Raw genomic sequence first — 71926 nt, forward strand, 5'->3', positions numbered from 1 at the left:
TCCCGTGTAACACACTCCCAGCTCTCTGATATCCCTGTAACACACTCCCAGCTCTCTGTTATCCCGTGTAACACACTCCCAACTCTCTTAGACGTGATGAACCTGTGGAATTCTCTGCCACAGAGGGCGGTAGAGGCCAGTTCATTAAATATATTCAAGAAAGAGTTGGATATATTTCTTGAGGCTAAAGGGATCAAGAGATATGGGGAGAAGGCAGGGACAGGGTACTTAATTTGGATGATCAGCCATGATCTCATTGAATGGCGGAGCAGGCTCGAGGGGCCGAATGGCCTACTCCTGCTCCTATCTTCTATGTTTCTGTGTTTCTATCCCTGTAACACACTCCCAGCTCTCTGATATCCCGTGTAACACACTCCCAGCTCTCTGATATCCCGTGTAACACACTCCCAGCTCTCTGATATCCCATGTAACACACTCCCAGCTCTCTGATATCCCATGTAACACATTCCCAGCTCTCTGATATCCCATGTAACACACTCCCAGCTTTCTGATATCACTGTAACACACTCCCAGCTCTCTGATATCCCGTGTAACACACTCCCAGCTCTCTGATATCCCTGCAACACACTCCCAGCTCTCTGATATCCCATGTAACACACTCCCAGCTCTCTGATATCCCGTGTAACACACTCCCAGCTCTCTGATATCCTGTGTAACACACTCCCAGCTCTCTGATATCCCGTGTAACACACTCCCAGCTCTCTGATATCCCTGTAACACACTCCCAGCTCTCTGATATCCCTGTAACACACTCCCAGCTCTCTGATATCCCATGTAACACACTCCCAGCTCTCTGATATCGCGTGTAACACACTCCCAGCTCTCTGATATCCTGTGTAACACAGTCCCAGCTCTCTGATATCCCTGTAACACACTCCCAGCTCTGTGTGATCCCATGTAACACACTCCCAGCTCTCTGATATCCCATGTAACACACTCCCAGCTCTCTGATATCCTGTGTAACACACTCCCAGCTCTCTGATATCCTGTGTAACACACTCCCAGCTCTCTGATATCCCTGTAACACACTCCCAGCTCTCTGATATCCCGTGTAACACCATCCCAGCTCTCTGATATCCCTGTAACACACTCCCAGCTCTCTGATATCCCGTGTAACACACTCCCAGCTCTCTGATATCCCTGTAACACACTCCCAGCTCTCTGATATCCCTGTAACACACTCCCAGCTCTCTGATATCCCGTGTAACACACTCCCAGCTCTCTGGTATCCCGTGTAACACACTCCCAGCTCTCTGATATCCCGTGTAACACACTCCCAGCTCTCTGATATCCCGCGTAACACACTCCCAGCTCTCTGCTATCCCGTGTAACACACTCCCAGCTCTCTGATATCCCGTGTAACACACTCCCAGCTCTCTGATATCCCTGTAACACACTCCCAGCTCTCTGATATCCCATGTAACACACTCCCAGCTCTCTGATATCCTGTGTAACACACTCCCAGCTCTCTGATATCCCGTGTAACACACTCCCAGCTCTCTGATATCCCTGTAACACACTCCCAGCTCTCTGATATCCTGTGTAACACACTCCCAGCTCTCTGATATCCCGTGTAACACACTCCCAGCTCTCTGATATCCCGTGTAACACACTCCCAGCTCTTTGATATCCCTGTAACACACTCCCAGCTCTCTGATATCCCATGTAACACACTCCCAGCTCTCTGATATCCCGTGTAACACACTCCCAGCTCTCTGATATCCTGTGTAACACACTCCCAGCTCTCTGATATCCCGCGTAACACACTCCCAGCTCTCTGCTATCCCGTGTAACACACTCCCAGCTCTCTGATATCCCGTGTAACACACTCCCAGCTCTCTGATATCCCTGTAACACACTCCCAGCTCTCTGATATCCCATGTAACACACTCCCAGCTCTCTGATATCCTGTGTAACACACTCCCAGCTCTCTGATATCCCTGTAACACACTCCCAGCTCTCTGATATCCCGTGTAACACACTCCCAGCTCTCTGATATCCCGTGTAACACACTCCCAGCTCTCTGTTATCCCGTGTAACACACTCCCAGCTCTCTGTTATCCCGTGTAACACACTCCCAGCTCTCTGATATCCCGTGTAACACACTCCCAGCTCTCTGATATCCTGTGTAACACACTTCCAGCTCTCTGATATCCCTGTAACACACTCCCAGCTCTCTGATATCCTGTGTAACACACTCCCAGCTCTCTGCTATCCCGTGTAACACACTCGCAGCTCTCTGATATCCTGTGTAACACACTTCCAGCTCTCTGATATCCCTGTAACACACTCCCAGCTCTCTGATATCCTGTGTAACACACTCCCAGCTCTCTGCTATCCCGTGTAACACACTCCCAGCTCTCTGATATCCCTGTAACACACTCCCAGCTCTCTGATATCCCTGTAACCCACTCCCAGCTCTCTGATATCCCGTGTAACACACTCCCAGCTCTCTGATATCCCGTGTAACACACTCCCAGCTCTCTGATATCCCGTGTAACACACTCCCAGCTCTCTGATATCCCGTGTAACACACTCCCAGCTCTCTGATATCCCTGTAACACACTCCCAGCTCTCTGATATCCCTGTAACACACTCCCAGCTCTCTGATATCCCTGTAACACACTCCCAGCTCTCTGATATCCCGTGTAACACACTCCCAGCTCTCTGATATCCTGTGTAACACACTCCCAGCTCTCTGATATCCCTGTAACACACTCCCAGCTCTCTGATATCCCTGTAACACACTCCCAGCTCTCTGATATCCCTGTAACACACTCCCAGCTCTCTGATATCCCGTGTAACACACTCCCAGCTCTCTGATATCCTGTGTAACACACTCCCAGCTCTCTGATATCCCATGTAACACACTTTGTGGAGTTGCTAATTTATCACTAGGTTGGTTGTTCCCCAGTAACAGTGCAGTGTAATAGAAATCTGCAGCTAGTCTGTGCCTTATCTAATTTTGCCTGAACAGACTGCCTTTTGCTTTAGAGCAGCGAGATGATTTGTGGAGTTAGTTTCCTCTGTCAGCAAAGCTGGGAGTGTCCTGTCCAGTCACCCGTCCTCCATCTGCTGACAACCAACAGTTTTTCCAACTTTCGTCATGAGTTCATCATTCCAGAACCATCCAGATTACCGGTCTATTCAGTACCATAAGTATATAAATGGGTCTGGTCGCTGGGATCGACACTCCTGCAGCATTGTGTGGAGACGAGATCACAAATACTCGGCAGTATGGATCTTGCCATTCAGTACCCCTGGTTCAGACGTTCTCTGGGATCTTTCTATCCAAGCCGCCTCTTTGATCAGTTTTTTGGAGAAGGTCTTTTTGACTATGACCTCTTTCCTTTCTTCTCTTCCACCATCAGCCCCTACTACAGGCAGTCAGTATTCCGGAACTTCCTGGACTCAGGCATCTCTGAGGTAAACATCTCGCTTTGTGACTAACAAGATTATTAATCACATTAATGATAAGACTAATTACAGTAATAATGAGTGACGTTGTTTGTAAATGATCTGTGTGTAATTCATTTCAGATACATTGTTAAACGATTCTATTCTAGTAACATATTCAGGTTAAAATTTACACTGAATTAAGCAATAACTAGTCCTAGTGACCCGTTACCGAAAGCAATTCATAATTAGCTTGAGTTAGAAGATTTTCATTATTGCTCTTGTTACCAGCCTTTGTACAAGACCGGGCAAGGCGAGGACAGGGCTAGGACGGGCAGGGCTTGGGCGGGCAGGGCGGGACATGCTGAAGGTGGGCAGGACGGGGCAGGGCTTGGGCGGGCAGGGTGGGACATGCTGAAGATGGGCAGGGTGGGGTGGGCAGGGCGGGGCATGCTGAAGGCGGGCAGGGCGGGGCATGCTGAAGGCGGGCAGGGCGGGGCATGCTGAAGGTGGGCAGGACGGGGCAGGGCTTGGGCGGGCAGGGTGGGACATGCTGAAGATGGGCGGGGCGGGCAGGGCGGGGCATGCTGTAGGCGGGCAGGGTGGGGCATGCTGAAGGCGGGCAGGGCGGGGTGGGCAGGGCGGGGCATGCTGAAGGCGGGCAGGGTGGGGCATGCTGAAGATGGGCAGGGCGGGGTGGGCAGGGCGGGGCATGCTGAAGGCGGGCAGGGCGGGGCATGCTGAAGGTGGGCAGGACGGGGCAGGGCTTGGGCTGGCAGGGTGGGACATGCTGAAGATGGGCGGGGCGGGCAGGGCGGGGCATGCTGTAGGCGGGCAGGGCGGGGCATGCTGAAGATGGGCAGGGCGGGGTGGGCAGGGCGGGGCATGCTGAAGGCGGGCAGGGCAGGGCATGCTGAAGGCGGGCAGGGCGGGGCATGCTGAAGGCAGGCAGGACGGGGCATGCTGAATGCGGGCAGGGCGGGGCATGCTGAAGGTGGGCAGGACGGGGCAGGGCTTGGGCGGGCAGTGCTTGGGCGCGCAGTGTGGGCAGGCTAGGGCGGGCAGGGTGGGGAAGCCAGGCTGAGGGTGGGCAGGGTGAGCGAGGGCGAGGAGGGAGGGTGAGCGAGGGCGAGGAGGGAGGGTGAGCGAGGGCGAGGAGGGAGGGTGAGCGAGGGCGAGGAGGGAGGGTGAGCGAGGGCGAGGAGGGAGGGTGAGCGAGGGCGAGGAGGGAGGGTGAGCGAGGGCGAGGAGGGAGGGTGAGCGGGGGCGAGGAGGGAGGGTGAGCGGGGGCGAGGAGGGAGGGTGAGCGAGGGCGAGGAGGGAGGGTGAGCGAGGGCGAGGAGGGAGGGTGAGCGAGGGCGAGGAGGGAGGGTGAGCGAGGGCGAGGAGGGAGGGTGAGCGGGGGCGAGGAGGGAGGGTGAGCGAGGGCGAGGAGGGAGGGTGAGCGAGGGCGAGGAGGGAGGGTGAGCGAGGGCGAGGAGGGAGGGTGAGCGAGGGCGAGGAGGGAGGGTGAGCGAGGGCGAGGAGGTAGGGTGAGCGAGGGCGAGGAGGGAGGGTGAGCGGGGGCGAGACGGGTGGGCGAGGGGATGCGAGGAGGGGCAGGGCCAGGAGGGCGAGGAGGGGCAGGGCGAGGGTGGGCAGAGCTGTGTGAGGGCGAGGAGAGCGGAGTAGTGCGATAGCAAAATACTGCAGATGTTGGAAATCCGAAATAACAACAGAAAATGCTGGAAAAACTCAGCAGGTCAGGCAACATCCGTGGAGAGAAATTAGAGTTGACGTTTCGGGTCGAACCCTTCTTCAAAACTGGAAAGAAAAGAAAATGGATCAAAGGCAGGGCTGCGATCGGACAAAAGAGGTAAAAGAAACAAAAGAAGTAAAAGAGACAATAAAAGGTATTCGAAGCTAGACGAGATGGTAATAGGCTGAGATTAGGTGTAAAGTGTACTGGCAGGGCAAGAGACAGCTGCTAGGTGTGAGAGAGAAACAAAAGGAAAGTGGGGGGGGGGGAAAGGTTGTGGAAAAATTACAAGAATAAATGTAATAGGGGCCGAGGTTATGATCTGAAATTGTTGAACTCGATATTGAGTCCGGAAGGCTGCAGAGTGCCTAATCGGAAGATGAGGTGCTGTTCCTCGAGTTTACGTTGAGCTTCCGTGGAACAATATAAAAGGCCAAGGACGGTGAGGCCCAAGTGGGAATGGAGCGGTGAATTAAAATGACAGGCGACCGGAAGCTCGGGGTCACCCTTACGGACTGAACGGAGGTGTTCCGCAAAGTGGTCACCCAATCTGCGTTTGGTCTCCCCAATGTAGAGGAGACCGCATCGTGAGCAGCGAATACAGTATACTAGATTGCAAGAAGTACAAGTAAATCGCTGTTTCACCTGGAAGGGGTGTTTGGGGCCCTGGACAGTGGGAAGGGGGGAGGTATACGGGCAGGTGTTACATCTCCTCCGCTTGCACGGGAAGGTGCCAGGCGAAGGGGAAGGGCTGTTAAGGGTGATAGAGGAGTGGACTAGGGTGTCTTGGAGGGAGCGGTCCCTACGGAATGCTGAAAGGGGAGGGGAGAGGAAGATACGTTTGGTGGTGGGATCACTTTGGAGGTAGCGGAAATGGCGGAGGATGATCCGTTGAATGTGGAGGCTGGTGGGGTGAAAGGTGAGGACAAGGGGAACCCTATCGTGGTTCCGGGAGGGAGGGACAGGGGTGAGGGCAGAAGTGCGGGAGATAGAACTGACACGGTCGAGGGCGGTGTCAACCACGGTAGAGGGGAATCCTCGGTTGCGGAAAAAGGAAGACATGTCTGAAGCACTGGTGTGGAAGGTGGCATCGTCGGAGCAGATACGGCGGAGGCGGAGAAACTGGGAGAATGGAATAGAGTCCTTACAGGAAGCGGGGTGGGAGGAAGTGTAGTCCAGGTAGCTGTGGGAGTCAGTGGGCTTATAGTGAATGTTTGTCAATAACCTATCCCCAGAGATGGAGACGGAGAAGTCGAGGAAGGGAAGGGAGGAGTCAGAGATGGACCATGTGAAGGTGAAGGAAGGGTGGAAATTGGAGGCAAAGTGAATGAAATTGTCAAGTTCGGGGCGAGAGCAGGAAACGACACCGATACAGTCATCAATGTATCGGAAAAAGAGGTGAGGGAGGGGACCCGAGTAGGACTGGAACAAAGATTGTTCCACATAGCCCACGAAAAGGCAGGCATAGCTAGGACCCATGCGGGTACCCATGGCAACACCTTTGATTTGGAGGAAATGAGTGGAGTTAAAGGAGAAGTTGTTCAATGTGAGAACAAGTTCACCCAGGCGGAGGAGGTTGGTGGTGGATAGGGACTGGTCGGGCCTCTGTTCAAGGAAGAAGCGGAGCGCCCTCAGGCCATCCGGGTGGGGGATGGCGGTGTAGAGGGATTGTACGTCCATGGTGAAAAGGAAGCGGTTGGGGCCAGGAAACTGGAAACTGTTAAAGTGGCGGAGGGCGTCCGAAGAGTCACGGATGTAGGTGGGAAGAGACTGGACAAGGGGAGAAAAGATAGAGTCAAGATAGGAAGAGATAAGTTCGGTGGGGCAAGAACAGGCTGAAACGATGGGTCTACCAGGGCAGTCCTGTTTGTGGATCTTGGGAAGGAGGTAGAAGCGGGCTGTGCGGGGTTGAGGTTGGTGGCAGCAGGGGGAAGATCTCCAGAGGAGATGAGGTCAGTGACAGTCTTGGAAACGGTTGTTTGATGCTCGGTAGTGGGGTCATGGTCCAGGTGGAGGTAGGAGGAGGTGTCAGAGAGTTGGCATTCAGCTTCCGCTAGGTAGAGGTCAGTACGCCAAACAACAACGGCACCACCCTTGTCAGCGGGTTTAATGACAATGTCGGGGTTGGATCTGAGAGAATGGAGTGCTGCAAGTTCAGAGGGAGGTAGGTTGGAGTGAGTGAGGGGAGCAGAGAAATGGAGACGGCCGATGTCACGGCGGCAGTTAGCGATGAAAAGATCTAGAGAGGGTAAGAGGCCAGGGGGAGGGGTCCAGGTAGAACGGGAATTCTGCAAGTGGGAGAAAGGGTCAGTTGTGCGGGGGGAAGACTCCTGGCCAGTGAAGTGGGCACGGAGACGAAGGCGGCGGAAAAAGAGCTCAGCATCGTGCCGAGCTCGAAATTCATTGAGGTGGGGGCGTAAGGGGATGAAGCTCAGGCCTTTGCTGAGGACTGATCATTCGGGGTCAGAGAGTGGAAGGTCAGAGGGGATAGTGAAAACGCGGCAGGGGGTGAGATTGGGAGAAGGGGGGTCAGAGGAAAGTGAAGGGGAAGAAGGTTCCGGAGGGGCGTTGGTGTCCAAGAGTTGATGAAGCTTGCGATCCTTGACATCAGAAAGGAAGGGAAAAAGTTTTTTGTTGAAGCGTCGGATGAGTCGAAGGACGAAATGGAACTGTGGACCCGGACAGCTTTGAGATAGAGTGCGCCAGTGTTGCGGAGTAGTGCATGGGTGGGGCAGGATTTAAAGGATTGAGCTTCAATGGTGCCCAAAGTATGCGATACAGCTGCAGAGAGCGAGGGACCCAGCTCACGTGTAATGTGCATTTTTAGTCAGCCAGCACGAGAGAATTCCCCACGTCAGTCCACAGCGACAAGTAAAGTGAGATTTGGAGTAAGAGTACGATTGGGGAAGGTTCCAGAGTATTCGGTGAGTGTCTGCGGTCTCCCCGACTTCCACTAATCTCGTTTATGGTAATTTGCTCCTTGCATGTTTTCCACATTGCAGCTGGGCAGAGAATTTTAATGTACTTCTCTCTGCTCCCTGAGTGCTGGCCAGTCAAATTTCACCGTATGGCCTCCTTTCCCAGTCTCGCCCAATGTCTCGAGCTCCCTCCAAATTCTCTTGCTCTCCTCAACCTACCTTGTGCCACAGTTGCATTTTAGTCTCAGCTATTTTCAGGTAGAATCATTGGGTCGTAGAATTTTACAGCACAGAGGGAGGTCATTCAGCCCGTCGTGTCTGTACAGGCTCTCTGAAACTGCACTCCGCTCAGCCTCAATCACCTGCCATTTGTCCACAGCGTTTTAAAATGACCTCACCCATTGAAACTCCTTCCACAGATCATGTTTAATCCATCCAAATTGGAGAATTGAATTTACCTGTTTAATCTCCCAGACCTTGAATGTAATCATGTAAAATAAGAAACTATTCCTAAATACGCACTCCATACATTGTCCATGTTGACTGATTGTTTTCCTTGGCCTGTGATTTCCAAGATCATAACAACATATATCACAGAGTGTTCTGTCCCAGGGCAGCTACAGCACGGGTTAGATACAGAGTAAAGCTCCCTCTACACTGTCCCATCAAACACTCCCAGGGCAGGTACAGCACGGGTTAGATACAGAGTAAAGCTCCCTCTACACTGTCCCATCAAACACTCCCGGGGCAGGAACAGCACGGGTTAGATACAGAGTAAAGCTCCCTCTACACTGTCCCATCAAACACTCCCAGGGCAGGTACAGCACAGGTTAGATACAGAGTAAAGCTCCCTCTACACTGTCCCATCAAACACTCCCAGGGCAGGTACAGCACGGGTTAGATATAACAGCAACAACAACTTGTATTTATATTTCATTCTCCCAGTTTCTCCGTCTCCGCCGCGTCTGTTCTGACGATGCCACCTTCCATATCAGTGCTTCCGACATGTCTTCCTTTTTCCTCAACCGAGGATTCCCCTCTACTGTGGTTGACACGGCCCTTGACCGTGTCCATTCTATTTCCCACACTTCTGCTCTCACCCCTTCCCCTCCCTCCCAGAACCATGATAGGGTTCCCCTTGTCCTCACCTTTCACCCCACCAGCCTCCACATTCAACGGATCATCCTCCGCCATTTCCGCCACCTCCAACGTGATCCCACCACCAAACACATCTTCCCCTCACCTCCCCTTTCAGCATTCCGAAGGGACCGCTCCCTCCGCGACACCCTGGTCCACTCCTCAATCACCCCCAACAGCCCTTCTCCTTCGCCTTGCCACCTTCCCATGCAAGCACAGGAGATGCAACACCTGCCCTTTTACCTCCTCCCTTCCCACTGTCCAGGGCCCCAAACACCCCTTCCAGGTGAAACAGCGATTTACTTGTACTTCTTGCAATTTAATATACTGTATTCGCTGCTCATGATGCGGTCTCCTCTACATTGGGGAGACCAAACGCAGATTGGGCAACCGCTTTGCGGAACACCTCCGTTCAGTCCGTAAGGGTGACCCTGAGCTTCCAGTCGCCTGTCACTTTAATTCTCCACTTCACTCCCACTCTGATCTCTCTGTCCTCGGCCTATTACATTGTTCTAATGAAGCTCAACGTAAGCTCGAGGAACAGCACCTCACCTTTCGATTGGGCACTTCACAGCCTTCTGGACTCAACATCGAGTTCAACAATTTCAGATAATAATCCCTGCCCCCATTTTTCATGCAGTATGATTTTGCCATTCCCATTTGCAACATTTTCACAACATGTTCTTTCAATTCCTTCCTCCCCTCCTAAACCCCGCCCCCCTGTCTCTGCACCTGCTTAATCTGTTACATCTCCAGCTTTTTCCAGTTCTGATGAAGGGTCCCAGACCTGAAACGTTAACTCTGTTTCTCTCTCCACGGATGCTGCCTGGCCTGCTGAGTATTTCCAGCATTTTCTGTTGTTATTTCAGATTTCCAGCATCCGCAGTATTTTGCTATTATATTGGACTTGATGCGAGTTAGGGCAGCCGAGTTTTGGATAACCTCAAGTTTACGTAGGGTGGAATGTGGGAGGCCAGCCAGGAGTGCGTTGGAATAGTCAAGTCTAGCGGTAACAAAGGCATGGATGAGGGTTTCAGCAGCGGATGAGCTGAGGCAAGGACGGAGACGGGCGATGTTACGGAGGTGTAAATAGGCGGTCTTTGTTGTGCTGCAGATATGCGGTCGGAAGCTTATTTCAGGGTCAAATATGACACCAAGGTTGCGAACAGTGTGGTTTAGCCTCAGAGAGCTATTAGGGAGAGGGATGGAGTCAGGGACTAGGGAACGGAGTTTGTGGCGGGGACCGAAAACAATGGCTTCGGTCTTCCCAATATTTAATTGGAGAACATTTCTGCTCATCCAGAATTGGATGTCGGACAAGCAGTCTTGACAATTTAGAGACCGTGGAGGGGTCGAGAGGAGAGGTAGTGAGGTAGAGCTGGGTGTCGTCAGCATACATGTGGAAACTGATGCTGTGTTTTTGGATGATGCCGCCAAGGGGCAGCATGTAGATGAGAAATAGGAGGGGCCAAGGATAGATCCTTGGGGGACACCAGGGGTAACAATGCGGGAGCGGGAAGAGAAGCCGTTGCAGGTGATTCTCTGGCTATGATTAGATAGATAAGAATGGAACCAGGCGAGTGCAGTCCCACCCAGCTGGACGACGGTAGAGAGGCGTTGGAGAAGGATGGAGTGGTCAACCGTGTTAAAAGCTGCAGACAAGTCAAGAAGGACGAGGAGGGATGGTTTACCTTTGTCACAGTCACAAAGGATGTCATTTGTGACTTTGATGAGAGCCGTTTCGGTACTGTGGCAGGGACGTAAACCTGATTGGGGGGATTCAAACATGGAGCTGCGGGAAAGATGGGCATGGATTTGGGAGGTGACAACACATTCAAAGACTTTGGAGAGGAAAGGGAGGTTGGAGATGGGCGGTGGTTTGCAAGGATGGAGGGATCAATGGTTGTTTTTTTGAGGAGAGGGGTGATGATGGCATATTTGAGGGAGAGGGGGACAGTACCTGAGGAGAACCATTAACAATATCAGCTAACATGGGAGCCCGAAAATGAAGTTGGGTGGTCAGCAGTTTGGTGGGAATTGGGTCGAGGCAGCAGGAAGTGGGCCTCACCTCATGGACAAGACGAGCGTGGAGAGGTCATGAGGGGAGATCGAAGAGAAACTGGAGAAAGATGTGAGTTCAGGGCTAGGGCAGGGGGGGAACCTTAGAGGAAGTTTGGCCCGGTGGGCTAGGGGAAGGAAGGGAAGTGGCAGAGGCAGCTGAACGGATGGTCTCAATCTTAGAGACAAAGAAGTCCATGAGCTCCTCACACTTGTTGTCGGAGGTGAGGGTGGAGGAGACAGGGCAGAGGGGTTTAAGAAGACAGTAGAGAATAGAAGCCGGGGTGTATCTTTGCATTCCAGAATGATTCTGGAATAGTGAGCAATTTTGACAGAGAGCAGGACCCGATAATGCTTTATGTGGTCCAGCCAGACCTGGCGGTGAATGGCTAAACCAGTTGTCCACCATATCCGTTCAAGTCTGTGTCCCTTGGACTTAAGGGAGTGAAGCTGAGGGCTGTACCAGCGTAATTGTTTTAATAGGGACTAGGGCATCGAAGGTGGTGGTGAGGGTGTGGTTGAGCAGATCGGTAGCTGCAGAAATGTCATGGTGAATGGAGGGCCAAAGGCTGGACAGTTGGGATTTCATAAGTGCAGTTGTAAGAGAGTTGGGAGAGAGTTTTTTCCAGGGGCGGACACAGAAGGAAGTAGGGTTGGGGGTGGTGGAAGGAGGATGTGGGTGAAGAGCGATACGAGGAAGTGGTCAGAGATGGCCTTATCTGTGATTTTCACGATGGGAGTAGCGAGGCCACGAGAGATGGCAAGGTCAAGGGGGTGGTCGTGAATATGGATTGGGGAGTTTACATGGAGGGAGAGATTAAGGGAGGATAGGAGGCTAGTGAACTCAGAGGAGAGAGAGCATGATGAATTGAGATGGAGGTTGAAATTACCAAGGATGAGAAGTCATTCGGTGCAGAGGCTGAGGGAGGAAAGCAGTGAAGATATCTCGGTAATAACATTTTTATGGTACTTGGGTGGGTGAGTAGAGAACGAGAATTTTAAATGAGCGGTAAGAGGGGTGGAATAAGGTGAGATGCCCAAATGAGGAGAAAGTGCCGGAGGAGTAGGGGGACAGACCCAGGTGTGATTTGGTGATGAGAGCCACACCGCCACCACGGTGGTCTGAGTGGGGCAAGTGGTGGAAGGTATAGCCAGGCGGGGAGACTTCATTTAAGGGTAAGGTGTCATCACCCCTCAGCCAAGTTTCCGTCAGGGCCATGGTGTCGATGCAATCATCCACGATAAGCTCATGGATGGTAAGGGTCTTGTTTGCAAGTGAACGGACATTCTGGAGGGAGATGCGGAAAGGGTCGGTGGTGGCTGACCCACTACCAGCATCCACAGGGTCAGCGCTGGGAGGGGTGAGTTGGAGGGGAGGTGTTTAGCGAGATTAGCCCCCAGTGGGCACGCTGGGCGGAAAGGTTGGCGAGAGAGTAGGATGGGACAGTTGGGGTTGCTGCTCATAAGGAGACAGTGACGAGTGCCTCATGGGCCCTTTGTAGGATGCCAAGAGAGGCACAGAGGGAAGCTGTAGGCTTATCTAAGAAGGAAGCAAGCCTGGGACGGCGGCAGGAGAGTAGGAAGGTCGAAGAGTAATGAAGGATTGGGGAAGGGATTTGGGAGGGCAGAGTATCCGAAAGAGGTGAGATGAAAGAAGGCATGACAACAGAAGAGAGTGGTCAGGGAGGGATAGAGAGAAAAGGAAAAGGGGGAATAAAAGTGGAAAAAGAAATGACCAGCTCAGGTCTGGAGTGGCAGCCAAAGTGTGCATGCGAATGGACACAGGGGAAAAGCTCAGGTTACATAGGCCTGGTTAAATGTAGTAATTAATGGGATACATATTTCCTGGTACTGTAGCAGGGAATAGGTTGGAGACAATAGTAGGGAGACCAGGGTCAAAGTCAGAGGTCCCATGGAGAGACAAAGCCGACATAAGCAGGATGGAGCCGGCACAGAGCATCGACGAACCGCTGTCCAAAGCAGGCGAGTGAAGTCCGGAAGCTATTTGAAGGGTGGAGAGTTCAAGGATGGAGGTTGTTGCTGTAGGAATGAGCATCGGGAGCAGTGCAGAAAGATGATGGCGAAATTGACGTAAGTTGGAGGTCACCGTAGATCAAAGCGACGGAGAAAAAGTAAAACCACAAGCCAGCGACCAGCAAAGCTGAAAACCAGTAGAACGAGTCACCGGACAGCAAGTGAAACATCAGCTGCTAGTTAGAGGCCAACAAAGCTCAGAACCAGTTCAGCAGAAACACAGCCACAGTTTCAAAGTTATTTTAAACAAATAAAATCTTTTAGCAGCAGAGATAGAGACACAGCAGGTAGGCTTTACAGTGTAATCCAGTGTAGTCCAGTGCAGGAGCGTAGTGGTGTAGTTCAAAGCAGAAACTTAGTCTGGATGTCCAGAGAAGTCCAGGAGATCGGAAACCAATTTGAGAAAAGAATTCAGCAGCATAAGACTTGAAACGACTGAAAAGCAAAGCAGAGTCACAGCAGCTGAGTCACACAGTGTAGTCAGTAGAGCAGCGTAGTCCTGTTGGTAGAGGAATCCAGTGATGGAAGTCAAGTTTCAGCAGAGTTCCAGCAGTTGAAAGAGCTCAGTGAGAACAAAGACACACCAGGTCAGGGGATGGGCAGTGGACTCACAGGGGTAGCTTTAAACTTGTAGTTTGAACTTGTAGTTCGGGCTAAAATGCCTTCACTATCAGAGCCAGGGTATCTTACAATGGAAGAAAGGAGATTGGGGGAAGAAAGGGCAAAGGATGGCAATGGATGACCAAGGATACAGTTGAAGAGAAGAGCAGTTCAGCAAGGACTGCCAGACCAGGAGCCAGCTTGAAATATACTGCTGAGGGACAGAGTCAGATCAAACACTCCCAGGGCAGGTACAACACGGGTTAGATACAGAGTAAAGCTCCCTCTACACTGCACCATCAAACACTCTCAGGGCAGGTACAGCACGGGTTAGATACAGAGTAAAGCTCCCTCTACAGTGTCCCATCAAACACTCCCAGGGCAGGTACAGCACGGGTTAGATACAGAGTAAAGCTCCCTCTACACTATCCCATCAAACACTCCCAGAGCAGGTACAGCACGGGTTAGATACAGAGTAAAGCTCCCTCTACACTGTCCCATCAAACACTCCCAGGGCAGGTACAGCACGGGTTAGATACAGAGTAAAGCTCCCTCTACACTATCCCATCAAACACTCCCAGAGCAGGTACAGCACGGGTTAGATACAGAGTAAAGCTCCCTCTACACTGTCCCATCAAACACTCTCAGGGCAGGTACAGCACGGGTTAGATACAGAGTAAAGCTCCCTCTACACTGTCCCATCAAACACTCCCAGGGCAGGTACAGCACGGGTTAGATACAGAGTAAAGCTCCCTCTACACTATCCCATCAAACACTCCCAGAGCAGGTGCAGCACGGGTTAGATACAGAGTAAAGCTCCCTCTACACTGTCCCATCAAACACTCTCAGGGCAGGTACAGCACGGGTTAGATACAGAGTAAAGCTCCCTCTACACTATCCCATCAAACACTCCCAGAGCAGGTACAGCACGGGCTAGATACAGAGTAAAGCTCCCTCTACACTGTCCCATCAAACACTCCCAGGGCAGGTACAGCATGGGTTAGATACAGAGTAAAGCTCCATCTACACTGTCCCATCAAACACTCCCAGGGCAGGTACAGCACAGGTTAGATACAGAGTAAAACTCCCTCTACACTGTCCCCATCAAACACTCCCAGGGCAGATACAGCACGGGTTAGATACAGAGTAAAGCTCCCTCTTCACTGTCCCATCAAACACTCCCAGGGCAAGTACAGCACAGGTTAGATACAGAGTAAAGCTCCCTCTTCACTGTCCCATCAAACACTCCCAGGGCAGGTACAACACGGGTTAGATACAGAGTAAAACTCCCTCTACACTGTCCCGTCAAACACTCCCAGGGCAGGTACAGCAGGGGTTAGATACAGAGTAAAGCTCCCTCTGCACTGTCCCATCAAACACTCCCAGGGCAGGTACAGCACAGGTTAGATACAGAGTAAAGCTCCCTCTACACTGTCCCATCTAACACTCCCAGGGCAGGTACAGCAGGGGTTAGATACAGAGTAAAGCTCCCTCTACACTGTCCCATCAAACACTCCCAGGGCAGGTACAGCACGGGTTAGATACAGAGTAAAGCTCCCTCTACACTATCCCATCAAACACTCCCAGAGCAGGTGCAGCACGGGTTAGATACAGAGTAAAGCTCCCTCTACACTGTCCCATCAAACACTCTCAGGGCAGGTACAGCACGGGTTAGATACAGAGTAAAGCTCCCTCTACACTATCCCATCAAACACTCCCAGAGCAGGTACAGCACGGGCTAGATACAGAGTAAAGCTCCCTCTACACTGTCCCATCAAACACTCCCAGGGCAGGTACAGCATGGGTTAGATACAGAGTAAAGCTCCATCTACACTGTCCCATCAAACACTCCCAGGGCAGGTACAGCACAGGTTAGATACAGAGTAAAACTCCCTCTACACTGTCCCCATCAAACACTCCCAGGGCAGATACAGCACGGGTTAGATACAGAGTAAAGCTCCCTCTTCACTGTCCCATCAAACACTCCCAGGGCAAGTACAGCACAGGTTAGATACAGAGTAAAGCTCCCTCTTCACTGTCCCATCAAACACTCCCAGGGCAGGTACAACACGGGTTAGATACAGAGTAAAACTCCCTCTACACTGTCCCGTCAAACACTCCCAGGGCAGGTACAGCAGGGGTTAGATACAGAGTAAAGCTCCCTCTGCACTGTCCCATCAAACACTCCCAGGGCAGGTACAGCACAGGTTAGATACAGAGTAAAGCTCCCTCTACACTGTCCCATCTAACACTCCCAGGGCAGGTACAGCAGGGGTTAGATACAGAGTAAAGCTCCCTCTACACTGTCCCATCAAACACTCCCAGGGCAGGTACAGCACAGGTTAGATACAGAGTAAAGCTCCCTCTACACTGTCCCATCTAACACTCCCAGGGCAGGTACAGCACAGGTTAGATACAGAGTAAAGCTCCCTCTACACTGTCCCATCAAACACTCCCAGGGCAGGTACAGCAGGGGTTAGATACAGAGTAAAGCTCCCTCTACACTGTCCCATCAAACACTCCCAGGGCAGGTACAGCACAGGTTAGATACAGAGTAAAGCTCCCTCTACACTGTCCCATCAAACACTCCCAGGGCAGGTACAGCACAGGTTAGATACAGAGTAAAGCTCCCTCTACACTGTCCCATCAAACACTCCCAGGGCAGGTACAGCACGGGTTAGATACAGAGTAAAGCTCCCTCCACACTGTCCCATCAAACACTCCCAGGGCAGGTACAGCACAGGTTAGATACAGAGTAAAGCTCCCTCTACACTGTCCCATCAAACACTCCCAGGGCAGGTACAGCACAGGTTAGATACAGAGTAAAGCTCCCTCTACACTGTCCCATCAAACACTCCCAGGGCAGGTACAGCACAGGTTAGATACAGAGTAAAGCTCCCTCTACACTGTCCCATCAAACACTCCCAGGGCAAGTACAGCACAGGTTAGATACAGAGTAAAGCTCCCTCTACACTGTCCCATTAAACACTCCCAGGGCAAGTACAGCACAGGTTAGATACAGAGTAAAGCTCCCTCTACACTGTCCCATTAAACACTCCCAGGGCAGGTATAGCACGGGTTAGATATAGAGTAAAGCTCCTTCTACACTGTTGCATCAAAATCCCCAAACAGATTTCAGAGAATCATAGAATGATACAGCACAGAAAGAGGCCATTCGACCCATCGTGTCTGTGCCGGCTCTTTGCTAGAGCTATCCAATTAATCCCACTCCCTTGCTCTTTCTCCATAGCCCAGCAAATTTTTTTCCCGTCAAGTATTTATGTAATTATCTTATGAAGGCTACTACTGATTCTGTATCCCCCACCCTTTCAGGATGTGCATTCCAGATAATAACAACTCGCTGTGCAAAAAATATGTTTCCCCATGTCGCCTCTGGTTCTTTTGCCAATCACCTTCAACCTGTGTCCTCTGGTTACCGACCATTCCGCCAATGGGAACGGTTTCACTTTATTTACTCTATCAAAACCATTCATGATTTTGAACACCTCCATCAAATTGCCTCTTAACCTTCTCTGCTCTAAGGAGAACAACCCAGTTTCTCCAATCTCTCCATATAACTGAACTCCCTCATCCTTTAGTATCATTCGAGTTAATCTCCTCTGTACCTGTCTAAGGCCTTGACGTCCTTCCCAAAGTGCGGTGCCCAGAATTGAACATAATACTCCAGCTGAGGCCCAACTAGTGTTTTATATAGTTTTAGCAAAACCTCCTTGCTTTTGTACTCTATGCTTGTATTAATAAAGCCGCCATATGTTTTTTAATAGCCTTCTCAACTTGTCCTGCCAACTTCAAAGATTTGTTTTGTACACCCCCAGGTCTCTATGTTCCTGCATCCCCTTTAGAAGTATACCATTAGTTTATTTTGCCTCTCCTCATTCTTTCTACCAAAATGCCTCACTTCACACTTCTCTGCGTTGAATTTCACCTGCCACGTGTCTAACTATTTCACCAGTTTGTCTATGTCCTCCTGAAGTCACAGAGTCAGAGAGTCATAAGGGCACAGAAGGAGGCCATTCAGCCCATCGAGTCCATGCCAGCTCTCTGTGGAGCAATCCAATCAGTCCCATTCCCCCGCTCTATCCCCATAGCCCTGCAAGTTTATTTCCCTCAAGTGCCTATCCAGTCTCCCCTTGAAAACATTGAGTGTCTCCGCTTCCACCACTTCCGTCGGCAGCGAGTTCCAGGTCATCACCACTCGCTGCGTAAAAAAGTTTTTCCTCACATCCCCCCTGTATCTCTTGCCCAAAACCTTAAATCTGTGTCCCCTAGTCCTTGTACCATCAACTAGTGGGAACAGCCTTTCCCCGTCTAGCCTATCCAAACCCATCATAATCTTGTACACCTCTATCAAATCACCCCTCAACCTCCTTTGCTCTAATGAAAACAAATCCAGCTTCTCCAACCTGTCCTTGTAGCTAAGATCCCCCATCCCCGGAACCATTCTGGTAAATCTCCTCTGCACCCTCTCAAGGGCCTTCACATCCTTCCTAAAGTGTGGTGACCAGAACTGGACGCAATACTCCAGTTGTGGCCTAACCAGCGCTTTATAAAGGTTCAGCATAACTTCTCTACTTTTGTACTCAATACCTCTATTTATGAAGCCCAAGATCCCATATGCTTTGTTAACCACTCTCTCAATATGTCCCGCCACCTTCAGGGACCTATGCACATTAACTCCCAGGTCCCTCTGTCCCTGCACACTCTTTAAAACTGTGCCATTAAGTGTATATTGCCTCTCCCTGTTCCTTCTGTCAAAATGCATCACCTCACACTTCTCTGTATTAAATTCCATCTGCCACTTGTCTGCCCATGCTGCTAGTCTTTCTATGTCCTGTTGCAGACGATTGGTATCATCTTCACTGTTTGCCACACCACCAAGTTTGGTGTCATCAGCAAATTTAGAAATTCTACTCTGCATTCCAATATCCAGGTCATTTATATATAAAAAAGCAGTGGCCCCAGCACTGACCCTTGGGGAACACCACTATCTACCATCCCCCAGTCTGAAAAACAGCCATATACCACAACTTGCTGTTTTCTGTCCTTAAGCCAATTCCTTATCCAAGCTGCTACTGACCCACCTATTCCATGAGCCTCAATTTTGTTAACCAGCCTTCTATGTGGTACTTTGCCAAATGACTTCCTAAAATCCATGTAGACAATATCCATTGCATTCCCTTCATCAATCCTCCCTGTGACTTCATCAAAAAATTCAATTAGATTAGTCAAACACGATCTGCCTTTTACAAATCCGTGTTGGCTCTCCTTAATTAGCTTAAACCGCTCCAAGTGACCATTAATTTTTTCCTTGATTATTGTTTCTAAAACTTTACGCACCACTGCTGTTAAACTGACCGGCCTGTAGTTACTAGGATTGTCCTTACACCCTTTCTTGAACAATGGTATCACATTTGCCACTTTCCAATCCTCAGGCACCTTCCCTGCATCTAGGGAAGATTAGAAAATTATGGCAAGCCCTTCCGCTATCTCCTCCCCAATTCCCTTCAGCAACCTGGGATGCAAGCCATCTGGACCAGGCGACTTGTCCACTCTAAGCATACCCAGCCTTTCTAGTACATCCTGTCCATCAATTTTCACCCCTTCCATTGCTTCTACCTTTTCCACTTCATATGTCACCTTCTTTGTCTCTAATAGGCTCCACCCCGCCTCTTACTACCCGCTTACTGTTTTCATGCCAGTAGAAGATTTTTGGGTTCCCTTTTATGTTAACCGCCATTCTACTCTCATATTCTCTCTTTGCCAATCTTATTTTCATCTTCATATCCCCTCTCAACTTATTGTATTTGGTCTGGTTCTCCCTTGAAGTATATACCCGACATGCATCATACACCCTCTTTTTTTGTTTCATCATCATCTCTATCTCCCTTGTCATCCTTTGCTTTGGTTCCCTTACCCTTCCCTCTTGTTGGAATGTACCTAGCCTGTACTTGGAACATCTCCTCCTTAAAGATCACCCATTGTCCTGTTACAGTTTTTCCTGTCAGTCTTTGGTTCCATTTTACCCTGGCTAGATCCTTTTGCATCCCATTGAAGTTAGCCCTATTCCAGTTTAGAAGTTCCACTCTAGATTGGTCCTTGCTCCTCTCCATTGCTAATCTAAATCTTATGATACGATGATCACTTGTACCCAAGTGTTCTCCCACAGACACTTGGTCGACCTGGCCCACCTCATTCCCCAGCACCAGATCCAGCAATGCCTCCTTTCTAGTTGGGCCAACATCATATTGGTCAAGGAAATTCTCCTGAACACATTTCAGAAATTCCTCCCCCATCCTTTCTGTTTACCCTAGCATTATCCCAATCGATATTTGGGTAATTAAAGTCCCCCGATATCACCACTCTATAGTTCTTGCATATCTCTGCGATTTCCCTGCAGATTTGCTCCTCTACCTCCCCCTCACTAGTTGGAGGCCTATAGAATACCCCCAATAGCGTGATCATACCCTTTTTGCTCCTCAGCTCTAACCAAATGGATTCTGTCCTTGTCCCCTCAAGAACATCCTCCCTTTCCAACACTACAATGTCTTCCTTAATCAGCACTGCCACCCCACCTGCCTTTTTTTCTTCCCTATCTTTTCTGAACACCTTGTACCCTTGAATATTAAGTGCCCAGTCCTCACCGTTTTTAAGCCACGTTTCCGTTATTGCCACAACATCATATTGCCACATGGCTAATTGTGCTTGTAGCTCACCAACCTTATTCACCACACTTTGTGCGTTTACGTACATGCATTCTAAACCCATTTTTCAATTTTTCACAGTCTTTCTTAGTCTACTCCTACATAATATGGTACTACTACCGCCTCTAGTACTATCTTCTCTAGTACTATCCAACACACTCACTCTTTTATGCACCTTATTCCTCTTTTCTACTCCTATATGCTGGTGCCCATCCCCTTGCCAAGCTAGTTTAAACCCTCCCCAACAGCACTAACAAACCTCCCCGTGAGAATATTGGTCCCAGCTCTGTTGAGGTGTAACCCATCCGGCTTGTACAGGTCCCACCTTCCCCAGAAATGGTCCCAATGCCTCAGGAATCTAAAGCCCTCCCTCCTGCACCAACTCTCCAGCCACGCATTCATCTGTTCTATCCTCCTATTCCAATACTCACTAGCACGTGGCATCGGAGTCTACTACCTTTGAGGTCCTGCTTTTTAATCTCTCTCCTAGCTCCCTAAACTCTGTCTGCAGGACCTCATCCCTCTTTCTGCACATGTCGTTAGTACCAATATGGACAACGACCTCTGGCTGTTCACCCTTCCCCCTCAGAGTGTCCTACAGCCGCTCAGTGACATCCTTGACCCTAGCACCAGGGAGGCAACATACCATCCTGGAATCATGTCTACAGTTGCAGAAACGCCTGTCTGCTCTCTGAACTATCGAATCCCCTACCACTATTGCTCTTCCATTCTTTTTCCTCCCCCCCCCACCGTGCAGCTGAGCCACCCGTGGTGCCGTGGACTTGACTCTGGCTGCACTCCCCAGAGGAACCATCGCCCTCACCAGTACTCAGAACAGAATACTGGTTGGAGAGCGCGATGCACTCCAGGGACTCCTGCACTACCTGCCTGGTCCTCCTCTTGTGTCTGGCGGTCACCCATTCCCTCTCTGCCTGCACACTCTTAAGCTGTGGGGTGACCACCTCTAGAAACGTGCTATCCACATAACTCTCAGCCTCATGGATGCACCGCAGTGAATCCAGCTGCCGCTGAAGCTCCGAAACCCGGAGCTCGAGTTGCTGTAGCTGGCAACACTTCCCGCACATGTGGTCATCCAGGCTACGCACTTCATGGGACTGAGCTGCCCTGCCATGCCTCTATTTAATAGACTAAGAACTAACCCAGCAGAAATAAACTTAAAACTTAACAAAAAACACTCCCCAGCTACTCACCAATCAGCTCTTTCCCTCAATTTAATAGGCTATTAACTAACTTTGCAGAAATAAACTTATAAACTTAAAAAAAAAATACACTCACCAGCTACTTACCAATCAGCCGATGTCACTTTTTTTACTCTGACGTCACTTTTTCAAAAACTGCCTGTGTTGAGTTGCTGCCGCTCGGGACTGCTCCTTTTAACTGCTCGCTGTCGTTGTGCTCCCACCGTGTCCGCTCCTTCCGGTCTCAGTCTGTTACTATCATAGAATTATAGAATGGTTACAACACAGAATGAGGCCATTCAGCCCGTCGAGCCCGTGCTGGCTCTCTTCAAGAGCACTTCAGGTAGTCCTACTTCCTGCCCTTTCCCCGTAGCCCTGCATATTTTTTCCTTCAGGTACTTATCCAATTCCATTTTTAAAGTAACGATTGAATCTGCCTCCACCACGCTCTCAGGCAGTGCATTCCAGATCATAACCACTCGCTGCGTAAATTTTTTTTCCTCATGTCACCTTTAGTTCCTCTGCCAATCACCTTAAATCTGTGTCCTCTGGTTCTCAACCCTTCTGCCAATGGGAACAGTTTCTCTCTATCTACTCTGTCTAGATACCTCATGATTTTGAACACCTCTATCAAATCTCCTCTCAATCTTCTCTGCTCTAAGGAGAAGAACCCCAGCTTCTCCAGTCTATTCACGTAACTGAAGTCTCTCTTCCCTGGAACCATTTTTGTAAATCTTTTCTGCAGCCTCTCTAAGGCCTTCATATCCTTCCTAAAGTGCACACAATACTCCAGTTGAGGCCGAACCAGTGTTTTATAAAGGATCATCATAACTTCCTTGCTTTTGTACTCTACACCTCTATTTATGAAGCCCAGGATCCCGTATGCTTTTTTAACCACTTTCTCAACCTGCCCTGCCACCTTCAACGATTTGTGCACACATACCCCCAGGTCTCTCTGTTCATGCACCCCCTTTAGGATTGTACTCTTTAGTTTATATTGCCTCTCCTTGTTCTCCGTACCAAAATGTATCACTTCGCACTTTTCTGCGTTAAATTTCATCTGCCACGTGTCTGCCCATTCCACCAGCCTGTCCATGTCGTCTTGAAGTCTATCACTTTTCTCCTCACGGTTCACTGTGTCATCTGCAAATTTTGAAATTGTGCCCTGTACACCCAAGTCCAAGTCATTAATATATATCAAGAAAAGCAATGGTCCTAATACCGATCTCTGTGGAACACCACTGTGTATCTTCCTCCAGTCCGATAAACAACCGTTCACCACTACTCTCTGTTTCCTGTCACTTAGCCAATTTCACATCCATGCTGCCACTGTCCCTTTTATTCCATGGGCTTCAACTTTGCTGGCAAGCCTATTATGTGGCACTTTATCAAACGCCTTTTGGAAGTTCATGTACACCACATCAACCGCATTACCCTCATCAACACTCTCTGTTACCTCATCAAAAAACTCAATCAAGTTAGTTAAACACGATTTGCCTTTAACAAATCCATGCTGGCTTTCCTTAATTAATCCACACTTGTCCAAGTGACTGTTAATTTTGTCCCTCATTATCATTTCTAAAAGCTTCCCCACTACCAAGCTTAAACTGACTGGCCTGTAATTGCTGGGTTTATCCTTACACCCTTTTTTGAACAAGGGTGTAACATTTGCAATTCTCCAGTCCTCTGGCACCACCCCCGTATCTAAGGAGGATTGGAAGATTATGGCCAGTACCACCGCGATTTCCACCTTTACTTTATATTGAGTTTGAAAGTGATTTAGTTAAATCCGAAACTAGGGTCTTAAATGTAAACAAAGCAAACTACGTAGGCATGAGGGGCGAGTTGGCTAAGGTAGATTGGAAAACTACATTAAAAGGTATGACGGTAGACAAGCAATGGCTAGGATTTAAAGAATTAACACATAATTTACAACAAATATACATTCCTTTAAGGCACAAAAACCCCACAGGAAAAGTGGTCCACCCATGGCTAACAAGAGAAGTTAAAGATAGTATTAGACCAAAGGAAGAGGCTTATAATGTTGCTAAAAGGAGTAGTAAGCCTGAGGATTGGGAGGATTTTAGAATTCAGCAAAGGAGGACCAAGAAATTGATAAAGAAAGGGAAAATAGAATATGAGAGTAAACTAGCGAGAGACATAAAAACAGACTGTAAAAGCTTCTATAGGTATGTAAAAAGGAAAAGATTCGCGAAAGTAAATGTGGGTCCCTTACAGGCTGAGACAGGAGAAATTATAATGGGGAATAAGGAAATGGCAGAGAAATTAAACAAATACTTTGGGCTGGATTTTATCAATGGGGAGCTTTTGGAGGCGGGACTCCCACTTTTTGGGCTGTAGTCCCGCCTCCATCGACTTGTGGCCAACCCAAGCTATTTTCCCTTGATTGACCTTGTTAAACCCGCCCAGTGGGCTTAGCAGACCAATTAAGGGAAAGCCAGTTACAGGTGACGTCAGTGAGTGCCGTTTCATCTGTCAAGAAATGTCATCGTTTGACGGCTCTGTGAAGCTGTCAAACACTGACAATCTGTCTTCTAAGTTGTGTCTTTACTCAAGACTCAATTAGAAAGCCTTCCTGACCAGAAAGCAGAGGCTGCAGCTTTTGACAGTTCAGCGGCCATTCTGCTTTCTGTGCCGGTGAGCTGAGGGACTCCCGAGAACTGAAGGAAGGAAGCCTGCAGGAAGAAGTAAAGGTAAGTAAAACTTATTAAAACACTATACACACACCTCACACACTTACCTCTGCACACATGCACCCATTACTCATGAGCACACCGGACATCTCGGCCCCTCCGACCTCCGCAGACCGACGGCCCGCCTCGCTGACCCTGGCAAGGTTCGGAGCCGTCGGAAAGCCCACACTTCAGTGCTCAAAATAGGGATTAGCCAAAAAACTGCCTGTTAACTACCTGTTAACAGGCAGTTAATTGGCATTAATCCCCTTCCCGTCTTGAAGAGGTGGGACCCGGCGCGGGTCGGCTACCCGCCTCCTGGCAAGATGGCATGGAGGCGGGTTGGGCACCCGCCCCCAAATTCTGCCATTTTCCTGGCAGTCCCGCCTCCCCAGGGCTGGCAAAATCCAGCCCTTTGTGTCTGTCTTCACAGAAGAAGATGCAAAAACTTCCCGGAAATAGTGGAGAACCAAGGCTCTAGCGAGAATGAGGAACTGAAAGAAATGAGTATTCGTAAAAAAATAGTTCTGGAGAAATTAATGGGACTGAAAGCTGATAAATCCCCATGACCTGATGGCCTGCATCCTAGGGTTTTGAAAGAGGTGACTATAGAGATAGTGGATGCATTGGTTGTCATTTTCAAAATTCCATAGATTCTAGAACGGTTCCCATGGATTGGAAGGTAGCAAATGTAACCCCACTATTTAAGAAAGGAGGGAGAGAGAAAACGGGGAACTACAGATCAGTTAGCCTGACATCAGTAGTAGGGAAAATGCTAGAATCTATTACAGGAGACTTTGGTTTATCCGGAGGTTGTATGTCCGGAAACCTCGCTCTACCGGCAGAAATCAGGAGTCGTTCTGTTAGGTTGTTTTTCTTCTCGTGGCTTTTTTTTCCAACAGTCAGGCTTTGGAAAGTCTCTCTGAAGCTGTTGCTAAGCTACAGAGACGCTTCCAAGGTACGGGCCAACTGTTTGAAGCTGTTGCTAAGCAACAGTGTTTGTTGTCTCCGTATGCTTCAACATTAACTTTGTATGTCCGGCAGTTTTGATAGATCGGCAACAGCTCGGTCCCGTCGGTGCCGGATATAACAAAGTTTCCTGTATTAAGGATGTGGTAACAGCGCACTTAGTAAATAATAATAGGATTGGGCAGAGTCAACACAGATTTATGAAAGGGAAATCGTGTTTGACAAATCTGTTCGTTTTTTGAGGTTGTAACGAACAGAATAGATAAGGGGGAACCAGTGGATGTGGTGTATTTGGGTTTTCAGAAGGCGTTTGATAAGGTGCCACACAAGAGGTTATTAAACAAAATGAGGGCTTATGGGATTGCGGGTAGTATACTAGCATGGACTGAGGATTGGTTAACGAACAGAAATCAGAGAGTAGGAATAAACGGGTCATTTTCGGGTTGTCAGGCTGTAACTAGTGGGGTACCTCAAGGATCAGTGCTTGGGCCTCAGCTATTCACAATCTATATCAATGATTTGGATGAGGGGACCAGGCGTAATATATGTTTGCTGATGATGCAAAGCTGGGTGGGAATGTAAGTTGTGAGGAGGATGCAAGGAGGCTTCAAGGGGATATAGACAGGCTAAGTGAGTGGGCAAGAACATGGCAAATGGAATATAATATGGCGAAATGTGAAGTTATCCACTTTGGTAGGAAAAATAGAAAAGCAGAGTATTTTTTAAATGACGAGAGATTGGGAAATGTTGGTGTTCAGAGGGACGTTTTACATAATGGAATGTTATAAGAGGATTTGAGTATAAGAGTAAAGGGCCTAGAAATTCACTATAGCCCCGTTTGGGGTGCCAGCCTCGCCAGGGTGCTAAAAGTAGCGCCCCGGAAGCAGTCACGGCCGCCCGCCGGAAATTCAGTTGGAGCGCCCCAGAGGGAAGCGCGGCGCTACTGGAGGCGCCCCGCATCCCTCTTGGGGCGCTGCAACTGAATATCGCTGCGCAATGTGCCGCAGTGCCACACGCTGTGGCACGTCGCGCTGCAGTACTGCAGGCCTTCCTCCCCTTCTTAAAGGGGAGGGGCCTTGTGCAGCGCGATCTGGGGCCCAGCTGGGCCCCCGAGGATCGCGAGTGCCGGCAAAAGAGCCCGGCACCAAGGAGAAGTGCCGGGCTCTTGGAATGCAGTCGGCACTCCGCGGGGGGGGGCTGGCTCAGGAGGCCGTGGACGGCAGCGCGGAGAGGTGCTGGCAGGCGGGCAACAACAAAAATGGCCGCCCCGCACCTCTCCTTTAATTAGCGCCTCTACCGCCGCAGGTAGGCCCCCCTGAACCGGTCGCACATAGCGTCCGGCTTTAAAGCAGGGGGCGCATCTAAATACCGTGATCGGGGCGCTGCGCACACTGATGACGTCATCGGTAGCGGCACAGCGCTAATGGCTAGCGCCGCCATTAGCGTCCTGCTGAATTTAGCGGGAGGCGTGGCCAGTGGCTTCCGACCCACTTAGCGCCCTCTTAAGGCGCTAACGGGTGGCGCAACCCACTGAATTTCTAGGCCAAGACATCTTACTGCAATTATATAGGGCCCTGGTGAGACCACACCTGGTGTATTGTGTACAGTTTTCGTCTCCTTACCTAAGGAAGGATATACTTGCCATAGAGGGAGTGCAACGAAGGTTCACCAGACTGGTTCCTGGGATGGGGGATTGTCCTATGAGGAGAGATTGAGTAGACTAGGCCTATACTCTTTAGAGTTTAGAAGAGGGAGAAGTGATTTCACTGAAACATACAAAATTCTTACAGGGCTTGACAGGGTAGATGCAGGGAGGATGTTTCCACTGGCTGGGGAGTCTAGAACCAGGGGTCACAGTCTCTGAATAAGGGGTCGGCCATTTCTTCTTCTTCTTAGGCAGTCCCTCGGAACCGAGGATGACTTGCTTCCACGCTAAAAATGAGTTCTCAGGTGACTGATGAGTCCAATGCGGGACCTACAATCTGTCACAGCTGGGGCAGACGGTTGTTGAAGGGGCGGGTGGGTGGGATGCATGGGTTGACGTGCGCTCCTTCCGCTGTTTGCGCTTGGCTTCCCCTTGCTCCCGGCGAAGAGATTCGAGGTGTTTGGCGCCTTCCTGGATGCTTCTCCTTCACTTTGTGCGGTCTTGGGCCAGGGATTCCCAAATGTCGGTGGGATGTTGCACTTTTTTAAGGAGGCTTTGAGGGTGTCCTTGAAGTGTTTCCTCTGCCCACCTGGGGCCCTCTTGCCGTGTTGGAGCTCCGAGTAGAGCGCTTGTTTTGGGAGTCTTGTATCGGGCATGCGGACGATGTGGCCTGTCCATCGGATCTGATCGAGCGTGGTCAAAGCTTCAATGCTGGGGATGTTGGCCTGAGCGAGAACACTGACCTATCCTGCCAATGGATTGGCAGGATCATGCAGAGGCAGCGTTGGTGGTACCTCTCCAGTGCTTTGAGGTGCCTGCTGTACATGCTCCATGTCTCTGAAGCATACAGGAGGGCGGGTATCACTACTGCTCTGTAGACCATGAGCTTGGTGCTGGGTTTGAGGTCCTGGTCTTCAAACACTCTCTTGCTCAGGCGACCGAAGGCTGCACTGGCACACTGAAGGCGGTGTTGGACTTCATCATCGACGTCTGCCCTTGTTGACAGTAGGCTCCCGAGGTATGGAAAGTGGTCCACGTTGTCCAAGGCCTCGTCATGGATTTTGATAACCTGGGAGCAGTACTGTGTGGCGGGGGCAGGTTGGTAGAGGACCTTTGTCTTATGGATGTTTAGTGTAAGGTTCATGCTCTCGTACGCTTCAGTGAAGGTGTTGATGATGGTTTGGAGTTCGACCTCAGAGTGTATGCAGACGCAAGCGTGTCCACAGCACCTGGTCTGCACTCAAGGCCTCCATAATCAGCACCTGTGAAGAGATGCTCAGTCACTCGACCAGGAAACACCAAGACTGGTTTGACGAGAACGACCAGGAGATCCAGGAGCTAATAAGCTGCAAGCGCAAGGCATTCCTGGTCTGGAAACAACAACAGAACTCGAGAGCAAGAAAGCAGCTCTACAGACGCCTCAGCCATTTAGGACTGAGATAAGAAGACAGTTCTTCACTCAGAGGGTGGTGAATCTTTGGAATTCTCTACCCCAGAGGGCTGTGGAGGCTCAGTCGGTGAGTATATTCAAGACAGTGTTCGATAGATTTTTGAATATTAAGGGAATCAAGGGATATGGGGATAGTGCAGGAAAGTGGAGATGAGGTAGAAGATCAGCCATGATCTTATTGAATGGCGGAGCAGGCTCGAGGTGCCAAATGGCCGACTCCTGCTCATATTTCTTATGTTCTTATGTTCCCTCAGCATCCTAGGATGCATCTCATCCGGTCCTGGTGGCGTAACTACTTTAAGTACAGCTAGCCTTTCTAGTACCTCCTCTTTATCAATTTTTATCCCATCCAGTATCTCAACTACCCCCTCTTTCACTATGACTTTAGCAGCATCTTGTTCCTTGGTAAAGACAAATGCAAAGTAATCATTTCATACCTCAGCCATGCCTTCTGCCTCTATGCGTAGGTCTCCTTTTTGATCCCTAATCGGCCCCACCCCTCCTCTTACTACCCGTTTACTATTTATATGCCTACAGAAGACTTTTGGATTCCATTTTATATTAGCTGCCAATCTATTCTCATAATCTCTTTTTGCCCCTCTTATTTCATTTATCACTTCCCCTCTGAACTTTCTATATTCAGTCTGGTTCTCACTTGTATTCTCAACCTGACATCTGTCTTACACCCTCTTTTTCTGCTTCATCTTTCTATCTCTTTCGTCATCCAGGGAGCTCTGGCTTTAGTTGCCCTACCTTTCCCCCTCGTGGGAATGTACCTCGACTGTACCTGAACTATTTCCTCTTTAAAGGCAGCCCTTTGTTCGATTACAGTTTTGCCTGCCAATCTTTGATTCCAATTTACCCGGGCCAGATCCAATCTTGACCCACAGAAATTGGCCTTCCTCCAATTAAGTATTTTACTCCCTGTCCTTTTCCATAGCTAATCTAAACCTTATGATACTATGATCACTGTTCCCTAAATGTTCCCCTACTGACACTTGCTTTACTTGACCCACCTCATTCCCTAGAGCCAGATCCAGCAATGTCTCCTTCCTCGTTGGACCGGAAACGTACTGATCAAGAAAGTTCTCTTGAACACACTTCAGAAATTCTTCCCCCCCTCTGTCCTTTACACTATTACTATCCCAGTCAATATTAGGATAGTTGAAGTTCTCCATTATCACGCTATAGTTCTTGCACCTCTCTGTAATTTCCCTGCAAATTTGCTCCTCTATATCTTTCCAACTAGTTGGTGGCCTATAGAATACACCTAGTAGTGTAATGACACCTCTATTATTTCTTAACTCTAACCAAATAGATTCTGTCCTTGACCCCTCCAGGACATCCTCTCTCTCCAGCACTGTAATACTGTCACCCCGCCTCCTTTCTTTCCTTCCCTATCTTTCCTGAACACCTTATATCCAGGAATATTTAGTACCCAATCCTGTCCTTTTTTGAGCCAGGTCTCCGTTATCGCCACAACATCATATTCCCATGTGGCTATTTGCGCCTGCAGCTCACCAACCTTATTTACCACACTTTGTGCGTTTACACACATGCACTGTAAACCTATCTTAGACCTTCTTGTATTCTCCCTTAGTTTGACCTCACCTAATACCATACTATTTCTTACTCTAGTGCTATCTGTCTTTCCCAATCCTTTGTGCACCATGTTTCTCCTTTCTAATGCTACATCCTGGTGCCCACCCCCCTGCCAAATTAGTTTAAATTCTCCCCGACAGCACTAGCAAACCCCCCCGCGAGGACATTGATCCTGCTCTGCTGCGGTGCAACCCGTCCAGCCTGTATAGGTCCCACCTCCCCCAGAACCGGTCCCAATGTCCCAGGAATCTGAAGCCCTCCCTCCGCCACCTTCTCTCCAGCCACGCATTCATCTGCTCTATCCTCCTATTTCTATACTCACTAGCTCGTGGCACCGGGAGTAATCTGGAGATTACTACCTTTGAGGCCCTGCTTTTTAACCTCTTTCCTAGCTCCCTAAAATCTGCCTGCAGGACTTCATCCCTCTTTCTACCTATGTCGTTGATACCAATATGGACCACGACCTCTGGCTGTTCACCCTCCCCTCTCAGAATGTTCTGCAGCTACTCAGTGACATCCTTGACCCTGGCACCAGGGAGGCAACATACCATCCTGGAATCAGGTCTACTGCCGCTGCAACGCCTTTCTGTTCCCCTAACTGTTGAGTCCCCTATCACTATTGCTTTCCCGATCATCCTCCTCCCCATCTGTACAGCTGAGCCACCCATGGTGCCATGGACTTGGCTCTGGCTGTACTCCCCAGAGGAACCATCGCCCATACTGGTTAGAGAGGCACTCAGGGGGCTCCTGCACTACCTGCCTGGTCTTCCTTGTCTGTCTGGTGGTCACCCATTCCCTCTCTGCCTGTACACTCTTATGCTGCGGAGTGACCACCTCCTGAAACGTGCTATCCACGTAGCTCTCAGCCTCGCGGATGCACTACAGTGATGCCAGCTGCTGCTCATGCTCTGAAACCTGAAGCTTGAGCTCCTCCAGCTGACGACACTTCCTGCACATGCGGCTGTCCAGGACACGGGAAGCGTCCTGGAGTTCCCACATGGCACAAGATGTGCATTCCACAGGACTGAGGTGCCCTACCATGTCTCTATTTAATAGTCTATTAACTAACATAACAGAAATAAAATCAAGACTTAAAAAAAATACAATCACCAGCTACTCACTAATCAGCTCCTTCCCTTGTGATGACATCACTTTAGGTTTGTTACCCTCGCTCCCTGACGCTCGCGCTCCCTCTGGGCTCTGGGACTTACCTTTATCTCCGGCTGCTCCTCTCGCTGTCCTGCAACTCCGCTCTCGGGCCTATTAACTTAGAGTCCGTGTTGTGAAGGTTCTCCCACAGTGCTGTTAGGGAGGGGGTTCCAGGATTTTGACCCAGCGACGATGAAGGAATGGCGATATATTTCCAAGTCAGGATGGCGTGTAACTTGGAGGGGAACTTGGAGGTGGTGGTGTTCCCATGTGCCTGCTGCCCTTGTCCTTCTAGGTGGAAGAGGTCGCGGGTTTGGGAGGTGCTGCTGAAGAAGCCTTGGCGAGTTGCTGCAGATGGTACACACTGCAGCCATGGTACGCCGGTGGTGGAGGGAGTGAATGTTTAAGGTGGTGGATGGGGTGCCAATCAAGCGGGCTGCTTTGTCTTGGATGGTGTCGAGCTTCTTGAGTGTTGTTGGAGTTGCACTCATCCAGGCAAGTGGTGAGTATTCCATCACACTCCTTACTTGTAAGAAGTCACACAACACCAGGTTATAGTCCAACAGCTTTATTTGAAATCACAAGCTTTCGGAGCGCTGCTCCTTCGTCAGGTGAAGTGGAGAAATGCCTATAGACACAGCTTATATAGTCAGAGAATAATGTCAGATGTTTACAGGTAATCTTGCCAACTGCCATTTATCACACCTCGGCAGAGAGATAATCACAGCAATCAAAGGTGTGAATGGTGTCCAAACAGGTCAGTCAGGAAAACATTACATCAAAGAACAATGAGGTGGGGTCACAAGGGGTCAAATATTGCAGATGCTGGGGTCTGTATGAAAAACAAAAAACAGACAAAAAACATTTTTATTTAAAAAATTTTTTTTTTTTGTGTTGCTGGAAATCACAGCAGGTCCGGCCGCATCTGTGTAGAGAGAACAAGCCAATGTCGACTTGAGTCTGGATGACCCTGCGTCAGGTGGGGTTACATGTAGCGTGACATGAACCCAAGATCTCGGTTGAGGCTGTCCTCATGGGTGCGGAACTTGGCTATCAGTTTCTGCTCGACGATTTTGCGTTGTGTGTCTCGAAGAAACTGATAGCCAAGTTCCGCACCCATGAGGACGGCCTCAACCGAGATCTTGGGTTCATGTCACGCTACATGTAACCCCACCTGACGCTGGGTCACCCAGACTCGAGTCGACATTGGCTTGTTCTCTCTACACAGATGCGGCCGGACCTGCTGTGATTTCCAGCAACACAAAAAAAAAAAAATGTTTTTTGTCTGTTTTTTTGTTTTTCATACAGGCCCCAGCATCTGCAATATTTGACCCCTTGTGACCCCACCTCATTGTTCTTTGATGTAATGTTTTCCTGACTGACCTGTTTGGACACCATTCACACCTTTGACTGCTGTGATTATCTCTCTGCCGAGGTGTGATAAATGGAAGTTGGCAAGATTACCTGTAAACATCTGACATTATTCTCTGACTATATAAACTGTGCCTTTATGCATTTCTCCACTTCACCTGACGAAGGAGCAGCGCTCCGAAAGCTTGTGATTTCAAATAAAGCTGTTGGACTATAACCTGGTGTTGTGTGACTTCTTACATTTGTCCACCCCAGTCCAACTCCGGCATCTCCACACCACTCCTTACTTGTGCCTTGTAGATGGTGGAAAGGCTTTGGGGAGTCAGGAGGTGAGACACTCGCCGCAGAATACCCAGCCTCTGACCTGCTCTTTTAGCCACAGTATTTATGTGACTGGTCCAGTTAAGTTTCTGGTCAATGGTGACCCCCAGGATGTTGATGGTGGGAGAACTCGACGACGGTAATGCCGTTGAATGTCATGGGGAGGTGGTTAGACTTTCTCTTGTTGGAGATGGTCATTGCTTGGCACTTGGCATGAATGTTACTTGCCACTTATCAGCCCAAGCCTGAATGTTGTTCAGGGTTGAACCAGGGTTGGTCCCCTGGCGTCATGGTATTGGTCAAGTGAGGAATATGCCGGTCCATGAGGTTACAGATTATGGTGGCATACAAATCTGTTGTGGCTCAGTAGGTAGCACTCTCGCCTCTGAGTCAGAAGATTGTGGGTTCAAGTCCCACTCCAGAGTCTTGAGCACACAAATCTAGGCTGACACTCCCAGTGCAGTACTGAGGGAGCGCTGCACTGTCGGAGGTGCCGTGTTTTGGATGAGATGTTAAACCGAGGCCCCCTCTTCCCTCTCAGGTGGACGTAAAAGATCCCATTGCACTATTTTGAAGACGAGCAGGTAGTTATCCCCAGTATCCTGGCCGATATTTATCCCTCTATCAACATAGCAGAAACAGATTATCTGGTCATTATCACATTGCTGTTTGTGGGAGCTTGCTGTGTGCAATTTGGCTGCCGCATTTCCTACATTACAACCGTGACTACACTTCATTGGCTGTAAAGTGCTTTGGGATGTTCGGTGGTCGTGAAAGGCGCTATATAAATGCAAGTCGTTCTTTCATTTTTCTTTTGCTGCTGATGGCCCACAATGCCTCATGGATGCCCAGTTTTGAGCTGCTAGATCTGTTCTGAATCTATCCCATTTAGCATGGTGGTAGTGCCACACAACACGATGGAGGGTGTGAAGACAGGACTTCGTCTCCACAATGACTGTGCGGTGGTCCCTGCTACCAATGCTGTCACGGACAGATGCATCTGTAACAGGTAGATTGGTGAGGACGAGGTCAAGTAGGTTTTTCCCTCGTGTTGTTTCTCTCACCAGCTGTCGCAGGCCCAGTCTGGCAGTTATGTCCTTCAGGACTCGGTCAGTAGTGGTGCTACCGAGCCACTCTTGGTGATGGTCATTGAAGTCCCCCACCCAGAGTACAATCTGTGCCCTTGCTACTCTCAGTGCTTCTTCCAAGTGGTGTTCAACATGGAGGAGTACTGATTCATCAGCTGAGGGAGGGCGGTAGGTGGTAATCAGCAGGAGGTTTCCTTGCCCATGCTTGACCTGAAGCCATGAGACTTCATGGGGTCCGGAGTCAATGTTGAGGACTCCCAGGGTCACTCCTTCCCGACTGTAGACCACTGTGCCGCCACCCCTGGTGGGTCTGTCCTGCCAGTGGGACAGGACATACCCAGGGATGGTGATGGAGGAGTTTGGGACATTTGCTGAAAGGAATGATTCTGTGAGTGTGAATATGTCAGGCTGTTGCTTGACTAGTCTGTGGGACAGCTCTCCCAATTTTGGCACAAGTCCCAGGTGTTAGTGAGGAGGACTTTTCAGGGTCGACTGGGCTGGGTGTGCCTTTTGCTATGTCCGAATCTGGTGCCTAGGTCGATGCCAGGTGGTCCGTCTGGTTTTATTCTTATTATTGCTTTTCGTAATGGTTTGGTACAACTGAGTGGCTTGCTAGGTCATTTCAGAGGGCAGTTAAGAGTCAACCACATTGCTGGCAAATCCGTGCTGGCTTTCATTTATTAGCCTGTACTTTTCCAAGTGCCAAGTAATTTTGTTCCAGATTATTGTCTCTAAAAGTTTCCCCACACTGACGTTAGGCTGACTAGCCTGTAGTTGCCAGGTTTATCCCTCTCCCCTTTTTTAAAATGGGTGTAATATATGCCATTCATCAGTCCTCTGGCACCACCCCCATATCCAAGGAGGATTGGAAGATTGTGACCAGAGTCTCCGCTATTTCCACCATTACTTTCCTTAGCAACCTAGGATGCATCCCATCCGGACCGGGTGAATTTTTTTACTTTGAGCGCTGCCAAGCTTTTAAGTAGCTCTTAATCTATTTCTATCCTACCAATTTCTCTACTCCCTCCTCCTTTACTGTGACATTGGCAACATCCTCTTCTCCAGTGAAGACCGATGCAAAGTTCTCATTTAGTAACTCAGCCATGCCCTCTATCTCCACAAGAAGATCCCTTTTTGGTCCCTAATCGGCCCCACCCTTCCTTTGACTCTCCTTTTGCTATTAATATGCTTATAAAAGCATAATGGAATTCAATCAGAGAAGTGTGAGGTAATGCATTGGGGGGGCTAACAAGTCAAGGGAATACACAATAAATGGTAGGATATTGAGAAGTGTAGAGGAACAGAGAGATCTTGGGGTGCATGTCCACAGATCCCTGAAGGTAGCAGGACAGGTAGATAAGGCGGTTAAGAAGGCACACGGGATACTTGCCTTTATTAGCCGAGGCATAGAATACAAGAGCAGGGAGGTTATGCTTGAACTGTATAAAACACTAGTTAGGCCACAGCTAGAATACTGCGTGCAGTTCTGGTCACCACATTACAGGAAGCAAGTGATTGCACTGGAGAGGGTACAAGAGGAGATTTACGAGGAAGTTGCCAGGAATGGAGAATTTTAGCAATGAGGAAAGATTGGATAGGCTGGGGTTGTTTTCTTTTGGAACAGAGGAGGCTGAGGGGAGACTTGATTGAGGTGTATAAAATTATGAGGGGCCTCGATAGAGTGGATAGGAAGGTCCTATTTCCCCTAGCAGAGGGGTCAATAACCAGGGGGCATAGATTTAAAGTACAGGTTGAACCCCAGTTATCCGGCACCCGACGGTCCGGCACCTTCAGTGGTCCGGCACGAGGAAGGTCCTGCTGTCACATTCCCTCCCTGGGATGGGTCCGGCTCAGGTCCCGGGACCGCCGCCGGGTCAGGATCAGCGCCTGGACCGCGCAGCATCACCGACGGCTCGGTGGAGCGATGGAGCCCGAGCCCGAGCCGCCCGTGGGTGGCGGGGTCGGCGGCGACACAGGGGAGGGCAGCAGCAGGAAGAGGAGGAGCAGGCGGTGACGGTGTTTGTGGTGACTTTCGACACCTTCAGTGGTTCGGAATTTTCAATGGTCTGGCACCGGCCTGGTCCCGAGGGTGCCGGATTACCGGGGTTGTACCTGTAATTAGTAGAAGGATTAGTGGGGAGATGAGGAGAACTTCTTTCACCCAGAGGGTGGTGGGGGTCTGGAACTCACTGCCTGAAAGAGTGGTAGAGGCAGAGAACCTCATCACATTTAAAAAGTGTTTGGATATGCACTTGAAGTGCTGTAACCTACAGGGCTACGGACCAAGAGCTGGAACGTGGGATTAGGCTGGAGAGCTCTTTTTAGGCCAGTACGGACAAGATGAGCCGAATGGCCTCCTTCTGTGCTGTAAATTTCTATGATTCTATGAAAAGACTAATGGGTTCCCTTTTGTGTTACCCATTAATCTATTTTTATACTCTCTCTTTGCCCCTCTTATTCCCTTTCAGTTCTCCGCTGTACTTTCTATATTCAGCTTGGTTGTCCACTGTATTATGAACCTTACATTTATCATAAGCCTCCTTTTTCTGTTTCATTTTAATCTCTATATCTTTAGTCAGCCAGGGAGCTGAATGCCTTTCCTCTCCCCCCTCATGGAATGTGTCTATTCTGTACCCGAACGCCTCCCATTGTTCAATTACTGTTTTGCCTACCATTATTGATTCCAATCTACCTGGGCCAGATTCCTTTTCAGCTCACTGAATTAGCCCTCCTCCAGTTAAGTATTTTTATGCTTGATTGATCCTTGTCCTTTTCCATAACTATTCTAAACCTGATGATATTATGATCATAGTTACCCAAATGCTCTCCCACTGAAACATGTTCCACTTGTCCCACTTCATTCCCCAGAACTGAATCCAGCACTTGTTCCTTCCTTGTCGGACTGGGTTAGATACAGAGTAAAGGTCCCTCTACACTGTCCCATCAAACACTCCAAGGACGGATACAGCAAGAGTTAGATACAGAGTAAAGCTCCTTCTACACTGTCCCATCAAACACTCCCAAGGCAGGTACAGCATGGGTTAGATACAGAATAAAGCTCCCTCTACACTGTCCCATCAAACACTCCCAGGGCAGGAACAGCATGGGTTAGATACAGAGTAAAGCTCCTTCTACACTGTCCCATCAAACACTCCCAGGGCAGGAACAGCACGGGTTAGATACAGAGTAAAGCTCCCTCTACACTGTCCCATCAAACACTCCCAGGGCAGGAACAACACTGGTTAGATACAGAGTAAAGCTCCCTCTACAACTTCCCATCAAACACTCCCAGGGTAGGTACAGCATGGGATAGATACAGAGTAAAGCTCCCTCTACACTTTCCCATCAAACACTCCCAGGGCAGGTACAGCACGGGATAGATACAGAGTATAGCTCCCTCTACACTGTCCCATCAAACACTCCCAGGGCAGGTACAGCACGGGTTATATACAGAGTAAAGATCCCTCTACACTGTCCCATCAAATACTCCCAGGACAGGTACAGCATGGGTTAGATACAGAGTAAAGCTCCCTCTACACTGTCCCATCAAACACTCCCAGGGCAGGTACAGCACGGGTTAGATACAGAGTAAAGCTCCCTCTACACTGTCCCATCAAACACTCCCAGGGCAGGTACAGCATGGGTTAGATACAGAGTAAAGCTCCCTCTACACTGCCCCATCAAACACTCCCAGGGCAGGTACAGCACGGGTTAGATACAGAGTAAAGCTCCCTCTACACTGTCCCATCAAACACTCCCAGGGCTGGTACAGCACGGGTTAGACACAGAGTAAAGCTCCCTCTACACTGTCCCATCAAATACTCCCAGGGCAGGTACAGCACGGGTTAGACACAGAGTAAAGCTGTATCGCACAATGTACCTTAACCTCAACCTCGAAAGAATACATGATGGCCTCTCTCACTACAGGAAAGATATTGAGGTTTCAGTGAGGGTATATCACAGAGTCATTGGGATGCTGCCTGGTATGAGGAAATATCAGTGTGAAGAAAGACTTAAATTGGGTCTTTTTTCATTGGAACAATGCAGATTAAGGGGTGATATGACTGAAGTGTTTTAAATTATGAAAGGATGGGACAGGGCAGATAGAAGCAGAGTGTTTTCAGTAGTTGAGGATCTGAAAACAAGGGTTCAATGATATAAGATTAAATGCCAGAGATTTAGAATAGACTTCAGGAGAAATTCTTCACACAGGGAGTTATGAGCAATGTTCCATTTAAGCTCTGCACCAGGGAACCCGAGCAGCTGGCTTGTCAGCTTTTCAATGGAAAAACTGCACATGCGCGGTATTTTGAATAACCCACGCAGTCCCTTAAAAGGGCCGCGCGGTGCCAAGAAAAATGACAGGGTACATTGGTTATGAGGCTGTGGAATTCACTTCAAGGGTTAGTGGTTGAGGCAGAAACTGTGTCAACACTCAGGATTAGTTTGGAGAAGGGGATGAAGGAGAAGAGGATGAAGCAATATTGGAATAAGGTGGGTAAATGTGATTGGAACAACTTGCTCGTGTGGAGGGTAAAGGCCAACATAGGCTGGTTGGGCCGAATGGCCTGTTTCAGTGTTGTACATTCTATGTGTTTCTACGGCTGCAGTGAATGATCTTCCTTATTTGTAACTCTGGTGAAGAGTGTCCCTGTGTATGGTGTGTGCTACTGGCTATGAATATTGTATTTCAGGTGCGGTCCGACAAGGACAGATTTATGATTAGCCTGAATGTCAAGCACTTCTCCCCCGAAGAGCTAAGTGTCAAGATTGTTGATGACTATGTGGAGATTCATGGGAAGCACGCAGAACGACAGGTGGGTTTATGGCCTCACGAGATTTTTCTCCTGTTTTTCGAGCACCTTTGACCAATTATCATTGAGGGGTGGCTGTGTGACTCATCCCCACTCCTCCTCCCAGTGTCACTTACTCGCTGGTCATATGCAGCTTGGCTGCTCCCCCGTCCAGCCTATGAGTGTGGCAATTGGAGTATATCAGTGGAGCTGGCTGGCAGTACAGGTGCTGGGGAACCTGGAGCTGAAGGCTCTGTTCATATTCCCAGGCCCAGCACCCATTTGCCACACAGACCATTTTTCCTGGTTTTTAGTACTTCCAGCACCAGTTTCGATGCAATCTTTGAATCCCAGCTGTGATACATGGAGTGAGCTGCCTTGAGGAGGGCGGCTGGATACGGAAACCAGAGGACAAGCTCAGACACCTGGGAGCAAGTGGGATAGCCCGGGGGCGGGGTGGGGGGAGGGGGGCGAGGGAAGGGGGGCAGGATATCGCAGGGATAGGTGGGATAGCCCGGGGTTGGTGGGATTTCCCGGGAGGGGCAGGATATCTCGGGGAGAGGGAGGTTGGGGGCGGGATATCTCGGGGAGGGGGGAGGTTGGGGGCGGGATATCTCGGGGAGGGGGGAGGTTGGGGGCGGGATATCTCGGGGAGGGGGGAGGCTGGGGGCGGGATATCTCGGGGAGGGGGTGGAGGGGCGGGATATCTCGGGGAGGGGGGAGGTTGGGTGCGGGATATCTCGGGGAGGGGGGAGGAGGGGGCGGGATATCTCGGGGAGGGGGGAGGTTGGGGGCGGGATATCTCGGGGAGGGGGGAGGTTGGGGGCGGGATATCTCGGGGAGGGGGGAGGCTGGGGGCGGGATATCTCGGGGAGGGGGTGGAGGGGCGGGATATCTCGGGGAGGGGGGAGGTTGGGTGCGGGATATCTCGGGGAGGGGGGAGGAGGGGGCGGGATATCTCGGGGAGGGGGGAGGTTGGGGGCGGGATATCTCGGGGAGGGGGGAGGTTGGAGGCGGGATATCTCGGGGAGGGGGTGGAGGGGGCGGGATATCTCGGGGAGGGGGGAGGTTGGGCCGGGATATCTCGGGGAGGGGGTGGAGGGGGCGGGATATCTCGGGGGGGGAGGTTGGGGGCGGGATATCTCGGGGAGGGGGTGGAGGGGGCGGGATATCTCGGGGAGGGGGGAGGTTGGGGCGGGATATCTCGGGGAGGGGGGAGGTTGGGGGCGGGATATCTCGGGGAGGGGGGAGGTTGGGGGCGGGATATCTCGGGGAGGGGGCGGGATATCTCGGGGAGGGGGGAGGTTGGGGGCGGGATATCTCGGGGAGGGGGCGGGATATCTCGGGGAGGGGGCGGGATATCTCGGGGAGGGGGGAGGAGGGGGCGGGATATCTCGGGGAGGGGGGAGGAGGGGGCGGGATATCTCGGGGAGGGGGGAGGAGGGGGCGGGATATCTCGGGGAGGGGGCGGGATATCTCGGGGAGGGGGTGGAGGGGGCGGGATATCTCGGGGAGGAGGGGGCGGGATATCTCGGGGAGGGGGGAGGAGGGGGCGGGATATCTCGGGGAGGGGGTGGAGGGGGCGGGATATCTCGGGGAGGGGATGGAGGGGGCGGGATATCTCGGGGAGGGGGGAGGAGGGGGCGGGATATCTCGGGGAGGGGATGGAGGGGGGCGGGATATCTCGGGGAGGGGGTGGAGGGGGCGGGATATCTCGGGGAGGGGGGAGGAGGGGGCGGGATATCTCGGGGAGGGGGTGGAGGGGGCGGGATATCTCGGGGAGGAGGGGGCGGGATATCTCGAGGAGGGGGCGGGATATCTCGGGGAGGGGGGAGGAGGGGGCGGGATATCTTGGGGAGGGGGTGGAGGGGACGGGATATCTCGGGGAGGGGGCGGGATATCTCGGGGAGGGGGGAGGAGGGGGCGGGATATCTCGGGGAGGGGGGAGGAGGGGGCGGGATATCTCGGGGAGGGGGTGGAATATCTCGGGGAGGGGGTGGAGGGGGCGGGATATCTCGAGGAGGGGGCGGGATATCTCGGGGAGGGGGGAGGAGGGGGCGGGATATCTCGGGGAGGGGGTGGAGGGGGCGGGATATCTCGGGGAGGGGGGAGGAGGGGACGGGATATCTCGGGGAGGGGGCGGGATATCTCGGGGAGGGGGGAGGAGGGGGCGGGATATCTCGGGGAGGGGGGAGGAGGGGACGGGATATCTCGGGGAGGGGGCGGGATATCTCGGGGAGGGGGTGGAGGGGACGGGATATCTCGGGGAGGGGGCGGGATATCCTCGGGCAAGTCACCCTGAGATGGAAGCAAAGTGAGAGATTGCTGCAGACCTGGTGAGTTTGAGAAAGATTTGTGCTGCTGTGGAACTGACCCTTGAAGCAGCTAATAACCTCTATCAGTGAGGCAGGTTTTACAAGCGGACAGGGAGTAGAAGAGGCCTAAAGGTTGCTGAATTAGTCAGTGTCAGTGCGGGGTCAGCCTGCCTGGAGATGACTCATCTGCACACCCACTCGGGGCTAGAGCTCTGGGTTGGCACTCCACAGTGTTCTGGAGAATGAGAGCTAAAGATCCCATGGCACTTTCATGAAGAGGAGATATTTCTCAGTGTCCAGATTTCCACCACCCTTTGTGTGAAGTAGTGCTTCCTGACATCACCCCTGAACAGCCTGGCTCGAATTTTAAGGTGATGCCCCCTTGTTTTGGACTCCCACCACCAGAGGAAATAGTTTGTCTCTATCTACCCTACCAAATCCTTTAATCACCTTAAACACCTCGATTAGATCACCCCTTAATCTTCTATACGCGAGGGAATACAAGCCCAGTCTGCGCAACCTATCCTCGTAAATTAACCCTTTCAGCCCCGGTATCATTCTGGTGAATCTGGGCTGCTCCCCCTCCAAGGCCAGTATATCCTTCCCGAGGAGCGGGGCCCAGAACTGAACGCAGTTACTCCAGGTGGGGTCTCAACAGAGCTTTATATAAACTGTAGCATAACTTCTAGCCCTTTGTATTCCATCCCCTTGAGATAAAGAACATAAGAAATAGGAGCAGGAGTCGGCCATTTGGCCCTTCAAGCCTGCTCCGCCATTCAATAAGATCATGGCTGATCTTCTACCTCATCTCCACTTTCCTGCACTATCCCCATATCCCTTGATTGACTTAATATTCAAAAATCTAGCGATCTCTGACTTGAATATACTCAACGACTGAGCCTCCATAGCCCTCTGGGGTAGAGAATTCCTAAGATTCACAACCCTCTGAGTGAAGAAATTTCTCCTCATCTCAGTCCTAAATGGCCGACCCCATATTCTGAGACTGTGACCCCTGGTTCTAGACTCTCCAGCCAGGGGAAACATCCCCCCTGCATCTACCCTGTCAAGCCCTGTAAGTATTTTGTATGTTTCAATGAGATCATCTCTCATTCTTTTAAACTCTAGAGAATACAGGCCTAGTCTACTCAATCTCTCATAGGACAATCCCAGGAACCAGTCTGGTGAACCTTCGTTGCACTCCCTCTATGGCAAGTATATCCTTCCTTCGGGAAGGAGACCAGAACTGTGCACAATACTCCAGGTGTGGTCGCACCAGGGCCCTATATAATTGCAGTGAGACGTCTTTACTCTTATACTCAAATCCTCTTGTAACATTCCATTATGTAAGATGTGTGGAATTACCCCTCGCCCGTCCAACAGTTTACAGAGTTCAGACCCGTGGAACAGACAACACAAAACCCAAGGATTTCAGGGAAAAACTTTCTTTTACTTAAAAATCAGCAAGCGATTACCAGTAAGCATCTAATAGTACTGTTGCGTATAACAATTCCCGATTATACTTAAGCATATACAGATCTAGTCCGTTACTTTAAAGTCAAGCGATCATAAGCAAACACCACATATTGTACTAACGCCAGTGAATGGTCGGTTCGGCGACAACTAGACGTACGACTTTAACTGGCAACTGACCAAGTTGCCCCGACTGTAGCCCTGAGTGTCTTTTAGCAGCACTTTTTATACCCCAAAACCTGAGCAGGCCCCTCAATGCGTATGGCAAATGGTTGGCAGTTGTTTTCCTCTTCTTCTTATCACCTAGTCAGTTAATCAGTGGGCCCCAAGGCTGTTCACACCATTTGCCTGATGTTCCTGTCTTTGTAACACCCAATCGTTTGTTCCTGCTCAGGGTCTGTCGCTTCCTTATCTAATTAACAGTTTGCAGCCTTCACAGTTCACAGTCGCAGCAGTTTATTTTATATTTGTTCAGCAGAAAGTCTCTTGGCCTCTCAAGGAATGCTGGCACATTAAATTTGGTCAACTTTTAAGTTTGGTCAAGTTACAGCAAACTTTTACAGTAAATGAGGTATTCTTACAGTTCACCCTCAAGTGGTTGTGAACAAATTTCTCCTCATCTCAGTCCTAAATGACCGACCCCTTATTCTGAGACTGTGACCCTTGGTTCTAGACTCCCCAGCCAAGGGAAACATCCTTCGGTCACAGGCAGTTACACTTTGTAGTCGTTATCTTCTTCCTTCGGGTCTTCTGTAACAGCTTGTCCAATTCTCGCTGCTTGCATCGCCTGTTAACACGGCAGGTTATTATCAATAGATATAACAAAATCACCAACTGAACAATGACCAAAATGTGGGAGATAATCCTTATCCAAGGATGAACCTCGATATTCGTACAGATATCCCACCAGGACAAATCGTCCCCAACTGTAGGTATTTCTTCACGCAGGTCATGGTTTTCCTGGGCCAGGGTAGAATAGTGCTTTTGGGACTGACTAATGCGTCTCATTAACTCTACCAAGTGTCCCGGCAGTGGTGGAATGTCATAGCCGAAAAGAGTTACCTACTGGTGTAATTGCTCTTTTAACTCACCTATTACAGCGATATCTACTTGCCTCTGCGAATAAATGCTTAATAAAACCCGCGCCCCAAGTCTCACAGGTTGGACAGGGGTAAAACAAAAAGCTCCTGCTGCAATAGGACAAGTCAGGTTGTTACTGTACTGGTATTCCTGGTGCATGGTGATGACACAATGTTCACCCTTCCCTCAATACGCAGATCATATGGGGAAATGCTGTCCCACAATCACTTTCATGGTGCAGTTCCATTCTATCCCATCCCAATTGAACCCGCATGCAGGAGCGACATGTTCTACTATGTCGTATGGACAGATGAATGTATCCTGAGCTTGAGCGCACCCGGTAAGATCTGGGGCCAGCCATGTGGTCCCATCCACTCGGGTCATGTACTTTGAGGGTTCATAAACCTTATCAAGTGATCTCCCTGGCGTACTCCTATGTTCTCCACACGAAACAGAGGATTTGGGGTCGTCTTTTTGGGCAAAATGGGATAATATACCATCCCTAACAGGGTGAAGTTGTTCTGCTCCTGCCAATGGCACTCGTGTTTCACCGGGTACAGCTGTACCCACCCTCTGACTCGGCACATAGTCGTGGTAAGTTGGTAAGTAGACATTGCCCTCAGGTGTCGGATCAATCACCCATGAGGGGAGCTTCCCCTCAGCAATTCGCTGCAGCTTTTCTCGGGCTTGTTCCACTAACCAAGATCCATACGTTACACACACATCATTTCGCGCAGAGGCATTCCATTCCTCCTTCAGGATTTGATGGGATTCTAACTATTTCACTATGTCCTGCAAAAGGATGGTCATAATTTGGTCCTCCTTCAATTCCTCCTGTTCCAAACCATTCATTTCATCCAAAATTTCCCTTAAACGATTTCTGACCACCTTTAGGGATTGATCTAGGCTGACCAAATCAAAGCTATTAACGAGGGAGGTTCCAGTGCTAAGTACAGTTGTAGCATCATTTATCAGTCCCTGTCGCCTTCTGAAAAGGTCCCCTTTAATCACATAACCAGCATCGTCTTCATCAATGAGCTCAGTACTTTTTTCCCCAAAGTATTGTTAGACCCATTACCATACCTAGCGCCCTTGGGATATACCAGCTCTAATACCAATTCCAGCGGTGTTGTGCTGGCCCTTTCCCAAGCTCCCTTTACTAACTCACGTATCATTCTCCCATATAATTGCGCTGTCTCTAGCTTGCACCAATTTGGCAGGCCCACCTCGGTCAGATTCAATACTACCAGCACCACCTCGTGATGCACATCATGGTATAATATCATCCGAGTTGGGACTACTACTAGTTCATTTGTTGGCCCTGGGGTGTGTTTGGGGCAAGCAACCTGAGTCACATGATGTTCTTCCCGTGGTTGTGTTTTATTCATGGGGGAGGAATTCTACTGCATATATAACCGCACTTCCATCACCATCCGTCTACATGATAGGTGCTAACACTGGTACTGTTACTATACCATTGGTAGGGTTCCTTAGCCCTATTGTAGGTAAACATTGTGCAGCTGGTCACGTCCCTTTCAATCCGACTTAAACCCATCTGTTACCACACTTGGGCTTATGCATCCATAAATTCCCTCATGATTTTTCCACCATTGGGGCCAACACAACAGGGTATACCTAGTGCCCTGGGATTGGGTCGGGCTTCCTATGTTTCCCCGAGGGTTCCCTATTTGATAGTACCTTGAATGATTATTGGTTTCAGCCTGGAAGGACCACACCCTTGGCCAGTGGGTGGGACGATTTTTACATTTTATGTATATCCCCCTTGCTTCTTGGACCTCGTCAGAGGTAACCCATATGGTTCCCGAACATGCGGTTTCGCAATTACCCTTAATGGACTGGAGGGTAATGTTTCGAGCGGTGCCTCGGGTAGTGCCTCCGGGGCAACGGTAATCAAACTATTATAGGGGGAGCAGCTAGTGATGGTCCAATATGCTGAATAGGCTGATGTTGAATGTTCTAGTTAGAGCAAAATCCTGATCATTGACCAGAATACTTCCTTCATTTTATATATCTTCTTGCCTGTGGGGATAAGGGACAAAAATGGAGTGTTACTCCCAGCCTTGCACCCCATAACCACCCACTAATCCAGGCCTTCATTACTTATTTTTTTTACTACACCTTTTATCATTGGTCAATTTCACCTCCTGCCATTGACAGTATTTCAAGGGTGTCTTTATTTCTTTTGCTGCGTCGTGGGGTGGGAGAGGTCTGTTGGACTCGCCTGTGGGCATGGGTTAGTTCTGGGTCTGGGGCCGGAGAGGTTTGTATAACTCCTCTTGTGCCCTGTTCATTTTCACCTGGACCATACTATACCTGTGGAGGCACCATTTCAGGCAAGGGCGCCTCATTGGGTGGAGGTTCGCATGGGTCTCTCCGTTACCAATTCATGAGGGGAGTAACCCGTCCCTTTGGACCTGTTACTGCATATTCCCATAAGAATTGGGGGAAGTACTTCATCCCACTTAGCGTGCTGTTCATTCAATTCTTTTCGTAGGGCTAACTTTAATGTACGGTTCATCCTCTCTACAATTCCTGACGACTATGGGTTGTGGGTCACGTGCCACTTTCCCTCAATCCCGAGCAATTTCAGGGTGGCTTGCATCACCTAACCTGTAAAGTGACTCCCTTGATCATATTCTACCACACGAGGAAGTCCCCATCTGGAGAATACCTCCCTGACTAGAGCCTTGGCTGTCCACAGCGCTGTGGCCGACTTGCACGGAAAAGCTTCTACCCATTTGGTGAAATTATCCATCAGAACCAAGCAATATTTATTGCCCTTCTTAGTAGTGGGCAGGGGTCCGATAAAATCTATCTGGACACACTGCCACGGTCCCTCTGGTCGACGGGTATGTCCGAGGGGAGCCTTTCTATTATGTGGGTCAGGATTGTTAGCTGCACAGACTAGACAACTTGTACAATAATTCTCTACGTCTTCCCTTAGATGAGGCCACCACCCTATCTCCTCAACTCGCTTCCAAGTTTTCTCAGGTCCGGGGTGTCCAGCCCCGGTCTCCCATGTGGAAGCTGCATAAATTCCTCCTGATATCCCTCGGGCACAATCCACTTATCCCCTTTGAACAACATGCCTTCCCTAACCTCCACATCACTGGCGCCGTAGGGTCCTTCCACAGACTGGCCTGCCTCCTTTTCTCTCAGGACTGCCTTCAATACAATATCGTTTAACTGCACTGTTTTAAGATCCAACAGGAGTGGGACAGTATCGGCTACTGGAGCTGCGGCTGCTACCGTTCCCGATTGATACGAGTGATATTAATGACTTGGATGAAGGGACCGAGTGTACTGTTGCCAAATTTGCTGATGATACAAAGATAAGTGGGAAATCAAGTCCTGAGGAGGACACAAAGAGTATAGATAGGTTATAGATAGGTTAAGTGAGTGGGAAAAAAATTGGCAGATGGAGTATAATGTGGGAAAATGTGAGGTTATCCACTTAGGTAGGAAGAATAAAAAAGCAAAATATTATTTAAATGGAGAGAGACTACAGAATGCTGCGGTACAGAGGGATCTGGGGGTCCTCGTACATGAAACACAAAATGTTAGCATGCAGGTACAGCAAGTAATTAGGAAGGCAAATGGAGTGTTGGCCTTTATTGCAAAGGGGAATGGAGTATAAAAGTAGGGAAGTCCTGTTACAACTGTACAGGGCGTTGGTGAGACCACACCTGGAGTACTACGTATAGTTTTGGTCTCCTTATTTAAGGAGGGATATACTTGCATTGGAGGCAGTTCAGAGAAGGTTCACGAGGTTGATTCTGGAGATTAAGGGGTTGTCTTATGAAGAAAGGTTGAGCAGGCTGGGCCTATACTCATTGGAGTTTAGAAGAATGAGAGGGGATCTTATTGAAACATATAAGATTCTGTAATAGTCCTCACCTCCCTTCCCTACGGCTTCCACGATAGTCGCCAGCATTGGTGCGGTAACTAATGGTTTGCCGTCCGCGGATGTAAAACCTCTCTAGCCCAAATCGCCAAATACTCCTTGCAGGAATTGCAGGTGAACATGGAGTCAGAACAGATCGTATACGGCGGGGGAAACTCGGTGCGATGCGTAACTTACGGCTGCCAATTCTGCCTGTTGAGCACCAAATGTGGTGGGCAACTGAATCGCCACTCCCACCCCTTTCTGTGGGTCATAAATTCCACACCCTGTTTTACGTTCTCCCTTCTCCACAAAACTAGACCCGGCTACATATATATCTCTACCACCAGGGTGGATACCGGATTTGAATCCGCCTTCTGTTTCCCACACTCCTTCCAGGTACAGGTGTGAGATTCGCCATGGTAGTTGAGGTTAGCTGCTAGCTTTGGCTTATTAATGCCCTTACCCTCAGATCCATCCCTTCTAACTGTAGGGTCCATGTAGCTACCCGAGTGCTTGACACTGTTCCCTCTTTAATTCGGCCTTCCAACAGGAGATGGGTTGGCGTGTGGTGGGTGAAGAGGGTGATGGGTTGGGTTCCCGTGAATATGGCAAAATGCTTTACCGCCCAGAATGTAGCGAGCAAGTGCCTCTCACAGGTAGAAAATCCCTTCTCCACCTCCGATATTACCGTGGAGGCATAAGCTACCGGTCTCAGACGCTGATTTACTTCCTGCATTAAAACAGCACCCAAACTGGTGTTGGTCGCTGCCACTTCAAGAAAGAAGTCCTTTGTAGGGTCTGCTGCCGCCAGAGCTGGGGCTGTCTGTAGATCCCTTTTCAACTTTACAAAAGCCTCCTCACGGTGCTCATCCCAATCCCATTCTATTCCTTTTCTTAGCAATCTCAGCAGAGTAGCCTCTGTGGCTGCATAATTCTCAATAAATTCTCTACAGTACCCTGTCAGACCCAGGAACAATCGAAGAGCAGTTATCGAACCCAGACGGTGCAGTTCCTGGACTGTTTTGCGCTTTGCCTCGTCTATCGCGTGCTCTCCCGGTCAAAGAGTCAGCCCAAGAAACTGAACCACTCTTTGTCCTATCTGTGCCTTCTTGGGGTTTACTTTAAAATCCGCTGCTGTAAGCAATTCCAACAGCTCCTGCAGTAATTCCTCATGTTCACTTTCACTATCCATGGACAACAATAAATCATCCACACACTGTACAAGCTGACCTGGCCGACTAAACTCTGACAGACAGTTAGCGATACACTGATGGACAATAGACGGGCTGTTGTGAAACCCCTGTGGCAGACTCGTCCACATGTACTGCTGCCCCTTGAAGGTAAAAGCAAACTCGTACTGGTCTTCCGGGTGTAAGGGAATCGACCAAAATCCAATTGCTATATCCAACACAGTAAACACTGTGGCAGAGCTGGGAATATTGCCAATCAGATCACCCACGGCTGCCACCATGTGGGCACATGCAGGAATGTTTTTATTCAAAACCTGGTAATCTACAATCATCCACCAAGAGATGCCTGGTTTCTTTACCAGCCAAACGGGAGAGTTAACATGCGTCACAATAGGTCTCAATACCCCTTGTTCCACTAAGGACACAACAGCTTTTAACAGATTTTTCTCAGCTTCCTTGAGGAACGTATACTGTTTCTGGGGTCGTGACATGGGTTCTCGCACCTCGACTTCTGCTACCCTGCCACAATCATGTTTATGGGTAGCAAAGGCTCCCGTGGTATCCCACACTATGGTTTGATACCTTTCGGGCACCCTAGCCGTTAATGTTTCTAAATCGTAGGGTCTCGCGGGTGTTACGATCCATGTCTCTCCGTGGCACGGGGGTATAACAACCACTTCCTCACCATGATCCACCCCACCCCACAAACAGTTATTAACCATATCCACGATCACATTGTGGGCTAACATCCAATCAGAGCCCAGCACTCCCATTCCTGACTGATCCCATTTCATTAGTATACACGTCCACTTTGTTTGGAGGGGTCCTACCTTAAAGCTCAGAGGTTTCGACACCGCCCCAGCCGCTGAGTTGCCCGTGAAACCACCTAAAATATAAGGGGTTCCACCTGACCAGGGAGACAACATCAGGGAGGGAGAGTAGCCTACTGTACTCGATGCTCCCGTGTCTACTAAATAGTCCCCTTTCTCTCCCTCTATTACACTGTCTATACATGGACTTCCCCAATCATTGTACCCGAGTGGACACAGGTACTCGGGCTGGGCGCGGCTGCGTCATGCTTGGGTCTCTCCACGGGCCACCCCATGCGCCGTGTGGATTTTCCTTGGGGTGATTCAACCTCCTTCATCTACTTAACCACGTATTTGAGCAACCCCTTATAACTGGGGGCATTGGACTAAGATCCTGCCGATTGTGGAACCTCAGTCTTCCCTTTCCTAGGTTTCTTACAGTTACGCGCAAAATGCCCCAACTTTCCACAGTTATAACATTCCTTTTCCTGTCCTCCTCCCCTTTCCGGCGCGGTCCCTTCTTGTTGCCACTTCTGAGGGGTCAGACCCATGGAACAGACAACACAAAACCCAAGGATTTCAGGGAAAAACTTTCTTTTACTTAAAAAATCAGCAAGAGATTACCAGTAAGCATCTAATAGTACTGTTGCGTATAACAATTCCCGATCATACTTAAGCATACACAGATCTATTCCGTTACTTTAAAGTCAAGCGATCATAAGCAAACATCACATATGTACTAACGCCAGTGAATGGTCGGTTCGGCGACGACTAGACGTACGACTTTAACTGGCAACTGACCAAGTTGCCCCGACTGTAGCCCCGAGTGTCTTTTAGCAGCACTTTTTATACCCCAAAACCTGGGCAGGCCCCTCAATGTGTATGTGTCCCAAACTGTGTGACAAATGATTGGCAGTTGTTTTCCTTTTCTTCTTACCACAGTTAATCAGTGGGCCCCAAGGCTGCTCACACCATTTGCCTGATGTTCCTGTCTTTGTAACACCCAATCGTTTGTTCCTGCTCAGGGTCTGTCGCTTCCTTATCTAATTAACAGCTTGCAGCCTTCACAGTTCACAGTCACAGCAGTTTATTTTACATTTGTTCAGCAGAAAGTCTCTTGGCCTTTCAAGGAACGCTGGCACATTAAATTTGGTCAACTTTTAAGTTTGGTCAAGTTACAGCAAACTTTTGCAGTAAATGAGGTATTCTTACAATTAGCCTTTTTAATTTGTTTTGTACCTCTCCACTAGCTTGTAGTGATTTCTGTAGTTGGACACCCAAATCTCTCTGCTCCTCCATAGTTCTGTACTTCTCACCATTTAGAAACTACTCTGATCTATCATTCTTAGGTCCAAAGTGGATGAGCTCACACTTTCCTACATTGAACTCCATCTACCACAGTTTTGCCCACTCACTGAATCTATCAATGTCCCTTTGCAACTTTCTGTTCCCGTCTACACTATTTAATGTGCCTCCTAACTTGATGTCATCAGCAAACTTAAATACACGGCTCGCCATTCCTTCATCCAAGTCATTTATAAATATAGTGAAAAGCTGAGGCCCCACTATAGATTTCTGGGGGACACCACTAGTCACATCCTGCCAATTTGAATACATACCTATTATCCTTGCTCTCTGTCTCCTATCTTCTAACCAATTCCCTATCCAAGCCAATAGGTTCCCTCCAATTCTGTGCACTTTCATTTTTATTAACAGTCTCTTATGCGGAACCTTACTGAATGCCTTCTGGAAGTCCATATAAATAGCATCCATAGATACGCCCTTATCTACCACATTAGTGACCTCCTCAAAAAAATCACCTGCATGGAATTGTACAGCATGGAAACAGGCTGGTTGGCCCAACCGGTCTATACTGGCGTTCGCTCCACACGAGCCTCCTCACACCCTACTTCACTTCATCCTATCAATATATCCTTCTATTCCTTTCTCCCTCATGTACTTATCTAGCTTCCCCCTTAAATGCATCTATGCTTTTCACCTTAACTACTCCATGTGGTAACGAGTTCCACATTCTCACCACTCTCTGGGTAAAGAAGTTTCTCCTGAATTCCTTATTGGATTTATTAGTGACTATCTTATATTTATGAGCCCTAGTTTTGGACTTTCCCACAAATGGAAACATTTTCTCTACGTCTACCCTATTGAACCCCTTCATAATTTTAAAGACCTCTATCAGGTCACCCCTCAGCCTTCTCCTCTCTAGAGAAAAGTGCCCCAGCCTGTTCAACCTTTCCTGATAGTTACAACCTCTCAGTTCTGGTATCATACTTGTAAATCTTTTTATTCTTTCTCCAGTGCCTCCATATCCTTTTTATAATATGGAGGCCAGAATTGTTCACAGTACTCCCAAGTCTAACCAAGGTTCGAAGAACGTAAGAATTAGGAGCAGGAGTAGGCCATATGGCCCCTAGAACCTGCTCCATGATCAATAAGATCATGGCTGATCGTCGCCCTCAACTCCACTTTCCCACCCGATCTCCATATCGTTCAATTCTCCTAGACCACTGTACACCAGGAGTGGTCTCACCAAAGCCCTGTACAATTGTAGCAAGACTTCCTTACTCTTTTACTCCAACTCCCTTGCAATAAAGGCCAACATGCCATTTGCCTTCCTAATTGCTTGCTGTACATGCATGTTAACTCTGTTTCCTGTACGAGGACTCCGAAATCACCATTAAAAAAAATATTCTGTTTCCTATTCTTCCTACCAAAGTGAATAACCTCACATTTCCCCACATGATACTCCATCAGCCACCTTATTGGCCACTCACTTAACCTGTCTATATCCCTTTGCATATCTTTGTATCCTCTTCACAGTTTACTTTCCCAATTAGCTTTGTATCATCAGCAAACTTGGATACATTACACTCGGTCCCTTCATCTAAATGATTAATATAGATTGTGAATAGCTGAGGCCCAAGCACTGATCCTTGTGGCACCCCACTAGTTACAGCCTACCAACACGAAAATTATGCGTTTATCCCGACTCTGTTTTCTGTCCATTATCCAATCCTCTATCCATGCTACTATATTACCCCCAACCCCATGAGCCCTAATCTTGTGTAATAACCTTTCATGTGGCAACTTATCGAATGCCTTTTGGAAATCCAAATATACTGGTTCCCCTTTATCTACACTGCTAGTTACATCCTCAAAAAACTCTAATAAATTTGTCAAACATGATTTCCCTTTCATAAAACCATGTTGACTCTGCCTAATCATAGAATGGTTACAGCAGGGCAAGAACACTTCAGCCAGTCCCACTCCCCTGCCCTTTCCCCGTAGCCCTGAAAATGTTTTTCCTTCAGGTACTTGTCCAACTCCCTTTTGAAAGCAGTGATTGAGGCTGCCTCCACCACCCTTTCAGGCAGTGCATTCCAGATCCTAAGCACTCGCTGCGTAAAAAATGTTTCCCTCATGTCGCCTTTGGTTCTTATGCCAATCACCTTAAATCTGTGTCCTCTGGTTCTCGACCCTTCCGCCAATGGGAACAGTTTCTCTCTATCTACTCTGTCCAGACCCCTCATGATTTTGAACACCTCTATCAAATCTCCTCTCAACCTTCTCTGCTCTAAGGAGAACAACCCTAGCTTCTCCAGTCTATTCATGTAACTGAAGTCCCTCATCCCTGGAATCATTCTCGTAAATCTTTTCTGCACCCTCTCTGAGGCCTTCACATCCTTCCTAAAGTGCGGTGCCCAGAATTGGACACAATACTCCAGTTGAGGCCGAACCAGTGTTTTATACAGGTTCATCATAATTTCCACGCTTTTGTACTCTATGCCTCTATTCATGAAGCCCAGGATTTCGTAAGCTTTTCTAACTGCTTTCTCAACCTGCCCTGCCACCTTCAATGATGGTCTTTCTGTTCATGCACCCCTTTAGGATTGTACCTTTTACTTTATATTTCCTCTCTTCATTCTTTCTACCAAAATGTATCACTTCGCACTTTTCTGCGTTAAATTTCTTCTGTCACGTGTCCGTCCATTCCACCAGCCTGTCTATGTCCTCTTGGAGTCTATCACTCTCCTCCTCACTGTTCACTATACTTTCAAGTTTTGTGTCATCTGCAAATTATGAAATTGTGCCCTGTACACCCACATTCAAGTCATTAATATTTATCAAGGAAAGCAGTGGTCCTAGAATCGACCCCTGGGGAACACCACTGTGTACCTTCCTCCAGTCCGAAAAACAACAGTTCACCACCACTCTCTGTTTCCTGTCACTTAGCCAATTTCGTATCCATGCTGCCACTGTCCCTTTTATTCCATGGGCTTCAACTTTGCTGGCAAGTCTATTATGTGGCACTATGATTTTTTTAAGTGCCCTGTTACCATGTCCTTAATAATTGATTCCAGCATTTTCCTGACAGCTGAGGTCAGGCTAACTGGCCTATAGTTCCCTGTTTTCTCTCTCCCTCCTTTCTTGAATAGTGAAGTTGCATTTGCCACCTTTCAATCCACTGAGACTGTTCTAAATGCTAGGGACTTTTGGAAGGTCACAACCAATACATCCACTATCACTGCAGCCACCTCTTTTAGAACCCTAAGATGTAGGTCATCAGGTCCAGGGGATTTGTTGGCTTTTGGCCCCAGTAGTTTCTCAAGTACTTTCCCTCTCCTGATCTTAATTATTTTAAGTTCATCACTCATTAGCCTCTTGGCTCCTCACTATTTTTGGGAGGTTTTTTGTGTCTTCTACTTTGAAGACAGATACAAAATATAATTTCACCTGTCTCAGCCTCTAAGGGACCAATGCTTACTTTTGGTACTCTCTTCCTTTTTACATACTTGTAGAAGCTCTTGCAATCTGTTTTTATATTTCTTGCTAATTTACTCTCATTCTATTTTCTCCCTTTATCAATTTTTGGCCATTCTTTGCTGGTTTCTAAAGCTCTCCCACTCCTCAGGCTTACTACTATTCTTCGCAACATTATAAGCCTCTTCTTTTAATCTAATACTACCCTTAACTTCTTTAGTTAGCCACGGATGGATTAGTTTTTATTTCTCAATGGAATGTATATTCATTGAGAATTTTGGATTACTTCTTTAAATGTTTGCCACTGCTTATCTACCGTCATACCTTTTAATCTAATTTTCCAATCTACCTTAGCCAACCCTCCCCTCATACCTATGTAATTGGCTTTATATAAGTTTAAGACTTGAGTTTCGGATTTAAGTCTGTCATTCTCAAACTCAAAGTGAAATTCTGTCACGTTATGATCACTCTTCCCCAAGGGATCCTGTACTATAAGATTACTAATTAACCCTGTCTCATTACACAATACAAGATCTAAAATAGCCTGTTGCCTGGTGGCTTCCAGGACATATTGTTCTGGGAAACTGTCTCAAATGCATTCCATGAACTTGTCTTCCAGCCTACCTTTGCCAATTTGATTTGCCCAGTCTATATGAAGATTGGAGTCCCTCACAATTATTGCATTACCTTTGTTACAAGCTCCTATTATTTCTTGATTAATACTCTGTCCAATGGTATAACTACTGTTTAAGGGCCTATAAACTACTCCCACCAGTGATTTCAGCCCCTTGTTATTTCTTATCTCCACCCATACTGATTCTACTTCCTGATCTTCCAAGCCATGGTCCTTTCTCACTACTGTCCTTATGTCATCCTTTATTATCAGGGCTACCCACCTCCTTTTCCATTCTGCCTATCATTTCAAAATGTCAAGTACTCTGGAACATTTAGTTCTCAACCTTGGTCACCTTGCAACCATATCTCTATAGTGGCTGTTAGATTAAACCCATTTACCTCTATTTGTGCTACTAATTCGTCTATCTTGTTACAAATTTGCAGGGCTATGGGGAAAGGGCAGGGGAATGGGACTAGCTGAAGTGCTCTTGCAGAGAGCCGGAATGGGCTCAACTTTGTCCTTCCCAGATAGAGGAGTGTGAAAGAGGAGTTAGAGCAACTCCTCAGATACAGGATTGAGAGAGAGGGGCTTTCCCAGATAGAGGAGTGTGAGAGAGGGGTTAGAGGGACTTCCCCGGGTACAGGATTGAGAGAGAGGGGCTTCCCCAGATACAGGAGTGTGAGAGAGGAGTTAGAGCGATTTCCCCGGGTACAGGAGTGTGAGAGAGGGGCTTCCCCAGATACAGGAGTGAGAGAGAGGAGTTAGAGCGACCTCCTCAGATACAGGAGTGTGAGAGAGGGGCTTCCCCAGATACAGGAGTGTGAGAGAGGGGATAGAGCGACCTCAGATACAGGAGTGAGAGAGAGGGGCTTCCCCAGATACAGGAGTGTGAGAGAGGAGTTAGAGCGACCTCCTCAGATACAGGAGTGAGAGGGGCTTCCCCAGATAGAGGAGTGTAAGAGAGGAGTTAGAGCGACCTCCTCAGATACAGGAGTGTGAGAGGGGCTTCCCCAGATACAGGAGTGTGAGGGGATAGAGCGACCTCCTCAGATACAGGAGTGTGAGAGAGGGGCGTCCCCAGATACAGGAGTGTGAGAGAGGGGATAGAGCGACCTCCTCAGATACAGGAGTGTGAGAGAGGGGCTTCCCCAGATACAGGAGTGTGAGAGAGCGGTTATAGTGACCTCCTCAGATACAGGATTGAGAGAGAGGGGTTAGAGGGACCTCCCTGGGTACAGGAGTGTGAGAGAGGGGATAGAGGGACCTCCCTGGGTACAGGAGTGTGAGAGGGGGGATAGAGGGACTTCCCCAGGTACAGGAATGTGAGAGAGGGTTTTGCCAGATACAAGAGTGTGAAGGAGGGGTTAGTGTACATATACTGTACACATTGGGTAAACAGGAACCATTCACTCCTGACTGGTAATGTATGTGTGTGGATTTGGTCTGAATAATGTTACTCTCTCTATAGGAGGACCAAGGCCGTGTTTCCCGTGAGTTTCACCGCACTTACCATCTGCCCAGTAACCTGGACCAGTTGGCTATCACCTGCTCGCTGTCTAACGAAGGTTTACTGACCCTGTGCTGCCCTAAAACCCGACCAGGAGATGATTCAAACTGGCAAGACCGGCCCATCCCTGTGAGCCGTGAGGAGAAGCAGGGTACCCAGCCCGAGATCAGAGCAGATCCATGAGCTGAAGATATCTGTGATGTGCGAGTATTTCGAGCTAGGCTGAACCTTGCTGCAATCATTTTGAGTGAAGATTCCAATGGAATTGCTGGCCCCAACTCTCAGAACAGACACTGAACACAACTGTCAGTGTCATCTCTCTCAGACCTGTCTGTAACCATCTCACTGCACTTTCCTTATCTGTAATAATCTCTTTCATTGTACTGAGAGCGGGCACGAAATCAGGCAATAAACCATCAAACCTTAACACTGTGGCTGCACATTCCATACTAACACAATCACCTGATATTCACTGAGCACAAGGCTTAATCAATGGGGAGAGTGAGGAAATTAACCAGGAGTGAGAAAGGAAATTAACTAGGAGAGAGCAAATTCACCTAGTGAGGAAATTAACCTGGAGAGTGAAAATAACGAAGAGAGAAAGGAAATTAAACATGAGAGAGTGAGTAAATTATTCAGTAGGGTGAGGGAAATAATCTGCAGAGTAAGGAACTTAACCATTAGAGTGAGGAACTTCACCTGGAGAATGAGGAAAATAACCAGGAGAGATTAAAGAAATTAAGCAAAAGACTAATGGAATTAATCAGGAGAGTGAGGAAATTCACCAAAAGAGTGAAGAAAATAACCAGGAGACTGAGGAAATGAATCTGGAGAGTGAGGAACTTATTCTGGAGAAGTGAAAATAACCAAGCGAGAATGAGGAAATTAAACATGAGTGAGGAAAATATTCATTGGGTGAGGAAAATAATCTGCAGTGTGAGGAACTTAACCTTTAGAGTGAGGAAAATAACCAGGAGAATAACCTGGAGAGATTGAGGAAATTAAGCAAAAGGGTGTTGAAATTAATCAGGAGAGTGAGGAAATTAACCTGGAGAGTGAGGAAATTAACCTGGAGAGTGAGGAAAACAACCAGGAGAATGAGAAAAATAACTAGGAGTGTGAGGAGAATAACCTGGAGAGATTGAGGAAATTAAACAAAAGGGTAATTAAATTAATCAGGAGAGTGAGGAAATTCACCAAAAGAGTGAAGAAAATAACCAGGAGACTGAGGAAATTAGCCTGGAGAGTGAGGAAATTAACCTGGAGAGTGAGGAAATTAACCTGGAGAGTGAGGAACTTAACCTGAAGAGTGAGGGACATAACATGCTGTTGGGAAGGGTTTAAACTAAAATGGCAGGGGGTTGGGAACCTGTGCAGGAAGATAGAGGAAAGGGAAGCAAGGATAGAAACAAAAGACAGGAAGGAGAAAAACAAAAGTGGAAGGCAGAGAAATCAAGGGTGTAAATGAAACAGGGCCACAGTAAATAAGAATTCTAAAAGGACTAAGAGTGTTAAAAAATCAAGCCTGAAGGCTTTGTGTCTTAATGCGAGGAGCATTCGTAATAAGGTGGATGAATTAGCTGCACAAATAGATGTAAACGGTTATGATATAATTGGGATTACGGAGACATGGCTCCAGGGTGACCAAGGCTGGGAATTCAACATCCAGGGGTATTCAATATTCAGGAAGAGCAGGAAAAAAGGAAAAGGAGGTGGGATAGCATTGCTGGTTAAAGAGATTAACACAATAGTAAGGAAGGATATTAGCTCTGATGATGTGGAATCTGTATGGACAGAGCTGAGAAAAACCAAGGGGCAGAAAACGTTAGTGGGAGTTGTATACAGACCCCCAAACAGTAATGCTGAGGTTGGGGATGGCATTAAACGGGAAATTAGAGACGCGTGCAATAAGGGCACAGCAGTTATCATGAGTGACTACATATAGATTGGGCTAACCAAATTAGTAACAATACTGTGGAGGTGGAATTCCTAGAGTGTATACGTGATGGTTTCCTGGACAAATATGTCGAGGAACCAACCAGAGATCAGGCCATCTTAGACTGGATATAATGTAATGAGAAAGGATTAATTAGCAATCTTGTGCGAGGCCCCTTGGGGAGGAGCAATCATAATATGATAGAATTCTTCATTAAAATGGAGAATGAAGTAGTTGAATCAGAGACTAGGGTCCTGAATTTAAATAAAGGAAACTACGAAGATATGAGGCACAAGTTGGCTAGGTTGGATTGGGGAATGTTACTTAAAGGGTTGATGGTGGATAGGCAATGGCAAACATTTAAAGATCGCATGGATGAACTACAGAATTTGTTTATCCCTGTTTGGCATAAAAATAAAACAAAAAAGGTGACTCAACTGTGGCTAACAAGGGAAATTAGGGATAGCATAAGATCCAAGGAGAGGACATATAAATTGGCCAGGAAAAGCAGCAAACCCGAGGATTGGGGGCAGTTTAGGATTCAGCAAAGGAGGACAAAGGGATTAATTAAGAGGGGGAAAATAGATTATGAGAGTAAGCTTGCAGGGAACATAAAAACTGACTGTAAAAGCTTCTATAGATATGTGAAGAGAAAAAGATTGATGAAGTCAAGCGTAGGTCCCTTGCAGTCAGAATCAGGGGAATTTATAATGGGGAACAAAGAAATGGCTGACCAATTAAATACATACTTTGGTTCTGTCTTCACAAAGAAGGACACAAATAACCGCCCAGAGATGTTGGGGAACATAGGGTCTAATGAGAGGGAGGAATTGAATGAAATCAGAAATGGTGTTAGGGAAATTGATGGGATTGAAGGCCAATAAATCCCCAGGACCTGATAATCTACATCCTAGGGTACTTAAGTAGCCCTAGAAATAGTAGATGCATTGCTGGTCATCTCCCAAAATTCTATAGATTCTGGAACAGTTCCCATGGATTGGAGGGTAGCTAATGTTACCCCACTATTCAAAAAAGGTGGTAGAGAGAAAACAGGGAATTATAGACCGGTAAGCCTGACATCGGTAGTGGGGAAAATGCTAGAGTCCATTATAAAAGATGCAATAGCTGAGCACTTGGAAAACAGTGACAGGATCGGACAAAGTCAACATGGATTTACAAAAGGTAAATCGTGCTTGACTAATCTACTGGAATTTTTTAAGGATGTAACTGGTAGAATAGATAAGGGAGAACCAGTGGATGTGGTGTATTTGGACTTTCAGAAGGCTTTCGATAAGGTCCCGCATAAAAGTTTAGCATGTAAAGTTAAGGCACATGGGATTGGGGGCAAGGTACTGACTTGGATAGAGAACTGGTTGGCAGACAAGAAGCAAAGAGTTGGAATAAACGGGTCTTTTTCCCGAGTGGCAGTCAGTGACTAGTGGGGTACCGCAGGGATTGGTCCTAGGACCCCAGCTATTCACAATATATATATTAATGATCTAGATGAGGGAACTAGATGTAATATTTCCAAGTTTGCAGACGACACAAAGCTGGGTGGGCGTGTTTGCTATGAGGAGGATGCCGAGAAACTCCAGTATGATTTGGACAGGTTGGGTGATTGGGCAGATGCATGATAATGTGGATAAATGCGAGGTTATCCACTTTGGTGGCAAAAACAGGAAGGCAGATTATCTGAACGGCAATAGATTGGGAGAAGGGGAAGTGCAACGAGACCTGGGTGTCCTTGTGCACCAGTCGCTGAAGGTAAGCATGCAGGTGCAGCAGGCGGTTAAGAAGGCAAATAGTATGTTGGCCTTCGTAGCGAGAGGGTTCGAGTACAGGAAGAAGGATGTCTTGCTGCAGTTGTACAGGGCCTTGGTGAGACCACACCTTGAGTATTGTGTGCAGTTTTGGTTGCCTTATCTGAGGAAGGATGTTCTTGCCATGGAGGGAGTGCATCAAAGATTCACCAGACGGATACCTGGGATGGCAGGAATGACATATGGAGGAGAGATTGGGTCGATTGGGCTTGTACTCACTAGAGTTCAGAAGAATGAGAGGGGATCTCATTGAAACTTATAAAATTCTAACAGGACTAGACAGACTAGATGCAGGAAGGATGTTCCCGATGGCGGGGGAGTCCAGAACCAGGGGTGACACACTAAGGATAAGAAGTAAGCCATTTAGGACAGAGATGAGGAGGAATTTCTTCACACAGAGAGTGGTGAACCTGTGGAATTCTCTACCACAGAAGGCAGTGGAGGCCAATTCATTAAATATATTCAAGAAGGAGTTAGATATATTTCTTAAGGCTAAAGGGATATGGGGAGAAGGCAGGGACAGGGTACTGAGTTTCGATGATCAGCCATGATCTCATTGAATGGCGGAGCAGGCTCGAGGGGCCGAATGGCCTACTCCTGCTCCTATCTTCTATGTTAGCCTTTAATCTATTTTCCAAGTCCATTTTAGCCAACTCTATCTTAATATGTTTGTAATTACTTTTAAGTAAGTTTAGGACACTAGTTTCAGACACAAGTTTTTCACCCTCAAACTGAATTTGAAATTCAATCATGCTATGATCACTCTTCCCTAGAGGATCCTTTACAATGAGATCATTAATTAATCCTGTCCCATTACAAGATCTAAAATAGCCTGCTCCCTGGTTGGTTCCATAATGTATTGTTCTAAGAAACCATCCCGAATACATTCCATGAACTTGTCCTCAAGGCTACCCTTGCCAATTTGGTTAGTCCAATCTATATGAAGATTAAAATCGCCCATGATTATTGCAGTATCTTTCCTACAAGCCCCCATTATTTCTTGATTTATACTCTGTCGTACAGTGTAGCTACTATTGGGGGGGGGGGGGGGGCGCGTGGGTGTGACAGACTACTCCCACCAGTGACTTCTTTCCCATACTATTTCTTAACTCCACGAATAAAACAAATTAACAAGAGAGGCGAGGAAATTAACCAGGAGAGAGGTGAGGAAATTAACCAGGAGACAGGACCTGGTCAGAGAGGGACCAAGGGAGATCAGGATACTAAACAAAGGCAACAAAACAGTTGCAGAAAGCCCGCCTCTGCCTGTGGGCCGATAGCAACAGGCGCTTGCAGTGTTGGCAGTGATTGTTAGTGGAGTCTGGTACTGATTCTCAAATTTCAAACAGCATCGAGATTAATGGGCACTCGGGAATGAAGCAGACTTTGTCATGAGGCTGGTGTAAGCTTGTAGCTCCCTGCGAGGAGGCCCACTGGGTCAGTGAGAGAACAGCGGGCACTACAAAGGACAACACAGAGTAACCCAACATATAATAAACCTGAAAGCCAGTTTTATTTGTTTAAAATCAATAAATAGTCACATAAATAAATTGAAACATCTAAACATTGGTCAATTCAATGAATACTCAAGAATGAGCAATTATTCACTGTGTGTGTGCTGGATCAATCGGATTAGTTCCTAAAATTCAAACCAGTAACCCTCAAATACTTTCACCATCCAATCGCATTGCAGTAGTCGATATTTTAAATTATATTCCCTCTTCCCTTCGGCCTTGAATGAGAATAAAGGATTTGTCAAACCTGCATCGCAGGTAAGTTAAAAGAAAACTGTAAAAAACTTCCATGCTCGAGCTTTGAGCTGTTTCCTGGAGCGGGAGAAAGCAGACCTCCCTGCCAGAGCATCCCCTCCCCACCCCCCCTTTCCCGGTCTGCTAGCTGCAGGTCAATCTCCGCTCTCAATTTCCAGACAGGAGCTGCAGAGACCCTCAGGAGGAGCTCCACTCAGTCCAGTGATGGCGGCAACACAACATCTGGGCATTAGGAGGCTGAGGGAAAGGAGTTCAATGCTTTAAATCTGTCCAATACTGACAAAACCACTGCCCTTCTGGCCTTAGAGAGGTGATGGCTACAATAAGAAATAGGAGCAGGAGTAGGCCAATCGGCCCCTCGAGCCTGCTCCGCCATTCAATAAGATCATGGCTGATCTGATCCTAACTGCCAATCTACTATCACTGAACCATCTCCTGAATCGAACAGAATTAGACACACGAAATAGGAGCAGGATCAGGCTACATGGCCCCTGGGCCCGCTCCGCTACCCACAGGGCCATGACCGATCCGAACCTAGACTCATGTCCAAATTCCTGCCCGCTCCCCATAACCCTTAATTCCCTTTACTTCTAGGAAACTGTCTATTTCTGTTTTAAATTTATGTAATGATGTAGCTTCTACAGCTTTTTGGGGCAGCATATTCCATGGACCTACCACCTGAGTGAAGTAGTTCCTCCTCATCTCAGTTTTGAAAGAGCAGCCCCTTATTCTAAGACTATGCCCCCTAGTTCTAGTTTCACCCATCATCGGGAACATCCTCCCCGCATCCACCCGATCCAACCCCTTCACAATCTTATATGTTTCAATAAGATCGCCTCTCATTCTTCTGAACTCCGATGAGTAGAGTCCCAATCTACTCAACCTCTCCTCATATGTCCATCCCCTCATCCCCGGGATTAACCGAGTGAACCTTCTTTGTACTGACTCGAGAGCAAGTATGTCTTTTCTTAAGTATGGACACCAAAACTGTATGCAGTATTCCAGGTGCAGTCTCACCAATACCTTGTACAACTGAAGCAATACCTCCCTATTTTTATATTCTATCCCCCTAGCAATGAAAGCCAACATTCCATTGGCCTTCTTAATCACTTGCTGCACCTGCATACTAACCTTTTGAGTTTTGTGCACCAGGACCCCCAGATCCCTTTGTACTTCAGTACTTTCCAGTTTCTTGCCATTAAAATAATAACTTGCTCTACAATTTTTCCTGCCAAAGTGCATAACCTCACTTTCCAGTATTGTATTCCATCTGCCAAATCTCTGCCCACTTACTTAGCCTGTCTATGTCCCCTTGCAGGTTTTTTATGTCCTCCTCACTCACTACTTTCCCTCCCATCTTAGTATCATCTGCAAACTTTGATATGTTACACTCGGTCCCCTCCTCCAAATCGTTAATATGGATTGTAAAGAGTTGGGGATCCAGCACTGACCCCTGTGGAACACCACTAGTTACTGATTGCCAGTCCGAGAATGAACCATTTATCCCAACTCTCTGCTTTCTGTTAAGATAGCCAATCCTCTATCCATGCCAGAATATTACCCCAATCCTGTGATTTTTTATCTTAAGCAATAATCTTTTGTGTGGCACCTTGTCAAATGCCTTCTGGAAGTCTAAATACACTACATCCACTGGTTCCCCTTTATCCACCCTATATGTTACTTCCTCAAAGAACTCCAGCAAATTTGTCAAACATGACTTCCCCTTCATAAAACCATGCTGACTTTGTCCTATTAAATTATGATTATCCAAATATCCTGTTACTGTCTCCTTAATAATGGACTCCAATATTTTACCTACCACAGATGTTAGGCTAACCGGTCTATAGTTTCCAGCCTTCTGTCTACTGCCCTTTTTAAATAAGGGTGTTACATTAGCAGTTTTCCAGTCAATCCAATGAGGCAAGGCAGCACAGCCAACAACTGGAGTCCTATATTTTTAGTGTCTAAAGGGAATGCGCAGAATGTTAAGCACCAAGCCCGCCCTTCCATTTATTTGTTTAAAATGCTGTTTTGAGAAGCAAGATTGATGTGTAAGGCAGTTCTGCTGAAAGGTCATCGACCCGAAACGTTAACTCTGTTTCTCTCTCCACAGATGCTGCCTGACCCGCTGAATGTTCCCAGCACCCAGTCTCCAAACTTGGGAGTATACACAAACTAGAGAATGCAGGGTGGCCAAATACTGAGAAAGGCTCAAATCAATCTCCAGCTCAATCCGGAAGAAACTGGGCCATCTTAACACACAAAAATCAATCTCCAGCTGAGTCCGGAAGAAACTGGGCCATCTTAACACACAAAAATCACGGCAACCACATAGTGGCTTCGTTTGGAAATTCTGTTAAAAATGTAGAAATCACTATACAAATACAACCGGCTTCCGATTGTATATCAGCCCTTCACTGACACTTAAATAATGTTCTGAAAAATTGTTCATTTTCTCTTTACATCAGATACAAATTGGAACAGATTATTGCACAGTCCCTAAAGTGGAATAATTCCTAATTGGATCCAGATAATTAAAAAAACTTTCACACGAGCAGCAGAATCCCGATCTCCTCTGGACTCTTTATACCAATACATTTCCTGATAAATCCACTGCAAATCCAGCGATCAAACAATTCCAGGAATGCAAGGATGCTTTCTTTTGTAGCCGGATGGATTTCTCAGATGCTACTGGAACGTTTAGCTGTGAAATCCCAGGATTTCTGTAGGAAATGAATGTCAATTTGCCCAGAAATTTAGTAACTTCACTCCCTTTAAACAAAGATTCACAGTTGGAATGGAGTTGCGATATTCACGCCAGTGTGTTACACAGTAGCATGCTGCTCACTCCCAGCTGATCTGAACGAGTGGTTCGATACACCCGGCACAGCCTTGTCTACAATTGTTTCCTTGAGGTAATTCTGTCTGTAAATCATCTCACCCGCTGAGTGGACAGAGCCGGTTTCAATATATGAAGCTTCCTCGAACAGGCCCATGTTCACTTCCTTTTGGTGTGATTCGATGACTAAAGTGCCTTATGCTTTAGACTGCAGCTTATAAACATTGATGGGGGGAGTGGAATCATCCTTTGGTTATTGAAGTTCCCCAGACACAAACACTTCACAAGTAACAACAAACTGAGAATTTACATTGTTGACTGACTTTTGTCGAGTGCGCTGGCCGTTTATCTGAATATCACAGACTCAAGGTTTTATTGCTTTAAAGGTGGCAGAGTTCAGTGTTCGCAGGGGACCTGAGCGGCTTAATTCACCAGCACAATTTTGCCAATTTGTGCTGCTGTGAGATCCTCCATTTCACAGTCCACTCCCAGCCCCTCGCTCTGCTCTGGCAACGAGAAAGGAGTTTGTTGGAGGAACTCTGAGAATGTGGGATGTAAATCCAAAGTGCTGGTACTGGGAGGATGCGACAGGCCGACACCCACCAGGCAGCCCAGCTGTGACTGGGCTCTGTAGACGGTCTCAGTGTCTGCACGTGTAAAATCCGAGAGAAGGAAAGGGGGAGTTAGGTGTGGTGCAGTTTTAAAACCATGTGGTGCGGTTTCTAGTACGCTTTGGAATGCAGGAGTCTTGATAGAGTTCGGCTGCACAAAGCACGTGGGCTGGGGGCTGTTCCGATATCTCAGCTGCAGCATTCTGCAAAAGGAAGTTAGGAATTAGAGAGATGATTCTGAATGTTTCACAATCCCCCCCAGCCTATTGGTTTCAGTCCAACTGAAGGTCTGAGTCCAAGACAAAACCTACTCCCATCGAACCCTAAAAAGCAGCAACACCCCGAGGTCCAGTCTAATAGGTCCCGGTTACCCACCCATATGGACACGGCTTGTGCGTTTAGACAGTGAGCATCAGGCTATTGGACTGTGATGTAGGGCACGGTTCACAGCCAATAGGCACAAACCCTCGCGATCCAGCATCAGTCACTGGACAGCGATTAGAAGTGGGAACACAGGTACTGAGGATCATTCTGATTCCTGCTCACCTCTGTTGGTACAAAACTTCCTCCAGCAGATTCCTGCCTTGTGTGGAGCTCCCGATGGTGAGACTGGGTGGAACGCTCAGAATCTGAGTCACAAACACAATTACATCAGTAACAGTCACAACTGCTCTTTCAAAAGGTAAAATGTTAGAAATGAAAGATTATATAAAATTGTTGGAGCGGCCGAGGTCTACCTGCTGGGGGCTACTGGGAGGCTGCTGGTGAGACAGTCGATTCCGTGGCCCGATACATGATGGAGACAGCCAGACTTGCCGAGTAAACCCTGTGATTTTGTTAAGCCCAAAGAATCCTTTCGCTCTGGTGCTTTTACGCAGCTGCTGTCGGAACGGCTTCAGTCCTGGAAAACCAACAGCAGAAATCAGTGTCGGCCCAACAAGCCCACCCCACCGGCCCCAGCACGTGTTTAAAGCCCAGTAGGGTTCAATGTTTGTTTGAGACGTTAGGTTGTACAGCTGACGCTTTGCTGGAGATTTACCTGGAGTTAGTGAGGTGTCTGAGGCTCTTCTCCCTTCCTGGAAGGTGACTGGGAGCGGAGTACCACTGATCCCAGCTCCATGTCCCTGCGCCTGCAGTATGGGAGTTGCAGAGGTGGTGTAGACAAATGGTGGGGTCATTGCCTGGTCTGTAAGGCTCGAGCTGTTTGTGGAGTGGAATCCATCGTTGGACGAGGACATTAGGCAGCTGTCTGAACATACACCCTCCGGCATGCTGGCCTGTGAGGAGACGCCGATACCTGTGGAAAGTGGAGACCGTGTCAATGCAGTTGCCCTTTGCTGTGGCACGAGGATTTCAGCTGCATTGTCTCAGTGCTGACATCTTCGCCATCCCAAGTAACAGCCCAGTCACCACAGGTCCCAAACCGATTTCTACATATTCACTACTTTTGCAAATATAAAATCAACCACATTATTCCAAACACTGAGTTCGCCTGGTGTTTTATTCAAATTTCACAGAAAAGGGACTAAAAATCTTGTCTATGTAAAACTTCCTGTCCACAAACTGTATTTCCTGTTTTCAAACATTTTGCTCACATTTAGCATTAAAAGCAGCAGTGAGAAAACTTGAGTGACAGGGACGAGGGATTCAGTCAGCCTGTGTGCGGGCGCGCCACTGCACGCGTGTCCGTCGGGATGAGCAATTCACAGTTGGTCACTGTGTGTTGATGATCAAAATGCCCTTTTTAGGGGGAGAAAAAAATTATTCACCCTTTTCGCCCTAAGTAACTGAAAGTTCCATGTCCAAAATAAGATTTAAAAAATATTTAAAATTACATATTTCACCAATAGATAATTACATTTACCCACTGAACTGTGGCTTATCTTAAACTTTCATTAAAGCTTGTAGACCTTGGCTAGGGCTACAATGGATATTTGAGCTATTACATGAGGTATTTTTGTTTGCTCATTAAAGGCCAAGTGGGCAAAGCTAATTAATTGTACAGTAACGGGGTAAATATGCTGCTGGTGTTACTGGACGCACTGGTAGATGGAATATTCTGGTGTTACTGGACACGCTGGGAGCTGGAATATTCTGCTGGTGTTACTGGACACGCTGGGAGCTGGAATATTCTGCTGGTGTTACTGACACGCTGGGAGCTGGAATATTCTCTTGGTGTTAGTGGACACGCTGGGAGCTGGAATATTCTGCTGGTGTTACTGGACACGCTGGGAGCGGGAATATTCTGCTGGTGTTACTGGACACGCTGGGAGCTGGAATATTCTGGTGTTACTGGACACGCTGGGAGCTGGAATATTCTGCTGGTGTTAGTGGACACGCTGGGAGCTGGAATATTCTGCTGGTGTTACTGGACATGCTGGGAGCTGGAATATTCTGCTGGTGTTACCGGACGCACTGGGAGCTGGAATATTCTGGTGTTATTGGACACGCTGGGAGCTGGAATATTCTGCTGGTGTTAGTGGACACGCTGGGAGCTGGAATATTCTGGTGTTACTGGACACGCTGGGAGCTGGAATATTCTGGTGTTACTGGACACGCTGGGAGCTGGAATATTCTGCTGGTGTTAGTGGACACACTGGGAGCTGGAATATTCTGCTGGTGTTACTGGACACGCTGGGAGCTGGAATATTCTGTTGGTGTTACTGGACACGCTGGGAGCTGGAATATTCTGCTGGTGTTAGTGGACACACTGGGAGCTGGAATATTCTGCTGGTGTTAGTGGACACACTGGGAGCTGGAATATTCTGCTGGTGTTAGTGGACACACTGGGAGCTGGAATATTCTGCTGGTGTTACTGACACGCTGGGAGCTGGAATATTCTGTTGGTGTTACTGGACACGCTGGGAGCTGGAATATTCTGCTGGTGTTACTGGACACGCTGGGAGCTGGAATATTCTGCTGGTGTTAGTGGACACACTGGGAGCTGGAATATTCTGCTGGCGTTACTGGACACGCTGGGAGCTGGGACTCCATCCTGTGAATTTCTTTTAATTTTATAAAGCAGAAAATTCATTACTATTCTTGCCCACTGCTTCCCCCATCAGCTCCTTCCTGTCTTTAAATGTTTTACTCCACAGAAAGTAGAGGGTATAAAAGGGATAGTACAGATTAGGTTTGGATACCAATGAGTGGGAATGTGATGGAAGCGTGTGGCATCTGACGGTTTTAAAAGGGACAATGGCAGTTTGGCCTGGAATCCCTCCTCAAGCCTGCTCCCTCTCAGTAACCCTAATACTGATAGACTCTGAACCCATCCAATACAGAACACACCCACCTCATCCTGCTGGACCCCAGAATCCCACTCCCCAGGAAACACTCAGTACTACTGACAAAGCCTAGACTGCATTCCCTGTGCTACCTGATGCCCCAGCAATCCACAATGCCCTAAAACCCAGAACACTCACCCCAACGCTCAGGATCTATCTCTCTCTCTCTCTCTCTCTCTCTCGAGTTCCTAGACCCTCAAGACTCCCAGCTCTTGCTTTCAGACTTTGGGACTCCCTCAAAATACTGCTACACCTCGAGACCCTAATCCACAGCCAGGATCCTCCCCAATACTATTTGGTATAACACCCCTGTCCTTATAAAACAGGAGATCTACTGCTAGTGTATAATATTAAAGCACAGCTGAGTGTTATGATCAGAACACTCAATGTTTATTTTACAGTGAAGCAGTCTGTTGGTTGAAGCGACGTGGATGGAGATAAAAGCACAATGGTGAAGGGAAGCAGCAAGTAGACACTGGGTACAAATATCAGTGTGCCGGGTAACATTGCTATCCCCATACCCTCAGAGAGCCTTAAATATGCACCACCTTACTCCCTGTAAAATCTTCACTCTACAGCAATTGAGAAAGCGAGGCTTCTCTCAAGCCATTGAGAGGCAGTGATTCACACTCATGGACTGACTGAAGCTATAATATGTTAGGCAGAAACTTACAAGGAGCAGTGTGGTTGAAGTGCGCAGACACCTCAGCCACTGTGTGCCGCCGGCTTGCACTGCTTAGAATGTGCAAGGAGTTCTGGATTTTCCCCATCACATCTGCTTCCAGGTCCTGCTCCTGCCTCACCTCCTCACTGATAGCAGTTTCCAGCAAGTTGCTGGGAGACATTGATCGATTCCTGATCAGAACATTGAATGATACATCCACTGGAGGAAGGACTGGCTGCTTAATCGATAAAGGTAAAATGAAAGGACATTTAGTTATTTTTCTAGTGTACTTCATACAATCTAAAAAAAAAAAAATAGAATGCAAAGTGAAACAAGAGATTTTCCAGCATTCAGCAGCCAATCAAATTTTTTTTAAACATTGTTAAATATCTGTGAATAATAAACTATGTTAAATCGCTGTTTAAAGCAAATACAAATCGTTCCTTTAAAGGCATTCTACTTATTGCACAATATTCTTGGACTAACCTGGAAAGAACAAGCGAGGTCACATTCCAGGTCACTGTGATGCACGGGTGTGGAGAGAGGTCCGATTTGTACACGAGGGTTCATCAATTCCACAGCAAGAGTCTCTCGAGACACCTAAAAGCCAATAAATCATAAAAATAAGAAATGCAGTGACCAGACGGAGGGTGCATGGGAACCCTGAATGATTGCATGTCAAAAGAACTGTAGAGAGATTATTGCAGGGACTGAGTGCGAGGCTCACACTAGTTAGGAACACAGGAGCAGGAGGAGGCCATTGAGCTCATTGAGCCCGTTCTGCCATTCAATGAGATTCTGGCTGATCTGTGACCTAACTCCATATACCCGTCTTTGCCCCATATTCCTTAATACCTTTGGTTAACAAAAATCTATCACTCAATCTTTGATTTAAAATGAACAATTGACCTAGCAACAATTGCCATTTGCGAAAGAGTTCCAAACTTATACCACCCTTTGCGTGCAAAAGTGTTTCCTAACTTCACTCCTGAAAGGCCTGGCTCTAATTTTTTTAAAAATTTTTTAAGACTACACCCACTAGTCCTAGAATCCCCAACCAGCAGAAACAGTTACTCTCTATCTACCCAATCAGTTCCCCTTAATATCTTAAACTTCAATAACAGACTAAATTCCAGGAAATACAACCCGTGTTTGTGTAATATCTCCTCGTAACTTCACCCTTGGAGTCCGGGTATCATTCTGGTAAACCTACGCTGCACTCCCTCCAAGGCCAATATATCCTTCCTAAGGTGTGGTGCCCAGAACTACTCCCAGTGCTCCAGGTGTGGTCTAACCAGGGCTTTGTACAGCTGCAGCATAACTTCTACCCCCTTGTACTCTAGTCCTCTCGATATAAAGGCCAGCATTCCATTAGCCTTTTTGATTATTTTCTGTACCTGTTCATGACATTTTAATGATCTATGTACCTGGACCCCCAAGTCTCTTACTCCACGGTTTCTAGCTTTTAGAAAGTACCCCGTTCTATCCTTTTTAGGTCCAAAGTGAATGACCTCACACTTACTTACACTGAAATTCAATTGCCACAGTTTTGCCGATTCACTTAATCTATTAAATATCTTTGTAATTTCATGCTTCCAACTACACTGCTTACAATGCATCCTATCTTTGTGTCATTGGCAAACTTAGATTTGTGGCTTTCTATCCTGTCATCTAAGTTGTTAATAAATATGGCGAATAGCTGAAGCCCCAACACAGATTCTTGCGAGATACCAGTAGTCACATCCTGTCAATTTGAGTACCTACCCATTATCCCTACTCTGTCTCCTGCCGCTCAGCCAATTTCCTAACTAGGTCAATAATTTGCCTTCACTTCCATGTGCTTCAACTTTAACTAACAGTCTCTTATGAGGGACTTTATCAAATGCCTTCTGGAAGTCCATATAAATAACATCCTTAGCCATTCCCCTGTCCACTACTTTAGTCACTTCAAAAAATTCAATCAGGTTCGTCAGGCATGACCTACCCTTTACAAATCCATGCTGGCTCTCCCTGATCAGCTGAAAATTTTCAAGGTGTTCAGTCACCCTATCTTTAATTATAGACTCTAGTAATTTCCCTGACAACAGATGTTAGGCTAACTGGTCTATAATTCCCTGGTTTCCCTCTCTCACCTTTCTTAAATAGCGGAGTGACATGCGCAATTTTCCAATCTAAAGGAACGGTTCCTGAATCGAGAGAACTTTGGAAGATTATAGTTCGGGCATCTGCAATGTTCTCACCTACTTCCTTTAAAACCCTGGGATGGAAACCATCTGGTCCTGGGGATTTGTCACTCTGTAGTGCCATTATTTTCTTCATTACTGTTATTTTGATTACGTTAATTATAGCGAGCCCTCATCCATAATTCAATATTAGTTTCCTTGAGATGTTCGACATGCTATCCTCGTCCTCTATTGTAAATT

The 71926-nt window shown here is 48.1% G+C and overlaps 2 protein-coding genes across 4 annotated transcripts in view; one reads left to right on the plus strand and one right to left on the minus strand.

Annotated features, from left to right (window-relative positions):
- The first annotated feature begins 3213 nt into the window (after positions 1–3213).
- On the plus strand, positions 3214–57004 carry cryaa (crystallin, alpha A). Its single transcript, XM_086007352.1, has 3 exons — positions 3214–3447; positions 38806–38928; positions 56539–57004. Exons 1-3 carry the CDS (start codon positions 3259–3261, stop codon positions 56758–56760), a joined length of 534 nt encoding a protein of 177 aa, XP_085863478.1. The 5' UTR covers positions 3214–3258; the 3' UTR covers positions 56761–57004.
- Positions 57005–61822: 4818 nt separating this feature from the next.
- sik1 (salt-inducible kinase 1) overlaps positions 61823–71926 on the minus strand; it is a 32974-nt gene continuing 22870 nt past the window's right edge. For 2 of the 3 annotated variants that reach the window (XM_086007355.1, XM_086007353.1), the window contains 6 exons: positions 69990–70103; positions 69513–69741; positions 66592–66849; positions 66290–66453; positions 66099–66181; positions 61823–65755 (listed from right to left, as the gene is read on the minus strand). In XM_086007355.1, coding sequence (XP_085863481.1) covers positions 65365–65755; positions 66099–66181; positions 66290–66453; positions 66592–66849; positions 69513–69741; positions 69990–70103 — 1239 coding nt within the window. In that variant the 3' untranslated portion in view covers positions 61823–65364. The remainder of the gene's footprint in view (positions 65756–66098; positions 66182–66289; positions 66454–66591; positions 66850–69512; positions 69742–69989; positions 70104–71926) is intronic. The other variant, XM_086007354.1, reaches the window with a different exon arrangement.

This window comes from Somniosus microcephalus, chromosome 14, assembly GCF_052327205.1.
Source record: "Somniosus microcephalus isolate GS21.2 chromosome 14, FLI_Smic_1.0, whole genome shotgun sequence".
NCBI lineage: Eukaryota > Metazoa > Chordata > Chondrichthyes > Squaliformes > Somniosidae > Somniosus > Somniosus microcephalus.

Coding starts and splice junctions, on each gene's coding strand:
- cryaa (XM_086007352.1), top strand. CDS start 3,259: ATGGATCTTGCCATTCAGTACCCCTGGTTCAGACGTTCTCTGGGATCT. Junction 3,448..38,805: donor TGGACTCAGGCATCTCTGAG/GTAAACATCTCG, acceptor ATTGTATTTCAG/GTGCGGTCCGACAAGGACAG. Junction 38,929..56,538: donor GGAAGCACGCAGAACGACAG/GTGGGTTTATGG, acceptor CTCTCTCTATAG/GAGGACCAAGGCCGTGTTTC.